General features: G+C 49.7%; 1 protein-coding gene and 1 long non-coding RNA gene across 2 annotated transcripts; one reads left to right on the forward strand and one right to left on the reverse strand.

Moving 5' to 3' along the window:
- Positions 1-484: 484 nt before the first annotated feature.
- DHCR24 (24-dehydrocholesterol reductase) lies at positions 485-28,696 on the reverse strand. The gene is made up of 9 exons (XM_025935316.2): positions 28,353-28,696; positions 24,903-25,058; positions 17,282-17,387; positions 16,481-16,599; positions 14,540-14,803; positions 10,621-10,764; positions 4,668-4,865; positions 4,167-4,345; positions 485-3,202 (listed from the first exon to the last, which is right to left on the reverse strand). The coding sequence occupies exons 1-9, from the start codon at positions 28,581-28,583 to the stop codon at positions 3,049-3,051; spliced, it is 1,551 nt and encodes a 516-aa protein (XP_025791101.1). The 5' UTR covers positions 28,584-28,696; the 3' UTR covers positions 485-3,048.
- LOC147578028 (uncharacterized) lies at positions 4,842-8,709 on the forward strand. Its single transcript, XR_015254718.1, has 3 exons — positions 4,842-5,182; positions 5,822-5,900; positions 8,319-8,709. It is a non-coding gene; the product is annotated as an uncharacterized LOC147578028 (long non-coding RNA).
- Positions 28,697-71,194: the final 42,498 nt, after the last annotated feature.

Genomic DNA, 71,194 nt, shown 5'->3' on the forward strand with positions numbered 1-71,194 from the left:
TCACGTGGGAGTTCTCTCCCACTTCTCTTCGCGTCCCGATGAGCCCAGACATGAGGACACATCTGAGTGCCAGGGAGGCTGGGGAACGCAGCTCCAGCAGCTGGAAGGAAGGGGTTCCAGTGACCAAGCCAGCACTGTAGCCCAGAGCTCCCGACAACCATGTCTGACAAGCAGTCCCCTCCCTGATCTGAGCTACTATCCCTGCTCACCTGGGCCCTTCTTGCTGGTCTCCTGGCTTCCACCCTCCCCGCTGAGGTCAGAGGGATCCTACTGAAACCTATGCCAGGTCACGTTGTGACCGATGCCAAACTCGAAAACGGGTTGGAAAATCGCCTGAGACAAACTTGGCACCACCCCCGCCCCCCACACTGTCTTTCGGCCCTCATCCCCGGGCATGCAGGTCCAGAGAGGGAAATTGCCCCGGCACTTGGCCCCAGCCTGACTCCACGTTGTGGTCCCCAAAGCAAGAAACGACAAAGGCTAATTTCCAGGTAACGCTTTTATTTTTACAGCAGTAGCAGCAGCAGCAGCCACACAGCCACGGGGATGGGAAGTGTTCTAGACAGTGGGCACAGCGCCTGCAGCCAAGAGCCTGTTGGGGGACACCCGCGCCTTTCCCCTTGGTCCCCGTCATCACCGGACAAACAATAACCACACACCATGCACTGCCACGCGCATCCCCACCCCCTCCCTTCCCTTCCAGCAATATCTGATCTATGCATCCTTCCAGCCAAAAAACTCGGGGCTCTGGAGGGGAGAGGCCTATTCCTTCACTTTCCACACCCACCGCACCCCAAACCACCACACGGAGGGACAGTGATGGGACTCTGCAGGAAAGTGCCGGTAGCTAGGCTCGCCATGCTTGGAAGTCTACCCCTTTCCGGGCAAGAGATCACTGGAGCAAAACATTAACCTGAGGCTGGCGTGATCCCAAGACCTTCCCCTCCAAGCTCGTTTCCAGGGGAGGTCTGCGAAGGGCAGGATTTTGGTTATCCTAGGACTATCTATCATCTAGCATGATAGAGGCTGCTGGCATCTCTGGCCACAGTCCCAGCGGCTTAAGGATGGAGACCTCTCTAGTGAAAGGACAGAGCCTTATTTGATGGGTTACTCTGCTCGGGCAAACCATTCCTCTACAGGAAGTAGGATCATCAGCTTAGCACCGACTGGGAAGCACAGGGGCCCACATGAGAGCTAAAGCCAGAATTCACATGCTTTGCAGACACGCTGGAGAATGAGGTTTCTTATTTTTTTTTCACGTTCCGCCCCCCACCCCCCCACCCATGGGGCCAAATGGGTAAGGGGGGGTTCCCTTGCCTTCTGAGTGCCATGAACACGCCCGGCACTCACAGGACCACGCTAAGACACTTTGCAGTGTGTTGAGACTGGTTCCATCAGGATTCTGGCAACTTACAGAGACGGGACAGACACTTCCCTGCAAGCCACAGGTGCGCCTCTCTGAAAGCGACACGACAGCTGGTCTCGGACCCAAGGAAGGACCTTGAGAGACAGCCCAAGTGTTCACTTGGAGGATTTATTTCTCACCTGACCTTCCAGGGGCGCTGCAAGCACACTGTCTAAGACAGGCATGTGCTCCCACAGCAGGAGGGCCCGGCTGTAACGACAGGGTAAAATGAGGGGCCACAGCTCAGAGGCCTAAATGACCTGCCCACGGTCACATGGCTTGCTGACAAGGGAGCAGGGACTTAAAGCCAGCCCCTGCCTCTCGGGCAGTGCTCTCTCAGAAGGTCACCGCCTGGCACAGTTGGCTTAATCCCAGCTCCCCACAAGACACACTTCCTTCTCAGATTCTGGGTCCTCAGCTGAGGCCGGGCGGTTCTTCAGATGGAGGTGCATAAACAATCAAACTGTAACGAGTTGGGAAGGCCCTGGGGAGGCTCCCTTCCTTCTGGAAGGGAAACGGAGCTGATTTTCTCTGAGCTTAGGATTTGTAAGGCACTGAAATTAACTACAGCTGTGGGTGGGGGAGAACGAAGGGGGATGAGTAGTTGGAGAAATCAAGTTGATGGTCTTTCCTTCCGGCCCCACAGCGAGAATCCTCACCAAGTCTCCATTTTCCTGCTTGGTGTGGTCCACCCCTGACCCCCCACCGCATGCCGCAGAGCAGCGTGGATGCACCCCCACCGTGACTAGGCACGCTCTGGGGACCAGATGAGACATGGAGGGTTGAGGAGCCAAGGATGGGCCCGGGATCTCCGGACCCAGTTCAGAGCAGGAGCCACTCGCTCCACCTGGGCTAGGGCAGGAGTCCGTGCTGTCTTCTCTGAGGACAAGGTCCTCTCTGAGACGTGGGGGGTGGCTGGGATGGGCCCGCAAGCCTAAGCGGGAAGGGGCAAGGGGCAGGGCATTACTAAGGGCGGCAGAGGGAACTTTGGACTGGGACCTTTGGCACAGCACATCTTGGGCCTGCCTGCCCCATCTGTTGCCCTCCCAAGAGCCCAGGGGGAGAGAGGAGCCTTCCTTCTCTCAGCGCGGAGTGCTTCTGGCTGACTGAAGCACCCGCAGTCCAGCTCTGGGGCATCCCTTCAACCCTTCCAGCCAAACCTGTGCCCAGGTGACCTCGCACGGAGCCTTCCTGGACCCGGCGCTGAATCCGGAGCTCGCCGGTCAGATGAGGTGCTGAACGGGAAGCCATAGTAACCGCCGCTACAAGTATCCAGCACCTCCGAGGAGACAGGCGCTCGACCTGGATGACTGTGGCCTGCAGGCGGGTACTGTTGCCCCCTTTCAACGGGCAAAGAGCTAGGTTTAGAGGGGTTGGGTGACTTGCCCGGAGTCACACAGCTAATGAGTGCCGGAACTGGGAACTGGACTCAGGTATGTCTGACTCCGGAGCCCACGTCCTTTGCACGCCACTCGGCCGCCCCTGGGAGCCGCTGGGGTGGTCCGGGTGAGATCTCTGGAGGGGTTTCTTTCTGGAAGGGTGGATCTGGGAGGGCCGGCAAGCTTGCCTGAAGAGAAGATGCCTCCTGCACCTGGGGGAGGGGGCCCACCCACATGTCTGTGTCTCTCGGGGCCGGCCCCTGCTCAGTGCCTGGCGGCCTTGCAGATCTTGTCGTACACCTCGGGGAAGGCATCCTGGCACCCGAGCCGCTCCCGCAGCCTGTGATACAGGGAGCCGTCGAACATCTCCCAGAACTCCTCCCGGCTCATGTAGCAGTCGGCATACAGCATCTGGAACCTGCAGAGCACAGGAGGGGAGGCTGCAGGGAGGGGAAAAGGACCCGCGGGACCCCAGCTGTCCCCCACGCATCACATGCCTTGTGGCGCGGGAAGTACTCATGGAGGATCTCTCGTTCAACCCCCCTACCGAGCTGGTGGTGGAGGGCGGCACAGGGAAGCTCGCCCCCATTTTGCCGAGGGGGCCGCTGGGCTGCCTTCTTTTCATTTTTTTTTTTTTTTTTATTGACTGCCCATATGTAAAGGGTACAACTTGACTCAGTGTGACATTTGTATACAACCTTGAAACTGTCACCTCAGTCCAGCCCATGACCACGGGCCATCACCTCCAAAACTTTCCTCATGCCCCTGTGCCGTCCGTCACCCCCACTGACCCAGGCAGAGCTGCTTTCTGTCCCCATGGATTCTGGACTTTCGTGTAAATGCAATCATACAAGTCTCCTTTATCCTGGTTTTTGTCTTGAGTGTGTGTGTGTGTGTGTGTGTGTGTGTGTTTCCCAATCAGCTAATTATTTTGAGATGTGTCCGTGTTCAAGGCATCAGGCGTTTGTTCCAGGCCAGTTTCTGAGCAATGCCGTCCAGGGCCCGGCGTGGCTTTCAAGTCATGAACCCCTCCCTCCTCAGCTGTGCTCTTCCGACCCGGAGCAGCAGCCCCGAACCTATCTAAAACCACAGCGTCATCTGCTCTGGCAGGGGGAGCAGGGTGATGGTGGGGCTCTGGCCCGAGCAGCTGGGGGACGCTGGTGTGTTCATGGGAGGAGGAGTGGAGGAAGAAGGGTGAGAACCCCTGCAATCCCACCTCTGTACTTTCGCGAGGTGCTTCCCGAACCAAGGCTGCTGGGGCCTCACGCTCGCTAGGCAGCCAGCCGGTCTGGCCCCGGGACTGATCACCGTGGCCCTTGCTCTACACCCCTGTGGCAGCACTCTGGGGCCGGAGGAAATGCACCACCCTCTGGGCCACTCACCCATGCACGCTTCGGACGAACTTCTCCAACTGCCGCATGCAGGACCTGGCTTCAAAGTGCTTCACCCGCGGCTCCCCATAGGCTCCAATGTCAACATAAAGCTCTGCCTCATCTCCCTTGGGGTGCACCAGGCCCGGCTGGCTGGGCAGGATGAACGGGCACAGCCAGATGGGGTAGACCTGGGTGGACCAGGGAGAGGGGCATTGGTGCTTTTTCTCCAACAGGTGACAGGCTCACGGCTGGCCCACCCCACCCCACCCCTCCCCAGGGAACCCCCTCTCTGGCTTCACTCCCAATCCCCCAGGCCGCAGCCGAGAGCACCTCCATTTCACCGCATTAGTGGACACAATGTGCTCACAGAAGTGCTCATTAGCAGCCCCCATGCCTTTGCTGAGCCATCAGGGCTCCCCATCAGGAGCCCTGAGCAGGCCCGTTTTACAGCTGGGAAAACGGAGGCCCAGAGGGCAAGCGTGCCCAGGATCAGTCCCTGCCCCGGCTCACGTGGATATCGTTGTGGAAGGTGTGCACAGCCTGCGACAGGCACTTCATGGGCACCAGCATGTCCTGCACCACGTGGTGCTGCTCGTACAGCTTGCGCAGGGTCTCTCCCTGGGTCAGCTTCAGGAGGGAGATCTTGGGAGGCACCATCCAGCCAAAGAGGTAGCGGAAGATGGGGTTGTTGCCGAAGGGGATGATGTCCTGAAAGACAAAGGCTGGCGATAGAGACAACAGGCCCACGAAGGCTGTGTCTCCATGCGTCAGGGCCAGGTCCTTGGTCCGTGCTCGGGGAAAGCGTGACAGGACACACTCCTCCAGCAGGAGGGGCACGGTGGTACCCGGGATTTGCCCAACCGGGTCTGGGTTTGATTCTCAGCTCGGACATTTACCCACTGCGACGGCCTGGGGTGGTTACTTAACCTCTCTGAGCGTTGTTTCCTTATCTGTAAAACAGGACTTGAGGGAACAACGAAATACCAACTGGAAGGCACTCAGCCCAGTGCCTGGAGCAAAATAAGGTAGTTATAATTGCTGGTTTTTTGTTGGGGTCAGAGTGGCTGGCACAGAGAGGCATTTCATAAGTGGTTGAAAAATACATGCTGTTGAACGAGAAAAGCGATATTCAGAGAGCTTAAGCAATTTCCCTGAGGTCGCACAGTCAGGGGAGGCTCTCACTGGAGTGGGCAAGGTCTGGCTCAGGGTCATCGACAAGCCCACTGGTTCACAGCATCCCCCGAGAGCCTTCTCTGACTCCTATTCAACGTGTTACCGCTCCCCACCCCTCCATGCACAAAAGCAAATTCTTCGTCACCTTTCAAGGCCAAGCTTGAGAGCTACCTCCGACCCTAGGCAGAACTAGCCACTTCTCTTCTCGTGCCTGTGGCCCTTCACAGCCTACCCCCCCAATTCGACCACACCCTGCACTGCCCACCAGCTCCTCCAGGGCTCCCACCAGCTGGCAAGCCTGCCCAGCCCCAACAGCGGAGACCTTGGCCCCCAGCTCAGTATCTTCCCCCTCCTCTTGCTCCAAGTCTGTCTTCCCAAGTGTCCTTGTCCACCTGCTACCCCATTCTTGAAGCCAAGGACATTCCTGTCCTCGTTCAACAAGTAGGAGGTTCCATGCTGGTCGCTGGGGTGATCCCTGTCCCTGTCCTCAGGTGATGAAGAGACAGGTCATGGGACTACCGTGTGGGGAGAGCTGGGACTAAAAGACGCAGGGCCCACATCAGCAGAGGGGTCAGTGGTGGCTTCCCAAAGGAAGCAGGGTGCTGAGTTTGGAGGCTGAGTGACTCCTCCCTCCTGTCCCCTGGAAGCGGCTCTCCCGCTGGCAGCCTGCTCCCATACGGGAGGGACCTGTCTGCGCTCTGCTCTGCTGTTGGGTCCCGGCACATGACACGGGAGCGCAATGTGCAGCACGGCTTTTATTGTTCCCTCGCTTGCTTTCGGAAAAGCCACACACGCCCACAGCAGAAATCCCAGCAGTCCAAAGGTCAGGCCTCCTTTCCCGTAGTCCCTCACCCCGTTTCCCCCCTTAGTCCCGAACCCACTTCCTTCCTCCCCGACCCAACTTCCTTCCCCTCCCCAAACGCAACCACCGTTAGGAATCAGAGACATCTCGTGCACAGACAAGCAGATGGGCTTAAAAAACAACAGCTCCCTGGGGAGCCCGGGGGGCTCAGTCAGGTGAAAGGCTGACTGATATCGGCTCAGGTCGTGATCTCAGGGTCGTGGGATCAAGCCCCGAGCTGGGGCTCAGCGCAGAGCCTGCTTGATTCTCTCACTCTGCCCCTCCCCCACCTCAAAATAAATAAATCAACAAATAAAGACAGCTCACAGATGGCATCTAACAGCCTCCTGCTCATCACTGTCTCCTGTGCATCAGCACACAGAGAGCCATCACACATGCTTGGTCGTGGGTGCCTAACACCGTAGTTACTGCAGGGACCCACAAACTCGGGCTCCTGGGGTAAATCTGGTCCACAAATAACATTTTACTGGGATACAACCAGGCCCATTCATTTACATATTGTCTATACGGGTAGAGGGAGCCTCTCGAGTGACCTCATGGTCCACAAAACCTAACTATTATCCGGCCGTTCACAGAGAATGTTTGCGGATCATTGCTCTCCTATATGGATGTTCCTTGATTGATTTCATCCGTTCCCTACTGATGAGCACTTAGATTATTTCCAGACTGTTCCAACGAACGTCCTTTGTATATGTATCTTTGCCCATCTGCACGTTCATTTACCTGTAAGATAAATCCCTAGAAGTGGAAAATTCTGGTTCAAAGAGTATATGCAATTTCAATTGCATTTTGCAATTGTATATTGCATATTGTATATTGTATATTGTGTATTGTATATTGCAATTTAAAGACTTTGTACCATTTTATACCCTCCCAAACAACACAAGAGAGCGCTGTTTCCCCACACTCAGGCCAAACAGCGTTCTCCCACTTCTGCCTCGCCGTCATCCTGAGGGTGACAGATGAGACTCCTGTAGTTTTGTTCCACCCCGTCTTTAACGACGAGTGGGACCCATCACCTCTCTCACGTTTAAGCGCCTTTTGTATTTTTCCCCTAAAAACAGTCCTTTGTTGCCCGCAAGGGTCAGCTAGAACCATTCCTTTCCCCAAATCTCAACCTCAGAAAAGTTCAAGTTTTAAACAGCATGCCCCGTCCCGCCCTTCTCCTTTCCCACCTGTCCGCCCCATCATTCATCTTTTCTGCCTCTGAGTGACCTCAGGTCCCGTGTCCCTGGCTTCACTCCTGGTCCCCTGCTCTTTGCCTGCCCTTGCCTTTTACCTGGGCCCAGCCTGCTACTGGCCTGTTCTGCTCTGCTGGGCCCCACTACAGATCCAGGGGGCCTGGCCTGAGCCAGGACCCCAAACCTCAAAGGCAGGCCCTGTGGCAATGACGTTCTAAGAAACATGAACAGCCAAGAACCCCATGTAACATTTCCCACTTGTGTTACTTCCCTGTATTAGCCAGCCACTTACGCCGGCTGGCAATGAGGACATAAGAGGGAAGGGAAAGGGGGGGCTGCTCAGAGTCTTCTTCCTCTTCAGTCCTTCCTTACTTGTTAGTAAGCCGCCCTGGAGTGTTCGTGGAACGTGCATGTCACCGGGAGGGGAGATAAAAATAGCTGAGTTGGTCTTGTGCAGCATTTCTACTGGTCCATTAAGAACGAAACTCATATGCATGAAGAGTTAAACGCTCTTACATTTGTACTTAAAAGATGAACAGTAAAGTCATTCCAATAATTTAAGTTAATAATTTTTCTTTACTTAGAACATTAAATAGCAAATATTTATGAAGAGAGAGACTGTGGGAGAAAAGAAAAGGCTTTATCATTTAGTGCCTTTGATGGTACTTTTCCCCTGCTTTCTGCACTGGGCCCGGCAGATCACGTAGCTGGCCTTGACCCCAGGTACTGCTGATTAACTGAGCTGGGTGACGGAAGGGCTGGCCCAGGTATGACAGGAACGGACTGGGCAGTTCAGCACCCAGGCCAGGTCACGTTTTGTTGATTAAAGGGTGGATTCAGCAAGGAGGAACTAGGGGTATAGGGCTGCCTGGAGGAGGAGGAGTTAACCTCAGGGGAGGGGGAAAAGACTTGCAGGTGACATGGTTTATTACCCCTTCTTTCTAGAAGTCCCAGCTTCTGCAATCCCACTGTCATGGACACTGTGGTGCTCTACCCAGATGCCCTGTGTGCAAATGTCCATTGTAAATCACCCATCATACAAGATTCTGCCTTTAACTTCAGGCCGGACAGCCACTGCTTAACAGCACAAAAATATAAGACAAACCTCATTATGAATTCTAACTCTGTAATCTTAAAAAACCCACAAATTCTGGGGTGCCTGGGTGGCTCAGTCGGTTGAGCGTCCGACTTCGGCTCAGGTCATGATCTCGCGGTCTCTGAGTTCGAGCCCCGTGTCGGGCTCTGTGCTGACAGCTCGGAGCCTGGAGCCTGCTTCGGATTCTGTGTCCCCCTCTCTCCCTGCCCCTCCCCCGCTCATGCTCTGTCTCTCTCTCTCTGTCAAAAGTAAATAAACATTAAAAAAAAATTTTTAAATAAAAAAAACAACCCACAAATTCTTTGCTACTCCGGTTGAGCGTGGGCTGGACTTGCTCTAACGAACAGCACGGGGCGGGGGGGGGGGACTGGCGGAGTGAGGAGACAGGTCATAATAGGCACCGAGGCCCCTGCTGCCTTGTCGTGAGGACACTCGAGCAGCCCACATGGCAAGGAACGGAGGCTTCTTGTCAACAACCGTGCGAGGGAGCCTTCTGGAAAGCAGATCTTCCATCCCTGGGCAAGCCTCCGGATGACACTTGACTGCAACCCTAAGCCAGAGCCACCCAGATCACTCCCCAATCCCTGACCCTCAGAAAGCTGTGACAGAACCAAAAATGAGAGTCATAATCTGGCAGATGTTTTAATGCTCTAAGTTTGGGGTAGTTGCTAATATACTCGATCTCTTACTGAGTTGCGTTACTTTGGAAGACCTGAGCCTCAGTCTCCCCATCTGTAAAGTGGAAAAGACCAGAGAACTCCCCCTCCCAGGGCTGTGAGGAAGATCAAGATCATGCGAGCACGGGGTCTGGCACAACGGCTAACGCGTGAGGAGCGATTACTGCACGTCACTGCTACCTCTCGGATGCCCTCCCCAGTGTCCTCTGCTGGTCCTCGTTCTCTTGTCTCTTCAATGTCCTTGCTCTTAACAAAGACACTCCCTATGGTGTCTCCCGCATTTGGCAAAACTGCCCGCCAACTGCTGGGCCTTGACACTGTCCGAGGGAGGGCTAACGGAGGTGGGGGAATCCCCGAGGCCCCCGGTCTTGATGACTCTCCATGCCTCACTCCTCCAACTTCGCACCACGGCCCCATCACATTCGGCCCGAGAGACCTATTAGAACTGACCACCTCCTCCTAGGAGACCACCGGGCTTAATTCCTTTAGGCCTGTCACCCCTGTTTAACCTAGTCACCAGGGGCTTCCAGGTGCCCCGTTACCTGTTACCTGCTACTGCAATGCAACACCCCCTTGTCTCCCAGGCCCTCCCCTGTGCTCTCGTGGTCTGACATCAGCAAAGCCCCCCCTTTCTCAATCTCTTCTCTCAATATTGTCTTCCTCTCCCTGCTCTCAGCTGGAGCCTGGCTGGCCCCTGCAGGCCTCCTCGGCGGTATCATTTCCTCTCCCACGACCATCTGGGGTGGATGGAGGTGAGGGAGGGGGCTCACACTGCTTCCTGCTGCCTCATTGGTGCTTCCCGACCGCCGTTCCTCTCCTCCAAAGGCCCTCAGCAACTTTGGTGGTAGTTGCACAAGATCATGAAGGTTCTAAATGCCACTGAATTCTATACATTAGCCTGTTTGAGGACCCGCGCTCTGGCTCTTCCTCTGCCTGGAACGCTCTCCCCCCGAGCCCTGCCTGGCTTGCCCTCCCCTGCTCGGGTCCCTGCTCACAAGTCACCCCCTGAGAGGCCTTCCTGACACCCCTGTTTCAAATGTCACTTGCTCCTCACTCCTCCATGCACAAAAGCAAATTCTCGCTCACCTTTCAAGGCCAAGCTTGACAGCCACCTCTGACCTTAGGCAGAACTAGCTGCTTCCGCTTCCTGTTCCCGCGGCCCTTCACGGTGCCAGAGTCTGTCAGCTTGGCGAGGCTGCCGTCCCTCAAGGGCGGAACAGGTGTCTGTTCTGCCAGGTACCTGGCCCCGCGCCCCACTCGGTGGCAGACGCTCGATGCCAGCCTGCTATTAAGTGAGAGCGGTCTGTTCCCCCCGGAGAGGAACGACCGTGTCGCCGTGCAACAGGGTGTCTGGTTCCCTGGGACAAAGCTGCTCTTTCCCCCAGGGAGACAGTGCGGTTGCAATGCTAGCCATCCTGGTTCCCCGCCCGGCCGGCCGGGGCAGGCCGGGACTCCTGGGAAATCCGAGCCTCACCTGGAGCTCCCAGAAGATGCTGCGGGTGTGGCGGTGGTAATAGTGTCTCAAGGGAATGTACTCCAGGCCCCCCTCGTTTGCCTTCAGGTAGTTCTCCACGTGCTTGAAGAACCAGGGCTTGTAGTAACTGCCAATGCTATTCAGCTGCAATGACAGAGGGCATCGTGTCAGCTACAGACGGGGACCGAACGCCACCAAGGGTGTGACGGTGATACCCGGCTTCGGTTCCGCACCCCTGGCCTTTTCACAGCGTTCATGTCTATCACCACCCTCGAGACTCCTGAAAACCCAGCGAGGCCGAGCGCAGCGGGTATCCTGTTAGCGGAGCGTGGTCACGCGGTGCGCCCAGGGCCTGACAGCCAGTTCCCGACAGCCTAGAGGGCTCAGCCACCCCTCCCCGCACCGGCTGCTGCCCCTCCTCGCTGGGAAAACGAAAGGGCAAACGTTGAACAACGCACGGCTCCAGGCAGGGAGCATTCTTCCCTCCCGCCAGGCTGACCCCTCGTCACCGGGTCCCGCGACCGACGGCACTGACCGTGGCACTTTCCCTGCCGCCTAGAGCGGGCCTCACGACCCTCTGGGCGCTGCGCTCCCCCAGGCAGCCCCCATCGGTGAAGGACGCTCAGAGAATGAACCTCAAGCTTTCCTGGCACCGGGGCCCGTGGCCCTCAATGCCTGAATCTCATAGGGAGCCAGTCTGCTTCAGTCCTAAATGCTTCAGGACTTCACAAGCCGTGTGCCCTGGGATGACTTAGACTCCCTGGGCCTCACCTTCTTCACCCAGGAAATGACATCCGGCCAGATGCTTTAGGAGAGAGGCAGGCTGGCAGCCCGGAAGGAGTGCCGGCTCCCGACCTGGGGCCAGACCCTGGCCCAGCCACCCGCCGTCTGACCTTGGGCAGGTCACCCTCTCAGCCTATTTCTTCACATGTAAAATGGCAGTAAAAATATAAACTCTGTGGCAGTTTTTCCGTGCTTCTTCGGAATCACACACACACACTGCCCTCGGGCCCCGGGTCAGACCACCTTCTCTAGGGGGTGGGAGAGGCATCTGAGTTTGATGGGGCGGGTGAGGTGAGATCACACCTGGCTGGGGCACAGCAAAGGGTTAGGAGAAAGCAGAGAGTAGAGGCCAGGCAGGAGGGGCAGGATGTTGCCGGGGGACCCTCAGAGAGGTAAAGGCAGGAGCAGAGGCAAGACGAGCAAGCCCCATGGTAGCTCGTGGAGGAGAAGAATCACAACAACATGCTCCGGGCAGGTGTCACTGGCACCTATGTGTTCGTTCTTTATCCCTTCCACAACCTTGCAAGGCAGAACCGTCCTCGTCTCGCTGATGAGGACACTGAGAGCCATCAAGGTTGAACAGAGCATCTGAGGCCACAGGGCTGGCAAGAGGCAGAGCAAGGACTCAACCCCTTTCCTTGTTGTACAACAAGGCCAAACCTGGGCAGCAGAGAACCTTGAATGGCGGCCTCTGGGAGTGTGAGCATTGTAAAAAAAAAAAAAAAAATCTATTAATATTTTCTCCCAATTCCAAAAGCGACGTAAACGCCTCGTGGACACTGGAAACACTGCAGAAATATGCAACTTGGAAAGAGGAGACCCCTTAGAGCCTCACCCTCCAGAGGAACCTACAAACACCACGGGGTATTCGGTTTTCTTTTCTGCGCATACACACTGATCTGTAAAAACGGGGTCATCCTGTACACTGTTTGCCAATTTGCTTGTTCTCCTTCCAACACACTGGGCGGACGCTGGGCAGGGTTCTTAGCCTCCCCGAGCCTTGCTTTCAGCACTGTATACTTCCTCCAGCAAAATGGAGCCATTACCCGCCCTGGAGTGGTTGGGAGACGAGAAGAGACAACGTGGCAAGTGCCCACCACGGCGCCCGCGCACAGGGCACAGCGGTCAACGTGAATGATGCTAAATTATAACACTGAACTAGGAGTCAGAGACCTGAATTTAAATTTGCCCCATGCTAGCTGGGTGGACTCAGAGAAGTCTCTTTCCCTCTCTGAGCCTCGTTTCTTTGTTTAGAGAAGGAATTGTACCAGATGATTTTCAGTCCTTTACAATTTTAAAATGTTTTAAATATACCGGTATAGATCAGGAGGCTGAAGAGTACCTATCCTTCGATGTACTTTCAGATGTTATTCCCTTCACAGACAAAAGATATTCATGGCTACATGAACTGAAATAAGGAAAGACTGGAAGCAACTTATTTCCAACTGTGCGGCGACGGTTTAGTAAATGACAGGGCGTTAGCTCAACACGATGTTCAACAGTCATGAAATGACCGTTTTGAAGGCAACGTAACCGCGTGGAGAAACGCGTACATCACACTAAACCAGAAAATGCCAATTTGAACAGGCGATCACAGCTGAGGACAAACAAACTGGAAAACCGGACAAAGAGATGTTCTAACCTCGAACGTGACCCGAAGGCTGCAAAATAAAACGAGATGCTATTTTTAACCCTATCAGATTGGCCAAAATGAAGGCGCGATCCTATCCAGTGCTGGCAAGGTGGGGGAAAGGCACTCTCACACGCCGTCACCAGAAGCGGACAGAAGCACAACTTTCCTGAAGGACTGTTTGCTTGTAGCTGTCAGTATTTAATATGCTCAAACCCTTAAGTCAGGAATTCCAAATTTTGGACTCAGTCCCACAGAGCTGCTTGCACAAGAGGCCAAGGAGAGATGGTAGAGAATCTTTGATGCAATCTTATTTGTAAGAGCAAAACACTTGAAGCAGGATAAATGTTCATCGCTGAGCAATGGGTTGGGTCAAATATTTACACGCAATCGCGGGACACCATGGCATGAAAGGAGGGCACGTTCACCTGCACACGTGCACACACCTTGAAGAATGTTCAGGGATGGGGCGCCTGCGTGGCTCAGTCGGTTGAGCGTTGCACTCGTGATTTCGGCTCAGGTCGTGATCTCATGGTTTGTGAGTTTAAGCCCTGAGTCGGGCCCTGCACTGTTAGTGCAGAGGATTCTGTCTGCTTAGGATTCTCTCTCTATCCTTCTCTCTCTGCCCCTCCCCTGTGCACTCTCTCTTTCTCTCTCTCAAAAAAAAAAAAAAAAAAAAAAGAATGCACAGTGTTACAAGTAGTTGCTCTGGGAGTGAGCCTGGGGTAAAGAGACCCACTTTAACTTTTCCTTTTTCTTTATACACTTCAATATTGTTATGGGTAGAATAAACATATTCTAGACAGGTTGGGTCTTTTCCTTCCTTTCACTCATTTACACGTTCCAAGTCTCTCAGGAATACAAATCCCGAAAAAGCTGCTATTAAAAATTATACATTAAACGGCTATCAATCCAGATTCCGAGGCATCAAATCCATCCTTCAAATCTTGGTTCTGCATTTGGGGGATGTTTACATGACTTCTCGGAGCCTCGGTTTCCTCATGTATACAGTGCGGTTGCAGTGAAGATAAAGGTTACACCTATCAAGAGACACGCACGTATCTGGCAGGGGGTCAGGGCAGAGTAAATGGATGCTTCCATCCCTCAGACAGCTCTGACTTTAATTTTTTTTTTTTACATTTATTTATTTTTGAGAGACAGAGACAGAATGAGCGGGGGAGGGACAGAGAGCGAGGGAGATCCAGAATGTGAAGCAGGCCCCAGGCTCCGAGCTGTCAGCACAGAGCCCGACACGAGGCTCGAACTCACGAACCGTGAGGTCGTGACCCGAGCCGAAGTCGGACGCTTAACTGACTGAGCCACCCAGGGGCCCCAGACAGCTCTGACTTTAGATCTCAGGGTCCAAACCCCAGGTGGGCTGACCAAGGCCACAGCCTCAAAGAATGTGCTGCCAGGGTCAGGGTGGGGGAAGAGGCTCAGCCCCAGCCCACCCAGGCCTTCCTTCTCCCCAGGCCTTGGTCCTTGGCAGCTGACACCCTGGCCTACCTTGCTGGGCTCTGCCTCGTCTGTCATGACCCCTGTCATGATGACGGCCTCATCCAGGGAGTAGAGCAGTCCTTCCACGAAGTGGTTCTCCGGCCGCTGGGACTCACGGGCGAACTTGTCACAGATAGCCTCCAGGCCACGCACTGGCTCAAACCTCAGCTTGACGTACTTCTTGGCGGGGATGATGCGGATCTCGGCAGCCACCAGGAAGCCCAGGGTCCCACAGGACCACGGCACAGCGTAGAACAGGTCTGAGTTTTCCGACTGGGAGTCAGAGTCAACACATGCTGAGAGGGTGAATCCCCGGACCCCGCACCGTGGCACACAGGCAACGGGGTGCAAAGGACCCAGGGCCTCGGCTAAGTTCCTGCTGTCACTATCTCATCGTGTGAACCCGAGTAAGGAGCCCAGAAACATCAAAATGGGCCATTCCTCAAACCTACAAGGCTTTCTCAGTCCATTAGCTGTGAAATCCAACCTTCTCCTACCCCACCCCCCAGCCCCGCCCTGGCAGCCCAGAGCACTCACATTCCCACTTGAACAGTAAGGAAAGTGAGGCTCTAAGAAGTGGCAGGGCTTCTTCCCATGTGACCCGAGGCATCCCACAAGTCAGCACAGGGATGCCAGGGCTCAGGCAGGGTCACCTAAGTCCCGACCCAGCGTTCTTCCCGCAAGACCTCATCTGGTTCTGCCATCCGCTTCTAACCTTATCATTTCTCGTTTCGGTATTTGTCTTGGAGACTTCTCATCTGGTCCTTCTAATTCAGATTCTTTGATTTTAACAAAGCGCTTTTTGGAAACGTCTAGCTTTGGCTGGCCCTTACCCAAGAGGACAGTCCCGTGTGGTCACTGCGCATGCTGTATGCACTTGGTGCGGGCGGGGTGGGGTGCGCTGGGGCAGGGGACTGGAGCGGGGGAGCTCGGCAGCAGGCTGGCAGAAGTCTCTGGAACAGTGGAAGTGGGCCATCTGGGCCCCCACCTCACTACACTGTCAGACAGCAGCTGTAATAACTGGGTATCTGCCAGGTACCCAGCCTCTACATTAGGAGCTTCACATCTGGCATCTATCATCTCCTCCTGATGATGCATTTGTCAGGTGAGGAAAATGGGCCTCAGAGAAGGGGAGCGATTCTCGAATGTCTGTCTCCTTTCTCTGCTGGTAATAAACAGGTTGGAAGGCTGGGCCCAGGCAAGTGTTTCAGAAAACGTGCTGAATTGGTGTGAATCCTTGTCTAAGACCGGTGCTCTCAAGCCTGCCCCGGACTCTCTTCTGTGGGACCACCGACCCTGGTCACTCTCTGAACCATCTTCCTTTAAAGAGTCACTCTGTCCCTACCATCCAGGGGCCCCTTTGATAGGCTCGGCAATCTGAGTTTGTTTAAAGTCTCAATCCTGTCCCGCTCATTAGGGTAAAACACCTTAAATGTTTGCATCCCACTCTGGGCAGAATTATCTTTTATTTTTTCCAAACCACCCCTCTTGCCACTTTTAGTTACACCTCACAGCATATGGCATAGAGCTTTGTGGCTCAGGCCTGACTTCCCTGAGAGAGGCAGAACGGAGTGATAAATTGTTAAGGGCATTGATCTGGGCGCCTGATATTCTGGGTTTGAATCCCAGCTGTGTGGGATTTCCTCGCTGTGTGTCCCAGGAAGGTTTATCAACCTCTTTGTGTTTTAGTTTCCTATCTATAAGATGTGGCTAATAATATTACCTCAGGAAGTTATCGAAGGATTAGATGGCTTAATACGTATGAAACATTTATAATAGTATTTGAGCACGTGTAAGGGGTTATATCAATCTTTGTGATTATTATGAATACAGACCCAGACCGAACAGGTGTGTTTGAAGGGAAGCATCCCCAGGGTCCCTCCCTCCCCAACCCCCGGACCCTTGATGCCCAGGGCAGGCTGGTGGGATGTCCCCCGTCTCTGAACTCACCGGTGTGCATCGCACAAAGCTACCGTCAGCCAGGACCAGCTCGTAGGCGGTGCAGATGTGTTGGAACAGACCGTACTTGTGCGATGATGACTCAATGCCCGTGCCCATGATCAAGCCCCCTGCAGAGACACGTGTGTTAGCCAGGCAGAGCTGTGGGGTGCAGGTTCAAGGGGGATTGGGTAAAGGGCACTTCATGGGAGCTGGGGTTGCTCACAGCACAAGGGAGACGTGAGAGGGCTGGCTGCTTGGGATAGATTTCCCATCTCTTTGGATCTGGAGAGGAGAGGGAAGGAGGAGCTAGGACAGGACCTGAGGGCTTTCCCAGCGTAGGGGAACGGACATGAGAGCCTGTCAAAGGCGTTCACACCCTCACCTCTGGCCAGACCCAGCTTAGAAAACCATGTTCATTCATCTTAAGAGAGACCTTGATGAAAAGGGGGGTTGTCTGGGTGGCAGGATGCCATGCTCTGTGGGAATAGTTACAGGAGCTAAAGGTGTTTGCCCTGGAAAGGAAAAGCTTTGGGGATCATGAATCCTGAGGAAGAAGAGAGGGACTAGACTTATTGTGTTCACTCTACAAGGCAGAACTGGAATAACGGACATGAGTCACAGGGACGCATATTTGCACCAGAGAGGAGAAGGTGCTGCCTAATAACCTGAGCTGCTCAGAGATGGAAAGGTAGGCAGTGAACGCCCTGCCTTTGGCGCTAGGTGGACAGAGGTGGTGGCTTCTGTCATGGATGGAATAGTGGCGGCCCCTGAACCAACACGGTGCCTCAGCTCTGACCCTACAGTCCTCACCCACTGTGAGGTCATCCAGCTCGGGCAACACAGGCAGGGTCCAGCCAATGGAAGTCAGCAGGGCAGTCACCTGACCCATGGTCACCAAGGGTTCCACACGGACAATCTGTTGACACAAGAAGAGAGACCCTGGGTCACAAGGAGGCTGCAAGGGCTACTGGGGGCTTCTCCACACAGAAGGTGTCATCCCAAACCTTCTCACACAATCACACAGGATTTCTACATGCCGTTTATGGCCTCTTTCTAGAATATGCCACTAGCTTTCGCTACAGTGAATGGGGTTTCTGGTGCTGGGTTTGCTAGTGTTTAATCTCGTCCTTTCAAATATCGTTACACTTAATACTTAGATTATTTTTCTTTGAGATTATAGAAGTGCTCATTTATTTGAAAGAAACCGCATATATGATAAAGACAAAAATCATCCATCCTACTTCTTCGTGTCATCCTAGCTATCAGTGTTAATACTGGAGTGTATTTACTTTCAGTCTTTTCCCACAGCATGTATGGCTATTTTGCATGTCGTAATACAACGCACACATAACACACAAATTCAGGCACGCATACACATATTTTTCTGCTTTGCTTTTTAAAATTTGACACTATGACCATCATCCCTTGCCATTAAGTATTCTTGGAAAACACAATTTTTAATAGACACATTAACATGCCAACGTGTACTTCTGCTTCTAGTCCAGATGGAGCAACAGGGACCAGATTTACCCTGCTGCCTGAAAGCAGGAAACAGACAAAATAAGCAAAACGAGAGTTTCAACATCGTGGACATTGGGCAATGACGTTAATGACCCCTGGGAGGCAGGAAACAAAGGGAGCCCTGTGAACGCCCAGCCTAATTCCCTGGAATCAGGCAGTGCAGGGAGGGGAAAGGCAGCGGAGCCCAGTGAACTCTGTGTTGAGAGCCGCAGAAGACCAAGGTGAATTGAGTTTGCAGGACAGAGCACCGGAGGGGAGAACTGCACAGAGAAAATTTCGAAGAACCGCAAAGGATGCCCACCGAGCGTTCAGTGAAGTATGATCAGTGCATACACGTAAGGAAGTTACCTGAGGCTGAGGCTCGGGAAAGTGGCAACAATGCCAAGGGCTCGCCCAGGGAAGGAAGGAATATCTGTTCTCACAAGGCAGACTGGAGAACCTCAGGGTTCATAAGGCAATGGGGAGAGTATGACCTTGCCTCAGCAATGGGGAAGAACTATCCTTAGATTACCCGCTGCTTTGACCCCACCTGAAAAATCAAGACCCAAGAGGATCAAACTATTTCCCAGTAACATAGCTGTGTCCCAGAACAAAGCTCAAGAAGTGTTACAGGAACACAAAAATATTCAGCACCCAACAAGGTAAAATTCACAATGTCTAGAACCCAGTCGAAGTTTACCAGGTATGCAAAGAGGCAGGAGGATTTGACTCATAAAAGGAGGAAAATCAATCAATCAATCAATCAATCTGTTTTGATAAAATAGGCCCAGATTTGGCAGAGATATTACAATTAGCAAACAAGAACATTAAAATAATTGTTATAAACCAGTAATTATATTACTATATTTCCTATATTCAAAAAATTAAGTAGAGATGTTAAAAAGACAGTAAAAAGATCCTAATCAAACTTCTAGAAATGAAAACAACATCGGAGATGAAAGATACACTGGCTGGGATCAACAGCAAAGTAGACACTGCAGGAAAAAAGAGCAGTGCACTCAAGGACACAGCAATTCGAACTCTCCTAAAGGAAACACCCAAAGAAAAATTTTTTTACAATGTTTACAGTGTATCAGTGAGCTGAGCCCTGGAACAACGTTAAGAGGTCTCATAGATGTGTGACAGTCCTCAAAGGAGAGCAGGAGACAGAAAAAAACACTTGAAGAAATAATGACCCCCACATTTTCCAAATTTGGTGAAAATTATAATGGATCCCAAGCACAAGAATTAGGAAAAAAAACTATACCAAGGGGCATCATAATAAAATTGCTCTAATGATAAAATCTTGGAAGCAGCCAGAAATAAAAAAGACATGTTCCACGCAGAGGAACAAAGATTAGGATGAGAGGTTGCTTTGTGCAAACAATGCAGGAAAGAAGACAGTGAAGCATCTTTAACTTACAGTGAAAAAAAACCCCTATCAGCCTAGAATTTCATACCCAGTGAAAACAACTTTCAAAAATGAAGGCAACCTAAAATGTGTTAGGATGGATTATCAAAAAACAAAACAAACAAAAACCCGGAAAATAACACGTGATGGTGAAGATGTGGAGAAATTGAAACCCTGGTGTACCGTTGGTGGGAACGCAAAATGGTATAGCTGCTGTGGAAAACAGTATGACAGGTCCTCAAAAAAGATTAAACATAGAATTACCATACAATCCAGCAATCCCACTTTTGGCTATATACCTGAAAGAATTGAATGCAGGACTTGAAAACGTATTTGTACATCCCCATTCCTAGTGGCATGATTCACAATAGCTAAAACATGGGAACAACCCAATGTCCATCAACAGATTAATGGATAAGCAAAATGTGGTGTTTGTGTGTGTGTGTGTATATATATATATACACACACACACAATGAAATATTGTTCACCCTTTAAAAGGAAGAAAATTCTGCAATATGCTATAAGATGAATGAACCTTAAGGACATTACGCCAAGCAAAATAGATAGGCACAAAAAAACAAATACTGTATGATTCCACTTATGAAGTACACTGAGTAGCCAAAATCACAAAGATAGAATTTGTTCAGTGTACTCTGAAAAACAGTTAAGATGACTGTGGCGCCTGGCGGGCTCAGTCTGTGGAGCATGTGACTCTTGATCTCAGGGTCGTGAGTTCAAGACCCATATTGGGCATGGAGCCTACTTAAAAAATATGGTTTGGCAACTGGGTGGGTCTGCTGGTTAAGCGTCTGCCTTGATTTCAGCTCAGGGGCGTGAGATCAAGCCCTGCAGTGGGCTCCATGTTGGGCATGGAACCTGCTTAAGATTCTCTCTCTCCCTCTCTCTGCCCCTCTCCCCACCGACAACAAAATAGGTCAAGATGAGAAATTTTATGTTATATGTAGTTCCCCAAAATAAAAAAGAAATGTAAAGGAAATGAAGGCAAAAACAAGAAAAATATTTTCAGACATTACCATAGCTGAAAGCTTCGTCACCAGCAAAATCACCATACAAGAAATGTTGAAGGAATTCCTTCAGGCAGAAAGAAAAATGAAACCAGATGGAAACACGAGGCAATGAAGAAATGGTAACTACATCGGTAAGTATGTAAGATTTTTTTCTTATTATTCATATTTCTTCGAAAGATAACAGACTTTTAAATAACAGTGGGGTTTACAACATATAAAAGTATGACAACGATAGCACAAAGGTGGAAAGAAGAGAACCGGAAGTACTTTAATGTTAAAGACCCTTACAATACACATGACATAGGATGCTATCATTTGAAGGTAGACTGGGATAAGTGAAGTGCAAACTATAAATCCTAAAACAACCGCCAAAAGAACAAAACATAAAGTTACAGGTAAGCCAACCAAAGAGTTAAAACAGGATTACAAAAATGATTCCATAATCCAAATGAAGGCAAAAAAAAAAAAAAAAAAAAAAAGGGAACAAAGAACAAAGGGACAAATAGAAGACAAAGAACAAGGTGACAGATTTAAATCAAACCTTATTGATAATGGCATTAAATAAAAATGGCTTTAACGTCTCAGTTAAAAGGCAGAGATTGTCAGATCGGATTAAAAAGCAGTATCTAACTATATGTTGCCTGCAAGGAACACGCTTTAAATATAAGTGGACACCATGCCACCACTAGTCAAGAGAGAGATGAAATGACTTTATTAATCATATCAGATAAAGTAGATCTCAAAGAAGGTAACTAGGAATAAAATGAGTCATTTCCTAATGATAAAGGGATTCATCAAGAGGACATAAATCATTCAATCAAGAGGACATAAAAATCCTAAACATTTATATACCTATTAGCAGAGCTTCAAAATACATGAAGCAAAACCTGATGGAGCTCTAAGAGAACTAAATCCACAATCACAGGCAGAGATTTCAATATCTCTCTTTCAATAATTGACAGCACAGAGAGAAAATTTGTAAGAATATAGAAAACTTGGAACAACAAACTTGAATCAACAAACTTGACCTAACTGACATGCCACCCTAAAGAGCAGAATATGTGTTAAAAAAAATGCACATGGAACATTTACCAAGATAGCCCATATTCTGGGCAATAAAGTAAGTCTCAGTAAGATGAAAAGGATTCTAATCATATAAAGTATGTTTTCTAACCATAACCGAATTAAATTAGGAATCGGTAATAGAAAGATCTCTGGGAAATTCCCAAATATTTGGAAACTGAATAACATGCTTCTAAATAACCCATGAGTGAAAGCAGTATCAAAAGGAAAACCAGGGATGCCTGGGTGGCTCAGTCGGTTGAGTGTCTGGCCCTTGATCTCAGCTCAGGTCATAATCCCAGGGTCATGGGACTGAGCCCCACGTCAGACTCTGCACTGAGCATGGAGCCTGCTTAACATTTTCTTTCCCTCTCTCTCTGCTTCTCGTCTGTGCACACACTCACTCTCTCTCTTAAAAAAAAGAAAAAAGAGAAACCAGAAAGTATTTTGAACTAAATGAATGTGAAGAGATTCAAAATTTGTGGGATTGTTTTAAAACTGTGCTTAGGGGGAAAATTTATAGCACTAAACATCTATATTAGAAAAAAAGGCCTAAATCAATTACCTCAGCTTTCAACTTAAAAAAACTAGACCAAATTAAGTGTAAAATTAAATGCAAAGTAAGTAAAAGAAAGGAATTAAGAAAGATCAAAGCAGAAGTCAATGAAATAGAAAACAAACAAACCAAAAGTAGAGAAAAATCAATGAAACCGAAGCTACTTCTGTGAGAAGATCAGTATAGTTGACTAACCTCTAGCTAGACTGGTCGGGAAGAAGAGAAGAGTCACAAATGACCAATATCAGGAATGAAACATGTGGCATCACTACAGATTCTACAGGTGTTCAAAAGACAGTAGGGGAGTATCATGAATAACCTAATGTCAATTCATTATACAACTTGAAATAGACAAACAGCTTTAGAGACACAAACTACCAAGCTCACCAAGAAGAAACAAACTGAAGAGTCATAGTGCTATTATAAATTTTTATTTTGTAGATAAAAACTTGCTCACAAAGAAAAATCCAGGCCCAGATGGTTTCACTGTTAATTCTACTAATTACTGCATGAAGAAATAATACCAATTTTATACAAACACCTCCAGAAAAATGAAAAGGAAGGAGTACTCCCAACTCATTCTTAGGGACTTATTATAAAGCGACAGCAATTGAGACTGTATGGTATTGGCATACAGATGGGCAAACAGATCAACAGAACAGAAGATTCTAGAAACAGACCTACGTATATGAAAAATGATTTTCAACAAAGGAGCAAAGCCAATTCAGTGGAGAAAAGATTATCTCTTCAACAAAAGGGGCTAGAACAACAGGAAATCCACATACAAAAAAATATTTTTTCACCCACATTTGATACCATATGCAAAAATTAACTCCAAATGGATCAAGGTCTTAAATGTAAAACAGAAAACTGTAATACTTCTAGAAGAAAACATAGGACTAGGGCAAGACTTCTTAAATAAGACATCACAAATACAACCTATGAAAGAAATGAATATACTGAACTCCAAAGTTAACTCTGGTTTTCAAAAGAAGTCAAAAACTGGAGAAAATATTTGCAAATTGTGTATCTGATGAAGGACTTGTTTCTAGAATATATAATAGGAAAGCAACCCAATAAAAAGACTCAACCTAAGATTTGAACAGGCACTTCACCAAAAAAGATACACAAATGGCAAGTATGCACATGGAAAGATGCCCATCGTCAGTCATTAGGAAAATGGAAGTTAAACCACAACGAGCTACCACTACAGACCCATTAGGATTAAGACCAACCACACCAAGTTTATGATGATGTGGAGCCACTGGAACGCTCGTGGGAATGTGAAATGCGACAACCGCTTTAGAAAACAATTTAACCATTTCTTAAAAAGTTAACCATACTCCCATCATAGGATCCACCTATCCCACTTCCAAGTATTTACCCAAAAGAAAGTATAGGTCCATATAGAGACTGTACACAAATGCTCCTAGCCACTCGGTAATAGCCCCAAACTGGAAACAACCCAAATGTCCATCGATAAGTGAATGGGTAAACAAACTGTGATCTACATAAACAATGGAATACTACTCATCAGTAAAACAGAACGCACTTCTGATACTTGCTTCAACATGGATGTATCTCAAAATTACTATGCTGAGTGAGGGGCACCTGAGTGGCTCAGTTGGTTGAGTGTCTGACTTCGGCTCAGGTCATGATCTCCTGGTTTGTGGGTTTGAGCCCCGAGTCAGGCTCTGTGCTGACAGCCTGGAGCCTGGAGCCTGCTTCAGACTCTGTGTCTCCCTCTCTCTGCCCCTCCCCCCCCCCTCAAAAATAAATAATCATTAAAAAAAAATTATGCTGAGTGAAAGTTGTCAGACAAAATAAAAAAGAGTACCTAATGCCTGATGCCATTTATATGAAACTCGACATACAAACTAATGATACAAAGCAGGCCATTATTTGCCTAGGAATGTGGGGGGAAGAGGCAGGTAGGGGGCTAAACAAGGGATTCCCAAGGGGCACAAGGAAACTTCTGGGGGCAATGGGTATGTTCATTGTCTTGATTGTGCATACATATGCCAAAATTTATTGTCATGGGACACCTGTGCACTATTTCATATCAAGTATATATCAATACAGCTGCTTAGGAAAAAAAGAAAAGACACAGGGACATTAAGCAACATGGCCAAGGCCTCACAACAAAATGCCATAGTGTGGATACACCATATCTAATAACTCCCTACTACTAGGGTATTGTGTGATCTTCCATTAGAAATAAAATTGTGACAGAAAGAGAAGGAGGGAGGGAGGGAAAGAGAGAGAAAGAAAGAGAGAGAAAGGAAAGAAGGAAGGAAGTAAAGAAAAGAAAAAAGTAAAGGAAAGAAAAGAGAGAGGGAGAAAGAGAAGAAGCAAAGGAAGGAAGGTAGGAAGGAAGGAAGAAGTGATACAATCCCCCTGTGCTGTCTTTGATTTAGACTTATTTCCTTTTTCCTTATGCCAGGTTTCAAGAAAAACCATTGGACAGAACAAAGATTAAGCACATGTCTAAGTCTATTAACAAGTGGGTCACCCTTCCTCCTTGCCGCCTCCAAAGCCCATTTTTTACCAGAATGCTTCCTTACTGGGAAGGGGTAATAGGTTGCATTTTCTCTCTCCTCTTTGCCCACGATTACCCCATCCTTTCTTCCCATGGAACTGCTGACAATCAACAGGTCTCCCTGAGCTCAATTTGCCCCTCCTGGGGAACAAGGCTATGACTGATCTCTTCCAAAGCTATGAGGTTTTGAAAGATGGCAGAGCCTTCTGTGATGACCAGGGGTCTTGGTCCCGTCCCCGCCGGGGTCTTCTTGGTTGAAGTCTCCCTGTGAGTCACTTGCACCAGGGGAAGTGCCCCACCTGCTCCCCGAGCCAGGGAACTGTGGCACCCTCACCTGTTTCTTGGTGTCTACCTCCAGAATGTCCATCAGGTTGATCATGATGTTTTTGTGTGTCTTCTTGTACTTCCCGACCCGCAGCGAGACAGTGAGCCAGCCGGGGCGTCCCGTGCACATGAAAGTCTTGCTGCCCTGCTCCTTCCATTCCCGAACCTGCAACAGTGGGACAGAGACTGAGCTGGCCCCACCAGGGGTCCCCAGAGCAGCTCGCGGCCCTGTTTTCACGAGAGGGCGCCTGGAGTGACGCCTTCCCGTGTGAGCAAATATTTACTGAGCCTCTGCATCCTGCCAGGCCCTGGCAGGCCCACAGGCCTTTCCCTCTGAAACCTCCCCGGCTAGTGTGGCCAACAGAAAAGCCGAGGTGTTACCACACCCCCAAAACAGGATGAAGAAAGAGCTAAAAAACAGGATCAAAGTGCTATGGAAACAACTCTAACTGGGAAGCTCGGGAAAGGTTTTGTAGCCGTCATAACACAACCTGACAAGGGAAAACCATTTACTGGGTGCCCCCACTGTGCCAGGCACCCACTGTACACTGTGGGTACTTTAATTCTCCCAGCAACCCCAGCAGGGCGGGATGACCAGCCCTCTTTTGTAGGTGAGAAAACCGAGAAGCAGAATAATTTGGTCAATCAACCAGTGAAGGGCAGAGCCCAGATTCACAGGCAGGACTGTCCAACTTCAGACCTGGAAAGATAGATGTGCTTGAGTTAACGGTCAAGAACAGAATAACAGTTAACACTCATTACTGAGGCTCATTATGTGCCAAGCCCTGTTCTAAGCATGTGTGTGTATGTGTGTGTATGTGTGTGTGTGTGTGTTAACCCGTGTCACTTGAAGGGTGAGAGTAGGGGCAGGGAAGGACCACCAATCCGATGGAAGGAAGAGCTTTGCAAAACCTCTACTCTAAGTGACCAGAACACAAAACACCGAGAGCAAACGGCGAGGTGCCATGCCTATCAGGAACATGGGAGGAAGTGTCCCCTTCCTACTGAGAAGGACATCTGTCGCTGTGAGCTTCGACCACCCATTTCCTCATCATATGCTTCTAATATTCCCATCTTCCTTTGGTCCAGGTGATGCTGAGTCTAGCCCTGCCCCAGAAGGTGGGCACAGGACTGAGGTCTGATTCCATCCTTCGGGCCATAGTGACAGGTTCAGGGATGGGCCCAGGATCCCAGTCAAGACAGTAAGACCTGTTCTAGGAGAGGCGCTCCCATTTTACTGGGGTTGCTGAGCTGGTTGGATGAAACTGCTGGGGTTTCCACAGGGAAACGGGTCTCCCTGAGAATGAGGTCAACCCGGAGGAAAGCAGAGCCAAAAGATGGCAGAGGGATGGAGAGTTGGGAGATTAGGGACAGGCGATCCTGGATCCAGTCATACCTGAGCCAGTTTTACTCCTGGACTTTTCAGGACCTGGGCCAATAAAATCCCTTTTTGTTCAGGCCAATCTGAGTTTGGATCCTATCACATGCAACCAAGTTGTGGAGGACGTTGCATTGAAGCAAGAGCTGTTTGTGAGGCAAACCGCTCAACATGGGGGAGAACTTTCCTACCATCAGAGGCCAGAGCACCCTGTGAAACACAGGTGTTCGAGCAGAGGAGGGTTACTGAGGAAGAGATTTCTGTGAAGGGGTGAGAGGTGGGATTCCACCATCAAGCAGGCCTTGCCCCTGCCTGACTCTGCAGTCCCAGGACTTCAAACTCAGCGGTGCAGGAAATGGATTGTGGGTGCGTCGGATGGGCCACAGGAAGTGAGTCTGAGGTTTTAAAGCCTGAACCACCGGTTGGACTGGATCCTGATGCGAACCAAACAAGAATCTGGGCAGGGAGGCAATGTTCTTGTGACCACGTGCCAGAGAGAGGTGGGGACGGCCAAGATAAGGGGCAACTACTTAAGTGGCTGGTCAGATGGCTGTTACCACGAGCTAGGTGTGAGGCAACAGAACCAGACCTTCTGGGTGGAATGGAAAGGGCTGGGAAAGAAGATAGGTCAGAGTTCAGGCTCTAAAACCAGGCTGACCTGGGCCTGGGGTCCAGCCCCATTTACTAGCTATACCCACTTGGACACATCACTACAGCTTCAGCTTCAATTTTTCCACCTGTAAAACAGGCATAAGACCTACCAGGGTTGCCGTGAGATTAGAAATGATGGACATCAGGGGCACAGGCGGTGGCACATGGCAGGTCCAAGGCAGTGGGCTGGTTTGGGCAAGCCCCTTGTCTTCCTGTCCAGTGAACCCTATGGCTTCGTTCAGGTGAACAAGCGCTCACTGGGCTGCTCTGGGCCAGACCCCATGGGCCCGATGTGAGTTGGACAACAGTCCTTGCCTTCAAGGAGCTCACACTCTGATTGGTCGGGAGGAGGGGGGGCGGTGACAAATACATGGAGAATCTGAATAAGTGGAAAGAGCTAGGAAAGAGGGTGCAACTGGGAAGGGAGGGTAGGCAGGGCTCTGGAGCTGTGACTGATCAACTGAGGCCAGGGCAGCCCACGCAAAGCAGTTCCAGACGCTGCATCCTGCCACCCAGTCCAAGGTCTTATCCTTCATGGGAGTGGCCCTCAGCATCCATCTTCCCACTCTTGCTTGCAGCACCCAGCCCTGCGCCAACAGAACATGGAGGCTGCTACACCTGCGGTGAGGGTGGTGGCAGGAAACAGAAGCTCCTTGCAACCTAACACCCCTAAGAGAGGAACATAAGCAGGGGCAGAGGGAGCCAAGAAAATGCCCAGACCCGATGCTCATGCCAACGCTGGGCACGGAGAAGGAGGCTCCACTGTGAGCACCGGCTGGGGCACAGGCTCCGGAGGCGCACTTCCAGAGTTACTGGAGATGCCTCCCCAAGGAGTGAACGCCAGGCCCAGAGCCGCGCCGCGAGGCTCCTCGCCCTGGCTGGGTGCTACTTTCTCACTTTAGTCCTTCAGTCTACAGGAATCCACAGCTCCCGGCTGCTACAGAGTAAACTCCAAACTCAAGGCCCCGCCCCACCCTAGCTCGGAACTGCCTTCCAACCTTCTCCCGCTCTGGACCTTGGCTCAAATCCGACCCTCCCCCTGACACCTCTTCCTCCCTACTTCCCAGTCTCTAGTGCCAGCTCCACCTCCCAGAGGGCCTCCCCGCTCTGAGACCGCTTGGGACTGGTGGCAGCCACCTGTGCACGGCTCACCTTCCCCTATCTCGTGATCCTTTATATCCCTCTGGGGACCCGCACGTGCTCCGCACATAGTAGGCACTCCACAGACACCGAGCAACGTTCTGTCCCCCGAAGGCCTTTGCTCACTCCGTTCCCTCTCCGGGAAGCACCACCCCCCCATCACATTTTGAGTTCAAACCCCCCTCCAAAACCGGCGCACGGCCCGCCACCTCGCACCCGGCGTGGCGCTCTCAGCGCGCACGACCGAGTGCCGCGGACCAGCTCCGGTGTGCCCCGCCCGGCGTCGCTCACCTGCTTCTGGATGTCCCGCACACGCTGCCCGTGCAGCCGCGGCGCGCTGCTGAGCTTGAACACCACCCAGGCGCGCACGTAGTAGTAGATGTCGAAGATGAGCGAGAGCGGCAGGAGGAAGAGGCACACGAACACCCAGCGCTGGTGGATGAGCACGAACTCCAGCCCCTTCACGCGAACCCAGAGCAGGAAGAGCAGCGCGCACACGGCCAGCGACACGGCGGGCTCCATGGTGGGGCCAGCGGCGCGCCGCGCGGGGGAGGGGGTGCCAGCTCGCGCCGCCTGTCACCACCACCCGCTCCTCGCCCGCCTGCGCCCGCGCCGCCCGCAGCCCGCTCCCGGGGAGTCTTGGGGTCGCGTCGCCGCCTCGCGATTGGCTGGGGTCGCAAAGGTTCGGTGGGCCGAGACCCGGCTGGCGGCCAATGGTGAGCCGCGCCGGAGATCGGACCAGGAAACCGCTGCTTTTATTGGCTGCGGGAGTCAGGCCGCTCCACCCTCTTCTCTCCGACGCGTGGGGAGGGGTGGCCGGGGACACGCGCGCTGGTGGGGTCAACTGCGCCCTGCGGTGCTGGAGGCTGTGCGGACGCGGGCGGCGGCGGTCGAGGGATGCGGCTGCTGCCCCTGCTCCTTAAGTGGTGCCTCCTCGAGGGTCGCGTTAAGTGGTCATGCGTTGGGTTACTTCCGACGGGTGCGGTGGGGGCTCCCCACCGCCCTGGGTCAGCCACCCTGCAGCTTGGCCCAGGATTCCTGTCCCGGCCGGCCGGAGAGGATGCAAACCTGGCCTTGACCTCGGCAGGTCAGGTCACTCCGTGCCCGCAAGACCACACAACGCACCTTTTATTTAGTCTTGAGGCGCTTCTGTAGATTCATTTGAGTTACACAGCAGTTCTTTTTGGGCGGTGGGTAGTAGTGTGAGCCCCATTTTATCCACGAGGAAACATTCCAGAAGCGTGAAGACCTGTCCCTGAACTCCAAAAGGCTTTTGAGGGACAGGCTGTGGTCAGCACCCTTCCCCGTTTTCCACTTGCCTGAGGCAGATAGGCAGGACTGGAGGGGGAAGAAGGAAGGAAGGAGTCCCAGCCATTGCAAACGCAGTAGCGGCCACTGTGCCCTGCAGTGTCGCAAGCCCCAGGGGTGGGGTGCTCTGGGGCAGTCAGTACAGAGGAGTCATGACTGTTACCGGCGTTTCACCTCAATTCTGTAGAAAGCAGGTTGTTTTTTCTAATATTTTGGAAAGTGTAAGAGATTTTTATTTTAGAAGCTAAACATGACTGATCAGGTCCTACACCGGTCCTGCTTACCTATCCACTTCCCTCTCTTTCATCTTTGCAGAAACATGCACTCTTAGGTGGTTCCCTGGACCCCATTATCCCTCATTTTTTCATTGCCTCTGCTCACGCCGGCACCTCTGGAATGCTCTTACCCAGGTCCTTAGTAGAGCTAACCTTAAACACATCCTTGAAACCAGCTCAGGGCCACCTCTAAAACTACATTTATGGCACTTCCTTCCCCTTTCAGGTGCTCAAAAAAGAGAGTGCATCTGTCACGATTCTTTCACGTTATTTTTAAAGTATCTATGTGTCTTTCACCCCCACAGACAGCTTTAGGGCACATGATGTCTCGTTCACTTTTGTATTTCCAGTTTCTAGCATAATGCTTGATGTTAGACACTCCGGCTTTTGTTGACCAATGAATGAATGAAGAATGTGGGCTGAGGCTCAAATATTCATTGGGCTTTAAAAATGAATAGTCTAGGGGCGCCTGGGTGGCTCAGTGAGTCAGGCGTCTGACTCTTGATTTCTGTTCAGGTCATGATCTCACAGTTCATGGTTTTGAGGCCCGCACTGGGTTCTGTGCTGACAGTGCGGAGTCTGCTTCGAATTCTCTCTCCCCCTCTCTCTGCCCCTCCTCTGCTCGTGCTCTTCTCTTTCTCTCAAAACCAATAAACTTACAAAAAAAAAAAAAGAATAGACCTGTTTTGTCTTATACAACAGCTCCTAGCTATTGGCTTGTGGCCAATCCAAGCTGAGATGTACTTTAAGTGTAAAATACACTGGATTTCAAAGGCAGTACAAAAAAGAGAATGCAAAATATTTCATTAATAATTTTTATATTGATTACACATTGAAATGATGTTTTGATGCCCTGGGCTAAATAAAATATTGAAGTTGATCTCACTTGCCGCGTTTGCTTTTTAAAGGTGGCTACTAAAAATTGTTAAATGACAGATTTGTCTCAAGTTCTGTCTCTCTGAAGCTCCAGTCAAGAGGGGGCAATTGAAATGCAAACTTCATACACGAAGTTACCCTGCAGCCACTATGGAAAAGGCCTTTCCTCTGCTTCCTCTGCCTGAACTCAAACATTGGAACTGTTAGAGAGGGCTTTGCTTTAAAAGCTTAACCATCCTAAAACAACAACAATAACAAAAAAGCAAAAAAAAAAAAAAAAAAAAAGGAAAACACACACACACACAAAAACCTTAACCATTCTGAGCGTCGTTGGACTATTAGGTGATTGGGAAAGTTAAGTTCCACCTAAACATCACCGTTAGACTGAAGCGTGTTGTCCTTTGTAGGAGAAACCTCGAAATGACTGCTGATCAGGATAGTTTACACTAGGGAAGAGGAGGAAGAAGCCTCAATAAGACTGAGAACTCTCAAAGAAGGAAAGGAACAAAAACATACTCAGAACAGTTGTTTACCCAGCCCGCATGTTCTCATTCTCTCTTCCTGCCTACCCGCCTGCGTCTTTGATTCTTCTTTTCTGTCTCCATAAACCTCAACCTTTGGGGCTGCTATTGTCCAGGTGAGAAAAATAGTAACCTCCAGTTGGGCCAATTAATTAATTTTACCTTTTAAATGAACATGTAGCAAAAGGGCTTATGATTGTGTACCGTTTATGAATGTTAGCACATGGAGGGGTTCTTGTAACCACCAACACAATCATCACCCCCAAAAACTCCCTCCTTTGAGGTCATGTCCTTCTCCCACCTTTAGCCTCTGGTGACCACAGCTGTGTTCTCAGTTGTATAGTTTTGTCTTTTCCAGAGGTAAAGGTCATATGAACAGTATCAAATCATACAGTTTATTACCTTGGGTCCGTTAATTGTTGGTAGAGGATTATTTATAGTGGTAAAACACATACAACAATGATCATTGTAGCTATTTTTAAGTGGGACAGTTCAGTGGTATTAAATACATTCACATTGTAGTGCATCTATCACCACCATTCAGCCCCATAATTCCTTTCGTCTGAAACTGTGCTTTTAACACAATAACTCCCCGTTCTCCCCTCCCCCTCTCATCTCATTCAGAGAGAAGAACCACCATTCTTGACTTGAGTTTGACTACTCAAAGTTTCTCATAGAAGTAGCTTACTTCATTTAGCATCATGTCCTCAAGGTTCATCCTCGTTGTAGCATACTACAGAATTTCCTTCCTTTTTAAGGTCGAAATATCCCATTGTATGTACCGCTTTTGACTTATCCATTCATCCATTGATGAACACTTGGGTTGGCTCCGTGTGTTAGCCATGTCCACAATGCTGCTATCAACATGGGTGGACAAATATCCTTTCGAGATCTTGCTTTCAATTCTTTTGGGTATATACCCAGAAGTGGGCTTGCCGGATCCGATGATAATTTTATGCTTAACAGGAAACTGTTTTCCACAGCAGCTGCACCATTTTCTGTCTTCACCAACAATACACAAGGGTTTCCATTTTCTCCACATCCTTGTCAACACTTGTTTTCTGGGTTTTGGTTTGCATTTTCTTTTTCATAGTGGCTGTACTAGTGGGTGCAAGGTGGTAACTTGTTGTGGTTGTGATTTGCATTTCCCAAATGGTGAGTGATGTTGAGCATCTTTTCATGGGCTTATTAGCCATTCATATACCTTCTTTGGAGAAATGTCTGCTGAAATCTTTTGCCCATTTTTGAATCGGGTTTGTGGTTTTTGGGGTTTTTTTGGTCATTGTTGAGTTTTAGGAGTGCTCTATGTATTCTATATATTAATCCCGTACCAGGTATATGATTTGCAAATATTTTCCCCATCCGTGGGTGTTGGGTCATTAATTTGTGCCCAAGTCAAGGAAGCTCCCTTTGGTGGGGAGTCTCTTCATAAATGCACATTGTTGTTAATAACTGTACATTATTTACATGAAAGCCCAGTCAGAATGCTTAGGAATAGGATGTTCTGGTGAACAAGCTCTCAGATTAACTGGAGAGTCAGCAAAATCACTTTTATAGTTTGACAACGTAGCAGACTTCCTATAATGTGCATCCCCGTTTCTTTCATAATGAATATAACCTAATCAATACAAATCGTTGTTTTGTTTTTTTTTTAAGAGGAAGAGAGAGCGGTGGGAGGGGAGAGAGAGAGAGAAGCTCAAGCAGGCTCCACACTCAGGCGGAGCCTGACACGGAACTTGATCCCACTACCCTGGGATCATGACCTGAGCCAAAATTAAGACTTGGACACTCAACCGACTGAGCCACCGAGCACCCCAATAATTTTTTTTATGAAGGAGCTCAATAAACACCAGAGTCCTAACAAAGAGCATCTCCTTATATGCATACAATACATCTACTGAGATTGTTTGGTCCTTGCGATTAGTCTGAGGGGTAGCAATGCAGCAGACTATTGATCTATATTGTTTTATTAAAAAAAATTTTTTTTAAATGTTTTTATTTATTTTTGAGACAGAGAGAGACAGAGCAGGAGCAGGGGATGGGGCAGAGAGAGAGGGAGACACAGAATCTGAAGCAGGCTCCAGGCTCTGAGCGGTCAGCACAGAGCCTGACGTGGGGCTCGAACTCACAGACTGTGAGATCATGACCTGAGCTGAAGTCGGACGCTTAACCGACTGAGCCACCCAGGTGCCCCGATCCATATTGTTTTTAATAAATAGGGACATCAGACTTGGGGGGCCTAAACCTGCCTGATCAGTGTCTTAATCTGGTGAATAGATAAGCCAAAATATGGCTCTCATCTTCTGGATTTTTCCATCACTTGAATACGCTCCCTTGATTACTGGGGGAAGTGCCGTTTCCTGTGGTTCAGTTCCATGACATAAAGTGGAAATTTCAGAATAGGGTTTCTTAAAATGTAGTCTGCAGACAATCCACCTCAGAACGCTGGCCAAAATGCCAGTTCCTGGACTCACACATCCCACTGCATCTAAACCTTCAGAGGTGAGTCCCAGGAATTGGCTTTTTTTTTTTTTTTCAACGTTTATTTATTTTTGGGACAGAGAGAGACAGAGCATGAACGGGGCAGGGGCAGAGAGAGAGGGAGACACAGAATCGGAAACAGGCTCCAGGCTCTGAGCCATCAGCCCAGAGCCCGACGCGGGGCTCGAACTCACGGACCGCGAGATCGTGACCTGGCTGAAGTTGGACGCTCAACCGACTGAGCCACCCAGGCGCCCCAGGAATTGGCTTTTTAAAAAGGTCTTCAAGTTATACTTATGCTTGCTAACATTTAGGAGATTGGACTGAATGTTTCTTGACTCTGAAACTTCTCTAAGACTATTTTATATACATAAGCCCTATATATATAAATATATATTATATTTATTAAATTAATAATTAAATAAATAATTAAATTAATAATATATATTTAAGCCCTAATAAGAGGTTCTTTTCCCTTGCAAAGTGCCGCTTTCACCTAAAAGTTTATCCAGAAAACTAATTTCAGGTAGTCAAGATTTCATTGTCTTATTACCTTGACTTTCTTAAGAAGAGTAAGCAGTTTTCCAAGTCTCCAAGATAAGGCTTTAACTGGATTGTAGGGGAGTTGGCTTTCTTATACTAGTGGATGGAGTCATTCATTCATTCATTCATTCACTCAGTCTCTCACTTGTGATGCTTTTGGCTGCACGTAACTCAAACAGCCACAAGAAGAAGGGTGCTTATTTTCTTATGTAGCAAGAAGTCTGAACATAGGTTGACCCAGAGTTCGTTAATTCACTGGCTCGGTGATATCTTGAAAGATCCACATCTTCCTCTCAGCTGCCTACACTGTCATTCTCAGGTTATCTTCTATGATGACAGCTGGAGTGACCATCGTTCCAGAAGATACAGCAACATCCAGCAGAAGAAGGAGAATCCATTCTAGGTGGAGATTATTGATGTATAGGAACCGTGAAAAGTACTGGGGATAGAGCAGTGAACTAGACACAGTCCACACTCTGACAGACCATTGTGGGGGAATCTATGATGGGAAAATTTCCAGGAAATTTTCATTATCACACATATTTTCGAACACATGAAATTTTCTTAAATTTCTTTTTATATTTGAAAACCAATTGACAAATTGCTCTCCACAAATGCTATCCACGGGGTACAAGAATAGCTGTATCTCTACACCCTTACCGACATTACAGATTGCCATGGTTATTTTGATGGTACTAACTGCAGACCACGTAGCTGGTTGTGCCCTTTGGCCTGTCCTGTGTCTCTCAACAGACACGCGAGCAGTTTGCTTAAGACCAGCCCACTATAAAGGATATCCAGCCACCAGTCTCCTTTTCCAGCTTGCCATAATGACCAGCTGTCAGTGCTTTCTAGATAGGAAGGACTGAAGCCAGTGTTTCCGACTGACCAGTTGGTGATCACCTTTCGGTGATCGAAAGGTAGTCTGCACAAATTAGGGCATTACCGATCTCTATCCTTGGCACTCGCAGCCCAGAGAACTTCCACGCTTTACTGGCATTCCCAAGGGCAGTTCTTGGGGGAGTAGAGCCATCTCCTAATCTCCATGTGCCCAGCACACAGCACAAGGCCAGTGTCTCCAAGTCAACTGATCCCGAGCCTGATTCTTGGATGAGAATCATTTCAATTTCTTCTAACAAGCAGAACATCCCTTAAGCAAAAACGATTAGCACATAAGCCCTACGTACAACACACAGAAATAACTACATACAAACACACAAAAAGCAATAGTTTTATGTACCCAAACTACATACAAACAATATCTGCATTCACTCAGTGGCCAGACTACAGAAGCTCACTGTTGGAATCACCAGTGAACTGGGCAGAGTAAAGGTTGGCGGTGCCCATTTCATTCTGATTGTTCTGTTTGAATCCTGACTCCCATAAATTAACCTCGGGAAAATTACTTCACTGCTCTAGGTAAGTTCTAGCATGTAGTGAGTTCTCAGGGAGAATTGCCTGCCATTACCATTTTGCAACAGAAAGGGGCAACTCTCTTTGATCTTTTATTGAGCCTATGACCCTTATTCCTTGTAAGAGACAAGTGGTCTCAAAGTCACAGGCTATTGACTTAAATTGATGTGTAAAATGAAACCACTGATTTAATAAGCTTGGTAGCCTGACATTCTTTGGATGATAGGCAGAAGAACAAGCTGACACATGGGCGGTTTAATGAGGGACAAACAGTCCTCTGTAAGTAGCCTCCCTGAGGGCATGGTTGTGGGTCTGAGAGCACTTTATGGTATTAGATGTGCTTAATGATCACTGGAAGCATTAATGAAAGGTCAAATATGTTCTGAGTAAGCTGTTCCGCCAGGCAAAGAGGTGTATAATGCCTTTTTAAAAGACGCCTGAACTTAACTTTGGAAGGGATCTCTTAGAGAAAACACTTCATCGAAACTCTTTCTCGCCCAGGGGTAGCGCGTCCTCGATGTTAGAAGTACGTGGACCAAAAGGATTTTTTAAAAATGAAGAACCACCCCAGGGTTTCCAGCTTGCTCTTTTGCCATGTGAAGAAACCAACTAACAAAAGAACCATCATCAATTATCATTCTCCTTAGGCGAAAGAAAGGCAGTTTCGACACCAGAAAAAGTCAGAAGGTCATAGTCTTGGAATGAAGAGCAGTCTTTCACATTGAACACATTTAGCAATTGTGAAACATGTGATACATTTCATAATTTTTCTGACGTCTGGGAGCATCGTTAGGGACCAACCAAACAGGTCTGGGGTTTAGAAGCTATTACCCTCTTGGGAACTGAACGGTTCTCAAAGTGTAAACATGGCCTAGCTGCACTATCACTTGGGAGCTGGTGACAGGTGCAAAGTCTCAGGCCCCACCCCAGGCCTTATGAAGCAAAAGTTCTGGAAGCAGGCGCATCAGTTTGGGTTTTGGCAAGCTGTCTGAGTGATTCTTACATACCCATACATGAGGACAATTATTGTAAACCTTCGTAAATATTTGCTCTGGAAACCCTCCAGTAACAGGATCCCACCATCTGGCAAAGAGGGTTTTCCCAGTGTGAGTCACCTCAGGTGGTTAGAAACTCCTAGAGTAGCCTCCACGGTCCCAGTTCTGCCCTTTTGAGCCATGCTGAACCAGTCTTCCCTGTCTCCTCCCATTTGACAACCCTGTACATTTGAAGGCGGCTATTACAGTTCCCTTCCTCCACATAAAAACAGCCACTCATCTTAACTGGTCTTCAGATGACATAATCTCTAGTCCTTTTGTCAGCCTGGCTGCCCTCATCTGAAGGCCCTTGTATTATTATTATTAACAACGAGCATTCCTTGACCACTTGTTCCTAAGTGTCCATGCACTGCCCAGGCATATTCCATGGGCTTCCACCTTGGGTCTTCTCAACGGCCCTGCAAAGTTGGTCTGCTGTCTCCAGTCCACAGAAGGAAAAGAGGCTCGGGAGGTCAAGTAACATGCCCAGTATCAGTCAGCTTTTAAGTAGCTGAACCAGGATTCCACATCCCACTCTACAGGGCTTACATTTCCATCAAAATCTTTGTTAATTTAGGGGAGGCTGAGCCCGGGAGACATGGGCGTGAGGGCTGAGTATGTAACATGTGGGTAACAGCATGGACTCTGGGGTCAAACACATGGGGGTTGAGTTCCGTTTTCTGCAGATACTAATTATATGACCCTGGGTGTGTTTCCCATTTGCTCAAAGCCTTCATTTCCCCATCTGTACAATGAGGCTAATGATAGTTTCTACCTCGTAAGGCTGCTATGAGTAGCAAATGAATTAGCACTTATAAAGCCCTTAGCAAGGTGCGCAGGTTGTAGTAAGTACTCAGTAAATATCTCTGTTATTACTGAACAGATGTACTCAGCAATTATATAGTTATAATAGAGATGGGTTGTATTAAGACACATCTGTATTACAGCAATATAAATCATTGTTTTCTTTCCAGCTCCACTGACCGCTTGCTTATTTCCAGCCCTGCTCTACTTCAGCAACTTCCTAACTTGTCCTCGGCCTCCCATTTCTCACTTTTGCACCAACCCACTTATGCTGACAGGTTCGTCTTCCTACAGCCTAGCTCGGATTGTATGTGTCATTTCCCTGCTGAAATAGCATCTGCAGAGTACGTTCAAGTTTCTCTTCCAGGCTAAGTAAGGTCTGTATATGCTATGGCCCTCAGTTCCCACTCTTCCCTTGTCCCCACTGTTGCCCTACATGGACTCTGGTTCCAGCTGAACTGAGTTCCGGGACTTTCTTCATGCAGGAAGTTACTCTGCAGTTTTTCCCATGCACTCTGGTCACCATTTCCACCTTACCCTCTCCTACCTGGTGGCTTTCTGTCTGCGAGTTTTTTCAATGATCCAGTACAACTGCTCTTACGAAACTTTTCCTACAACTCCCAGAGAGAGGCAGGCAGCTTCTTCCTTTGAACCCATTTGGTTTTTAGTGCCTGAATTATATTAGTGTTAGGAAAAGCACTTAGATCCTGCCATCAGATAAACCTGGGTTTCAGTTCTGAATCTCCTTCTAATTAGTGTATCTTATCCCTGAGGTTAAAGTTCCTTATCTGCCAATCAAAGAAAACGAAATCCCACTCATGTGGTGTCTGTGAAGACAAAAGCAGACTAGGAGATTCAACCCTGTTCCCTTCTCCCCTACATGCACCACATGACTTCTATCCCCTATTTGTTGACAGTGAAGACTTCCTCTTTACCGTGTTGGTATCTCTCCTGGTGCTTGGAATAATTCTTCATATACAGATTCTCGACAAGTGCATGTTAAACGCAACTAACTGCTTCTTACTAGCCGAGTGGTCACAGTTCACGGAACCTCTTAAATGTCTGTCTTCTTGTCCTTAATTAGCGGTTTTTAGAAAATGTTTTATTATTTATTTTTGAGACAGAGAGAGAGAGAGAGAGACAAAGGATGAGCAGGGGAGGGGCAGAGAAAGAGAGGGGGACACAGAATCTGAAGCAGGCTCCAGGCTCCGAGCCATTGGCACAGAGCCTGACGTGGGGCTCGAACCCACGGACTGTGAGATCACGACCTGAGCCGAAGTTGGTCGCTTAACCAACTGAGCCATTCATGCGCCCCTAAAATTAGTGATTTTTTAAAAAAGTTTATTTATTTATTTTGAGAGAGGAGAGAGAGAGAGAAAGAGAGGAAGAGAGAGAGGATCCTAAGCAGGCTCTGCATTGTTAGCGTGGAGCCCGATGTGGGACTGGAATTCACGAACCTCGAGATCATGACCTGAGCTGAAACCAAGAGTCGGACGCTTAACCGACTGAGCCACCAGGCACCCCTAACATTAGTGGTATTAAAAAATAATCTTTATGTTCTTTCCAGCGATGCCATTCTTTCATTCCTAACCTGCCCCCATTTCCTCATCCCTATCCCACGCTGGCTCCCGTGACCCTCTGCTAAAGGCTCGCAGGTAGACTGCCTATGACTTAGAATTGCCTGATCCAGACAGCCCTTTTCTGTCCTCCTTGAAATCCTATCTTCCCGTCCACCTGGGCATGGGACCTGGCACCCTCCTTCCACCAGCCTGGCTGCTCAACTTCATGCCTGGCTCTGCCCCTTCTTCTCCTCCACCCCAGCCTTGGTGTGGCTCAGGTCCCTCCCTGGTTCATTGTGCTCCTCCTGTTCAGCACCCCCAGTCTCAGGCTGACCTCACTCATGGACTCCATGCAGAGCCTCCCAGACCTTTCTAGGAAGCAGAAGACTGGCAAGGCAGAAATGCGGTTTTCAAGCAAAATGCCTTAGTGCTGACCTACTTGGTTTTGTGCAGGGTCTCTGGACTCAAGCCTAGCCACAACCACACTGTTCTAGGAAAAAAGGGGGTCATAGGTAAAGGAAAGAATCTGAAGGGAGCATAGGCCGATATATATGTAGGAATCCAGCACCCCTGGAGAAGAGGGCCTGAGACCCCCAACCTCCCAAGTGCTTTTCCCCGAGGTCTGAAAGTCTAGACACCCAGCAAGTGGACACTGTGATCTTGTCCCTGGTCCTAGAGCTAGGGGAAGAGCATCAAAAGCCTCAAAGGGCTGCACGCCACAAGGGTCTGGTGGCGGAGCAACCACTCAGGGAAGCGGAGGGCTGGGTTCTGGGCCACGCCTAGCTGTGCTGTTCTTCTGTTGGAATGAAGGAGAGGGGTGCCCTTGATGGGCTGCCGCAGCAGCGGTGTGGAACAGTGACACCTTCTGACAGTGGTGAGTCATTGCAATGGTGAAGTGAGGATTTGAATCCTTTGGAATTCAAATCCTTTGGAATCCAGAACCTTTGGAATTCTTGGCTAGCTGGAAAGGAGACCAGTGTCTGAAGAGAGAGATTCTTTTCTGAGAAGGGCAGGTGAGCACTCGAGCAGTTAATTTGAAGAACAAAGATGTGACCGTATATTTTAAAAAAAATTTTAACATTTATTTATTGTTGAGAGACCGAGAGAGACAGCACGAGCAGGGGAGGGGCAGAGAGAGAGGGAGACACAGAATCTAAAGCAGGCTCCAGGCTCTGAGCTGTCAGCACAGAGCCTGACGTGGGGCTCGAACCCACAGACTGTGAGATCATGGCCTGAGCCGGTCAGACACTCAGCCAACTGAGCCACCTGGGCACCCCTGAAGTTTTTATCTTTATTTATTTTGAGAGAGACATAGAGAGCAAGCAGGGGAAGGGCAGAGAGAGAGGGAGAGACAGAATCCCAAGCAGGCTCCACCCTGTCAGCGCAGAGCCCAATGCGGGGCTAGAACCCATGAACTGTGAGGTCATGACCTGAACCAAAATCAAGAGTTGGACTCTTAACAGACTGAGCCACCCAGGTGACCCTGGAGGCATTCTTTAAAAAATAAACCACTACAGGAATATCTTTTCATTATGTAAGTAATGTCTACTGCAAAATGATTCCATTTTACACATGTGGGGACTGAGGCCAGTAAAAGAGCCATTACGACCTGCAAGGTCCCATAACCAATACAGTCCTTGGGTCACAACATTCCTATTGCGCCATCTAGAGACAGTTCTAGAGAAGAGAACATATGTTTGGCATTTCCGGATTTTTTTTTAAAAAGTCTTTTTAGATTCCAGTCTCTTTGGAGGGTGGTTTGGTCACATCCTATGAATTCTTGGAGGCCTGGCTTCAGTACTGCTCCTAGGAAGTCTGGCCTGGTGTCCTGATCTACACGGATTCTCTAACAGATCTACAAAAGAATCTTGAGCCCTGCTGGTGTAGGGAGCGTTGTTTTGTTTTGTTTTGTTTTGTTTTAAGTTTCTTTGTTTATTGTCAGAGAGAGAGAAAGAGAGAGGACAGGGAGGGCAGAGAGAGAGAAAGACGGAATCCCAAGCAGGCTTTGTACAGTCAGATGAGGGGCTCAAACTCACGAACTGTGAGATCATGACCTGAGCCGAGATCAACAGACAGACGCTTAACCTACCAAGCCACCCAGGCGCCCCCTCATCACATTTCATCCCTACCATGATCCTGTGAGTTTCATGGAATCCCTCCCCCACCTTTGGTTTTGTTTCTGTTTTGTTTTGTTCCAAATGAGGAAATTGAAGTCAAGAGAAGCTAAGGGCAGAACGAGGATTTTAACTCAGATCTGTCAGACCATAAACCTCATGTCTTTCCGTCGCACTGCCACGGGCCTGGCACGGAGGGGCACTTAGCACAGTCCTTCTGTGACTTAACTGTGCACCGGGAATCTTGCTAAGATGCACAGTCTCATCCCGGCCGTCGGGAGTGGGGTCGGAGACTGCATTTCCAACAAGCTCCCGGGTGATTGTGACGCTTCTGGTATGAGAACCACAGGTTGAGAAGCAGGAGGTCAGAGCTCCCCTCTCATTCTGCGGCAGAAGAAACAGAGGTTTTGAGAAGTAGAGTGCCTTGCTTCCAGCCACAGAGCGAGTCAGTGGAAGGGGCAGGATAAGGATAAGGGGGGTTGGCTTGGAGCCCCGAGCCTTCCCTACCCAGTGTGTCAGTTAGTAAGCTCCTGCCTTTCAGTTCCAGCCCTACCTTTTCACACTCGGCCGCTCTGAGGCTGGAGCTGGGACCGAGCAAACCACGTCGGTCCGCTTTGCCCAGTGGCCGGGTGTCAGGATCTGTGCGCCTGCTCCCTTGGCAAGTGAGGAATGGGGAAAAGAGGAGAGAGGGAGAGGGAGGAAGCACTCGGCCAGCACTGGGTGGGTCGGGGAGAAGGGACTTGCTCCTTCCCTCGTGCTTCCTGAGCACGTCGGTGGCTTTGCTCTTCCCCGCGGGCCTCACCTCGGCGACACCTCTGTTGCACTAGCAGCTCCCTCCTGATCCAGTGCGTGGTTTTCCCCCTCCCTGAAGAACATCCTCACCATGCCTCCGCCTCGGGGGCACAGTGCCAGGGACCTGCACCCCTTCCCCAGGGGCTGGGTCCCAGGCCCCCGGGGCCCTTCTCCCAGTGTTCACTTTGAACAAGTCTAGCCTCTTCCCTTCGCCCACCCCCAGCCCTAGGAGTGAGGCAGTCCGTGCCCTTGCTCCCTCCATGATATCTCAGTGTCTTCTTCTTGACCTTTCCGTTCCTGCGTCAGCCATTTTGAACCAGCTTTCATTTCTGCATACCAAATTCTCTGCTGGCATAACTGGACCTTGGCTAATATACTCTATGGTATATTAACTGAAAAATAAACGAGACATCTGGGAATGCAGGCTGGTGCAGCCGCTCTGGAAAACAGTATGGAGGCTCCTCAAAAAACTCAAAATAGAACTACCCTATGACCCAGCAATCGCACTACTAGGCATTTATCCACGGGATACAGATGTGCTGTTTTGAAGGGACATGTGCACCCCCATGCTTATAGCAGCACTATCAACAATAGCCAAAGTATGGAAAGAGCCCAAATATCCATCGATGGATGACTGGATAAAGAAGATGTGGTCTAGGGGCGCCTGGGTGGCGCAGTCGGTTAGGCGTCCGACTTCAGCCAGGTCACGATCTCGCGGTCCGGGAGTTCGAGCCCCGCGTCAGGCTCTGGGCTGATGGCTCAGAGCCTGGAGCCTGTTTCTGATTCTGTGTCTCCCTCTCTCTCTGCCCCTCCCCCATTCATGCTCTGTCTCTCTCTGTCCCAAAAATAAATAAACGTTGAAAAAAAAATAAAAAAAAAAAAGATGTGGTCTATATATACACAATGGAGTATTACTCGGCAATCAAAAAGAATGAAATCTTGCCTTTTGCAACTACGTGGATGGAACCGGAGGGTATTCTGCTAAGTGAAATCAGTCAGAGAAGGACAAGTATCATATGACTTCACTCATATGAGGACTTTAAGAGACAAAACAGAGGAACATAAGGCAAGGGAAACAAAAATAACATAAAAACAGGGAGGGGGGACAAAACAGAAGAGACTCATAAATATGGAGAACAAACTGAGGGTTGCTGGAGGGGGTGTGGGAGGGGGGATGGGCTAAATGGGGAAGGGGCACTAAGGAGTCTACTCCTGAAATCATTGTTGCACTATGTGCTAACTAATTTGGATGTAAATTTTAAAAAATCGAAAAATAAAATTAAAAAAAAATAAATAAACAAGACATCCATGAGACTGAATTCCTGGAGGTAACTGTGGTAAGTCTAGCATCTATGGAGTGAGTACCGGGTGTGCAAGTATACATGTGCGTGTCTGTACACCCACACACACACACACACACACACACACAGAAGGGATGAAGCTGTTGTACACTTTTCTCTAACGCTGGACCCACAGAAGGGCCTTTTATTACATAAACGCTGATTGCACGGAAGATACGTTTTTGGCTTTCCTACCGGTGGTGAGGACTGAAGAAAAGCCCAGGTTTCAGAGTCGACAGGACTTGGGCTTCTAATCCCAGCTCTTGCACTCAGCAGGCAGCCTTCCTCTCCATTTCCTCCTCGGGAAGATGGAGATGATCGTCCCTACGTTTGGGCTGTTTTCGGGCCGAGAGGGGAAGGGCTGAGGCTATGGTTGGAGCGCACTGGGAGCACTGCCAGGGCTCAATATGTTAAAAGGGGATTAAATGGATGTTCTAATCAGGCTCCAGCAGAGAACAAGAAGTGCACGGGAGCTAGGAAGGTTAAATTGTCCATGAAGACCAGGTAGATGGGAGGCGATTTTCTAGCAGGGATGAAGTCGAGGTCTAAAGGCTTCTCGGGGAAGGTTCTGGGTTTATGAGAAGCCCGGTGACCACACGAGGACCCTCCATGTGCCAGACCCAGCCGGGCACTGGGGGCATGGAGATGGACAGGACAGTTGTCTGGGAGCACAAAGTACATTCAATTCGTTCATTCCCCCCCCCCCCCCAGTGTTACTTGTGCTGGGTGCTGGGCCGGGGGCTGAGGCTACAAAGGTGAATTAAAGTGGACCCTGACCTTGAGAATTCAGGATTTCTTAAGGGGCCAGTGACACCAAAAGAATCACAGGCACATGAAGCTTAGAGGCCAGGCTGCTGCTTAGATGGGCTTATGGCCCCCCATCTCTCCCTCTGCAACCTGTTCCACTAACTCACAGCCACCGCATTCACAACCCTAAAGCTCAGCTCTGCCCTGAGAAAGAGCTCAGCGGCTGAGAACTCTGGTTCAAGAGACAGGCATATCTGGGTTCGAATCCTCGTTCTGCCGCTTGTTCCCAGGGTGGCCTCGAGCAAATCTGGGCCACATTTCATCTGCGAAATGGGATAGCACATAGCCTCACAGGGATGTGGTGAGGGGTGCCTGGCACATAGTAACTGCTCAACAAATAGTTATTAGCTACCTTTTATTAAAGGCCCACTATGTGATGAGTGCTTTAGGTACTTTGTCTCATTTACTAGTCAGATAATCATGGAATATTCGGATAATCCTGCAAGGTGAGAACTATGCGTTTACTTGAGAAAAACACAACTCTCCCACTGCTTCTGTCTCTGTGGAGGAGCGTGGCCAACATCTCGGTCCCCGGGGGAGTGACTCAGCTGGGAGGTTTTAGAGAAGGAAATGAATGTGAGGGTCCTGTGTTTTGGGGGGTAGGGAAAAGGCCTGTCCTTGGCACATACAGGTTGTCTGACTTCAATACCCATTCCAGCCCATCACCCGCTCTATTCCTTGCTACTTTTCGCGTCTCACAGCTGCTCAAAAACCTGCGATGGCCTCATTGCCTACGGACTAAAGGAGCAACTTCTTATCCTGGCATTCAAGGCCCTCTGAATGTGTCCCTGCCCTGCCTCTCCGGCCTTGATTCTAAACTATTCCACAGCATGCCTTTTGAGCTCAGGACCAGCGTGGGGGATGGCACGTTCTCTGAGTTCTTCCCTGCCATGGCGCACGGGCGCACCCTGCTTCCTCAAGCCAAAATTCTCTCAGAGCACTCAGTGCTAAACCTCTTCCCAACTCTTGAGTCCTGGAGGGTGGCAAGTGCCATACCCAGAAGCTGCGGGCCCTATCCACGCTTTCCCAGCCCCCCCTCCCCCACATGCAGCTGGGGCTTTGCAGTCAGAGGCATCAGCCTCTCCGGCTCAGTCCCAGCAGCTCGGGGTCAGGGCGGCAGGGACCGTGTGGACTCTGTCGTGGTGAGGGTGGGGGCAGCGGCCACAGTAGCTCCATTTGGTTTCCCGAGGCAGCACAGGACCCAAGTCATGGTGTTTGCTGTGCAAGCCAGAGTCACTGCACTGTGGCAGCAGTAGGGGCTCTCGGTGGCCTTGTTCAAGGCTACATATCCTCCGAGGCTGGTCCGCCAGGCCTCCCAGAGTTGCACTGAGATGCCCAAGATCCTTTAATGCATTGCTTTTCTGTCCAAATACCTGGAGTTGGGTTACGTTGCTTGCAAACGAATCTCACCGTCCACGAGTTAAGACACTGCACTATAGTAGGAAGTATACTAGGGTACAGTAGGAAGAAGGGTTGGTTCCTGCTCTCAAGGACACACAATTAGCGGTGACAGGGGGCAAGCCAAGTCACCTTGTGTTTATTAATTCGAGTAATTTTTTTGCAAGCATGAATGGTACAGTGGTCGAGGCCAAAACTAAGGTGGGGAAGGGACAAGAGATCCACTTTTTCTTCCCATCCAGTTGGGCTAAGCGAAACCCTGCCTGTTCCTTGAAGTCAAGCTCAGTTACCGACAAAGCCCTCTTCGACCAGTGTCCCTGCCCCACCTCGTTTAAACCCTGGTTGTTCTTTATGCATTTGGAAGCAAGGTATTGCACACCCTGGTGGGGTCTATTCAGGGAACGCTGAATGAGAGCTCTGATGTGCTGAGCTCCGCAGGAGACTCCGAGCAGCCAGAAACAACAGTAAAAGCGTGATCCCTGGCAGCTGTGGGCTGGCCATGTTAGAGACATCGCCTTATTTCTCTCAGCCACGCTATGAACAGGCAACATGAATCTACTTTTAGAGATGTGGCGTAGGCCCAGCTCAGTTATGGAGCCTTTTAAAGGCAGAGTCAGGAAATCGCTGCCCCCTGCACCTGCTCAGCCTGTCTGCCTTGCTTCCTGGCTGGGGTGGCCTTAGTATCAAGTCCCGCCTCAAAACGTGGACGGGTTATCACGGGCGGAGGAGCGCCGGCCGACAAGGTGAGATTGTTGCTCCCGTCTACTGGCTGGGCCGGACCAAACCCCCAGAGGCCCTGGCTTTCCCGGCAGCTGCCCAGCAGCCAAGCAGCACGATGTGGCAGTGCAGGGGGTTAATGCCCAGAGTGAGCAAGAGACGGGAACAAGCCAGCAAATAAATCGCTTGCCGCCTGCCCTGTATGTTGCAGGGCTGTTCCAAAATACAGTGAGTCTGTCTTAGTCTGGTCAGGCCGCTATAACACCGTAGACTGGGGCTTAGACAACAGACAGGTGTTCTCGCAGTTCCAGAGGCTGGAAGTCTGAGATCACGGTGCCAGCAAGGTCGGTCTCTGGGGGAGGGCACCCTTGCCAGCTTGTAGACAGCAGACTTCTCATTGTGTCCTCGCATGGAAGACACAGAGAGGAAGTTCTCAGTTGTCTCTTCTTACAAGGACGCTAATCTCGGGGCACCTGGGTGGTTCTGTCGGTTGAACGTCCGACTTCGGCTCAGGTCACAATCTCATGGTTCATGAATCTGAGTCCCGCTGTCAGTGCAGAGCCTGCTTCAGATATTCTGTCTCTCTCTCTCTCTCTCTCTGCCCTCCCCACCACTTGCTCACTCTCATTCTCTCTCAAGAATAAAAATAAACTTCAAAAAAAAACTCAGGACACTAATCTCATCATGGAGCTCCACTCTCATGATCCTGTCTAAACCTAATTACCTACCAAAGGTCCCACCTCCAAATTCCATCACACTGAGGGCTAGGACTTCAGTATATGAACTCAAGGGACACAATTCAGTACATAGCAGAGTCTATCTGACTTCTCTAAATCCTTGTATTTACTCCCTCCCCCCCCCCCATCTCATTTCCCTTTCCCCTCCCTCTTGCTTCCTGGGAATGGTACCCTTTAACAAAGCTTTTGCCTCAGGTTCTTTTTATAGGAAACCTGGCTAAGATAGACATCTACCCCTCAGTGTGGTAGGTGGAAAACAAAACTGTGTACAAGGCACAGAAGTAACACAAGCAAGGCAGGGATTTCCCTGGTGGGGAGGTAGATGAAGCAGGTAAGTTTCACACAAAGGAAGAGTTGGACTGCATTTTGAAGGAGGAATTCATTCATTCAGTAAGGACTATTGAAGACCTTTCTGCCAAGGCCGTTCTCCATGATGGGGACACAGCAGTGAAGAAAACAGACAAAAATACTCCCTTCGTGGAACCTACATTCAGGTGGAAAGAGTCAAAGTGCAGAAGGACAGATGAATGTGTGGGCAGATGGATGGATAGATGGGTGGTGGATAGATGGACAGATGGATGGATGGGCAGATGGATGGATGGGCAGATGGTTAGATGGACAGATGACATATTTAATGACACATGGAGAAAAATAAAGCTAGGAAGAAGAATAAGGAGGTCTGGGAAGGAAGGTCTACTATTTGAAAGGAGGTGAGGGAGAGGTGACCAGAAGCTCACCACATAGAGGATGAGAAGGATAAGTGAGGGGTTTCCATGGTCCAGACAGAGGTCATAGCAAGTGTAGACGCATAAATGAGTATGCTGTGCTCTGGGTACTCAGGGCATTCAGCAGGCTGGAGGGCACCAAGAAAGGGGCTGGAAAGGAAACCACTCTTCAAGGCCTCAAATACCAAAGCAAAGAGTTTGAATTTTTCCACTGTTTTTTTTTCTCCCTTCCCCTCTCTCTTCCTTCTCTCCTGTCCGCCACCCCCCCCTTAAACTCCCCTCCCTGCTCCTGTCCCCTCCTCTCTCCCCTCATCACTCCCTCTCTCATTTAGCACACATCTCCTGAATGCCTTCAATGTGCGGGCGACTGTGTTACGCACAGGGACACAAAATCTAATAAGACCTGGTTCTTGCCCTCAAGAAGCTGATCTGTACTGTGAGATCGTGACAAAGGGTGGACAACACAATGACAGTAGCAGCACATGCTCTGGGGGCATGGGAGAAGATCCCGGGAAGACGTCATCCCCAGAGCAGTGTTTTGAAAGACAAGTGGGAGCTAGGCCATGTGGGCAGGGCCCTCCTGTGTGGGTGCCCGCCGCAGGAGTTCCTAGAGAGGACTGGTGGGGTGTCAAGGTGAAGCCTGGGCAGGAGCGGCTGTGCCAGGCCCTAAGTACAAAGTGCAGACATTGTGCCCTTGGAAACAAGCCCGCGCAAAGGCATCAGACCAAGGGTAATATGACGTCGAACCTTTAAAAGAATCCCGTTTCAAGGATTTCATGTTGGGGCCTGAGGGGAAGATGGATGGAGGCAGAGGAAACTATCAATATTATCATTGATAATGATCAATGGCCTGGAGAGAACTGAGTAGGTGATTCAGACAAGCCAAATGAGTGTAATTGTCAAGTGTTTAACCCCTGCAACAGTGGAAGCGAGGGGCCAAGCATATTTTCTGCTGGTGGAATAGAATGTGGAACAGTGAGTGGCTCAGCCACAACACGAAGGATCAGAGGGAGCCCCAAACAAGAGGCTCCTCCAGGAAGAGGGGCGGGGGGCTGGGATTCCAGACTCCTGAGTGGAGAAAAATGTCTTGTCCTCCCGGCTCCCTTCTCCGTCCTGATCTGGAGATCTCACTTGAGGAAGACCTCTGTCTAAAGCCCCGGATAGGGGCCTCAAATGGAGGAGCCAGGGATACACACATGCGTAACAGATTGGCCAGCCAGGCCTAAATGCTGACTGCAACTCCCCTCCAGGCGCACGGTGCATGGGCTGTGGGCCCCATGTGGTGTGGGCAGGCAGCCTCCCCCGAGGCCTGTCAGGTACAGCTTTGCAACAGCCATGGTCAGGCCTGAAAGATTACTCGTCGGGTTTTGTCCTGGAGCCAGACTCCTGGAAACCAGGAATGGCTAACATTTATCAAGCTCCTATTATATGCTAGGTGCTGTTTCACTTATTTCCCATGAATGGGCTCATTCAGTCTCAAGAAAAGCCCTTGAGTGTACATGAAACATTGAGCACTGCAGGTCACACAGAGTAACCTGGTGCAGGCTATGATCACTGCCCCTTTTTACGGACGAGGAGACAGAGGCTCGGAGCCATGAAGTAACGCGGTTACACAGCTATCGGCAGAGCCGTAGCACCAAGGCCCTGTTTCCTTGTTGACTATTGGCTGTGGCCTCTTTCTCAACCCTCAAGGCACCCGCATTCCTTCTCACACGGCCCCCCATCTTCAGCAACGACGTGTCAAATATCCCTAGTGCCGTGGAATCTTTGCTTTTCTCTTCTGCTTGCCAGCCAGAGAAAAGTCAGTGATTATATTAGGCCCGCGCTAGGCATCTTTCCTTCTTAAGGTCAGCTGTGCCATGTGATATGTAATGTAACATAATCTTGGGAGCAATATCTCACCCTATTCCTAGGTTCCCGGGCTTCAGATATGGGGCTGGGGCAGAGCAGACAGCCCGAGGGAGAACAGGCAGGTGGACAACTGACCTGTAACTTACCCAAAGTCACATCGCTGGGAAGGAGCAAGACTGACCATTCTCATCTCCATGTGCATGACCCTCGGGCCTTTCGATCTCACGCTGCCTGAAACCCTACCTGTCCGTACTCTCTTTCAAACCCAATCCTCCCCCAGTGACCCATGTCAGGAAGTGGCCCCCTTGTGTATTGGCGGATAAGCCTGAAATCTAGAAGTTATGATTGTGGATGCCCTCTTTCCCTCCTCCCCACTTCCATGGCCAAGCCCCACTGATTTCGCTTTCTATGAATATCTGCAGTCAAGAGACTTCTCTCCCACCATCTCCCTAGCACAAATTGCCACCATCTGTCTCCTGGTCGCACAACAGCCTCCTCACAGGTCTCCCTGAAAGCCGCTTGGGCTCATTCCGATTCACTTTCTAGGTGGCACCAGGTGTTCTTTCTAAAATAAAGCACCTGATGTCAACCCTCTGCCTGAAGCCCTCACTCATTTCCCACTGCTCCTGGACGGACCTGGCCTGCGAGACCCAAGGTGGTCACCCACCACCCTCGCTGGGCTCTACTTGCCTCTCCCTTCCTTTTCTCTCTGTGTGCTGGGCACACAGATCTCTTTCAGCACCTGTCATAGACCAGACTCCTGTCCTCCTCGGGACCTTTCTATGGACTTGTACCAGTCTGCGCAGGCTGCATAACAAAATACACAGATTGACCAGATAACTTCACGAACAGAAATGGATCTTCTTACAGTTCTGGAGGCCGGAAGGCTCATATCAACGTGTCAGCAGGCTCGGATTCTGGTGAAGCCTGTCTCCCGGGCTTGCAGGTGGCCACCTTCTCTCTGTGTCCTCACATGGCCTTTCCTCTGTGCTCCCACAGAGAGTGAGATCTCTCTAGGTCTCTGGGAGATCTCTGGGAGATCTGCTTCTTTTCTTATAAAGACCCAGTCCTATCGGATTAGGGCCTCAACACTGTGACTTCACTTAACCTTAATTAAGTCTCTAAAGGTCCTGTTTCCAAATATGGTCACATTGGGAGTTAGGGCTTCAACATATGAATTTGGGAGACACAAGCCAGTCCACACCCAGTGCTGTTCTCCTCATTCTTACTCACTCTTCAGAGCCCAGCTCAAAAGTTCCCTCCCCAGGGAAGCCTTTCCTGAGAGCCCCCAAACTAGAAACGATTCCCCTATTATTTTGCTTTTATGGCTCCATGTACATGTTTTTCCATGCATTTATCTTGGTTTCAGATTGTATATTTATGTGATTATTTGGTTAAGCTCTGTCTCTGCCCCCAGACTGTCAGTTCCATGAGGGTAGGGACCAGCTCTGCGTCGCTCTCCATGGGTCCCCAGTCCCAGGATAGTACCCGGAACAAAGTAAGTGCAGCCTGGATTGTCTGGGCCAGTTAATCTACATGATTGTGCATTCTCCCCAACCCATAATGGGCCATCCTCGAAATCCCAAAAGACATAATACAAACAAAGCATACACTTATCCATAGGAAGGAGTCGTAAGCTATTGAGAGAGCATCATGGATTGTGGCTTTGGTTGGAATTACATCCCAGAGTGGGCATACTGGTGGTCTGTTGCTGATTAGCACTTAAATATTTCTTTTATTAGGGAGATGGGGGGGCAAATTTACTATGATCAAATCAACTCAGACTGGTTTTACCCCAAATCTTTGAAAGCTTTAGCCGTTGGGGTGAAAAATAACACAAGCTCTCCCCATGAGACCACAAGGTGGCAGCACAAAGCAGCAGGTGACCGCATGTGCGGTGGGCAGGGTGGGGGGGGGCGGTTCCCTCCCGGGGTTCCCTCCCTCCTCCCTGAACAGGAGAAGGTGAAGCTGGTCTGACTCAACAAGGAATCCTAAACTAGGAAGTCTGGGCTCTGCCACCACTGGCTTTATCCAGGATGCCAGGAGACAGACACTGCCTCGCGCCCCTTGTGTCCAGCCCCCAAACCCAGTGATTTACTGTATTAAGGCAAGTATTCTTTCCTTCTTACCTCACCACTTGTTAGCCTTTCATCTCTGAGGTGATATCCAGAGACTCGCAGGCCCGGCTGGGCCCCAGGACCCCAGGTGAATAAGCCTGCTTTCAGCACAGCACATTACTCACTGGCAAGGGGCAAGAGGCACACAGTGGCAGAGGAGTGCCTGGGTGTGGCAGGGGACGTGGAAGAGGGCAGGCGGGGCGCAGGTGGTCTGGGTAGAAGAAACCACTATGCAGGGAGGCCAGAGGGAGAGAAGCCACGGGTGGTTCAGGACGGCTGCTGTCCAGTGGGAGGGCGGGAGGCGGGGGCACTGGAGAGGTGGGCAGGGGCCAGGTTGTGGAGACCCTCAAGGAAGGTGCTGGGACTGTTTCCTGTGGAAGGCCTCTGGGGGATCGGGAGGGCTCTCTGGCAGAGGGATGGTGACAGACCCGCACAGCAGGCGGGGAGGCCGGCAAGAAGGCAGTGAGATTCCTAGCCGCCAGAACCAGGCTGAGTAAGTTGATGCCTGGATGCAGAAATTTGAGAGAGAATCTAGAACCCTCCCAGGGGGCTCCTGAAGCGTGGAGTCCCCCTGGGCAACATCATGTAACGGTGGCTGTGTTGGTGCGCGCTCACACGCGTGTGCATGAATTTGGGGTCGATGGGCCCCATTTTTCCCTCCAGCAGCCCTTGCACTGCATGGTACTCTCCAGGGAACGGCAGAGCAGAGCAAAGCATGACCCCGTCGCTCATCAGAGTGGCTCTGGCCTTGAAAAATGGGATGAATGAGACCCTCATTCCTGGAATCCGGGAGGATGGACATGTATACTCACTGTGATGGCAAAAAAGCCAACCCTTGGGGTCAGACCTGAGCGCAACCCCAACTCCGCCTTGAACTAGCCAGGAGACCTTGGGCAAATCCTTTCACCTCTCTGAGCCTCAGTTTCCTCTTCTGCGAAACAAGGAAATGGTATCTATTTTGTGCGACTGTTGTGATGGTGAGTGCTGTCTGTGGAGCACTTAGCCACTGTAGATACCTAATTACGAGTTTCCTTCCAGTCCTTTCTCCCCCACCCCCACCCACTGCAGCCAGCTAGGCGGGGGCGCAGCTCCTGAGACCGTAGCTAAGGTACCTGCAACTCGAGGGGTGCAAGGGGGGGTGATGTTCAAAATGGCCCACAACTTCTTTCTGTCCAGATCAGTCCACAGACTGCCTGACCTCCCTCCCTGGGCCGTGGTGGGGAGGTCTGGAGCTCTGTAACGTCCCTTGGAACTCTGGCCTTCCGTGGGTCTGGGGCCAGGCTCTGCACACCAGCCTGCATCCCCAAGAGCCTGTGGGGATTTATTTTCAAAGCTACCTTCGGCATTCATTTTAGGGAAATGAAGGGGAAATGAGACAAACAGGCTCCCTATGAGTCAGGCACGGCAGTAAAAGCGCACATGCAGACCTCCCACGACCCTCCAATTTAGAAGAGGAAATCAAGCAGTGCCTGGATGGCTCAGTCAGTTAAGCATCGGACTTCAGCTCAGGTCATGGTCTCACGGTTCGTGGGTTTGAGCCCTGTGTGGGGTTCTGTGCTGACAGCTCAGAGCCTGGAGCCTGCTTCGGATTCTGTGTCTCCCTCTCTCCCTCTGCCCTTCTCCTGCTTGCACTCTGTGTCTCTCTCTCTCTCTCTCTCTCTCTCAAAAAAAAAAAAAAAAAAAAACACAAAACAAATAAACATAAAAAAAATTAAAAAAAAAAGAGGGAATCAAGTACGGAGAGGTGAAGGCACACAGCTAGTAAGTGAAGGCCACCTGTAAGTGGTGGAATCACCATTGGAATGTCCATCTGACCCCAAGAAGCTTCTGCTTCTTCCGTCGCTCCACCGGACCTAGAGCCACAGAGCCGAACATGGGGCCTCACTGCTCAGACTCAGGGACCTCAGAGAGGAAGAGGAGTCCACCTCCTCTTTGCCGGCCTGCATTTTATCATATAGTTAACCGAGGCCCAGAGAGGGCAAGTGGCGTTATGGGGTCACACAGCAGCCTAGCTCTGCTCTCTCTCCCGATCTCCACATGCCCCATCTGCCAGCTGGCTTCCACCTGCTTTACGTTTTGCCTACTGGCTCTGGGAAAGAGTTGCTACTTCCTTTTCTTTAAAAGCCTCAATTTCTTTTTTTACCTGACCTATTTCTTTCTTTATTTATTTAGTCATTACCATCAGTTCTTAGGTATGAATAAGGGAAGCAAGCCATCTCCGACATAGGAAAGTACTGAACAGTTACTATTCACGGAGCTTGACTACAGATGAACGTGTTTTGTTTTGTTTTTTACTTTTTTTTTTTTTTTTTTAACGTTTATTCACCTTTTGAGAGACGGAGACAGTGTGAACAGGGCAGGGGCAGAGATAGAGGGGGGCACAGAATCCGAAGCAGGCTCCAGGCTCTGAGCTGTCCGAAGAGAGCCCAATGTGGGGCCTGAACCCATGAACCTCGAGATTGTGACCTGAGCCGAAGTCAGACACTGAACTGACTGGGCCACCCAGGAGCCCCTTGTTTTTTACTTTTTTTTTTTGTCACCCCCCTTCCTCCATTTCTCTCACCTCTACCCTCACCTCGGGCAATCATCAATCTATCCTCTGTATTTATGAGCTTGTGTTTTTGTCTTTATTCTCGTCTGTTTGTTAGTCTTTTAGATTCTACATATAAGACGGATCATCCAGCATTTGTCTTTCTCTTTCTGACTTATTTCACTCAGCATAATGCCGTCAAGATCCATCCATGTTGTCGCAAATGGCAAGATTTCATTCATTTTTTTTTCACAGCTGAATGAGATTCCATATGCCTCGATTTCTTTATCCATTCATGCATTGATGGACACTTGGGCTGTCCATCCGTGTCTCTGTTGTTATAAATAATGCTGCAAGGAACATGGGATGCATATATCTCTTCAGGTTAGTGTTTTCATTTTTCTTTAGGTAAATACCCAGGAGCGGAATTGCTGGATCGTGGGGTATTTCTGTCTTAAATTATTTGAGGAACCCCCATACTGTGTTCCAGAGTGGCTGCACCAGCTTGCCTTCCCACCAGCAATGCAAAAGACATCCTCTTTCTCCGCATCCTCGCCAACAACTGTTGCTGCCTGAGTTGTTCATGTTAACCATTCTGACAGTTTTGAGGTGGTATCTCATTGTGGTTTTGATTTGCATTTTCCCTGATGAGGAGGGATGTGGAGCATCTTTTCATGGGTCTGCTGGCCGTCTGGATGTCTTCTTTAGAAAAATGTCTGTTCAGATCTGCCCATCTCCTAATTGGATTGTTTGGTCTCTTTGCTGCTGAGTTGAATGCGTTCTTAAAGTCTTTTGTATATTAGCCCCTTATCAGCTATATGATTTGCCAATATTTTCTCCCATTCTGTATGTTGCCTTTTGTTGATGGTTTCCTCTGCTGTGTGGAAGCTTAGTAGTTTGATGTAATTTCACTTGTTTATTTTTACTTGGGCTGCTGTTGCTTTTAGTGCAAGATTACAAAAACCATCTCCAAGACTGATGTCAAGGAGCTTACTTCCTATGTTTTCTTCTATGAGTTTTGTAGTTTAGGTCTTATGTTCAGGTCTTTAATCCATTCGGAACTAATTCTTGTGTATGATGTAAGAAAGTGGTCCGGTTTCATTCTTGTGCATGTAGTCGGCCGGTTTTCCCAGCACCATTTGTTGAAGAGACTGTCCTTTCCTCGTTGTGTATTCTTGGCTTCTTTGTTATAAATGAATTGACCATATATGCATGGGTTTACTTTTGGGTTCTTGGTTCTGCTCCATTGATCTACATGTTCGTTTTCATCACAATACTACTTCTAATACTTTAATTACTATAACTTTGTAATATAGTTTGAAATCAGGGAGCATAATCTCTCCAGCTTGGTTCTTCTTTCTCAAGTTTGCTTTGGCCATTCCGGGTCTTTTGTGGTTCTATATAACTTTTAGGATTGTATTTTTTATTTCCGTGAAAAATGCCGTTGGAATTTTGATAGAGAGTGCATCAAATTTGTAGATGGCTTTGGGTAGTGTGGACATTTTAACCATATTAATTCGTCCAATCCATGAGCACGGATGATCTTTCCATTTGTTTGTGTCTTTTTCAATTTCTTTTATTAATGTCTTGTAATTAGGTCTTTGACAAAAGACACTGCTGGTCCCAGATGCACTTTGAGGAGCAGGGATTTAATGGGTATAGGCCAAGCACTGGGTACTATTAAAAATAACTTCTTCACATATTAATTTTTTATCCTTTATATATCCATTCTGCACATTTCTCCTACTTTTGTCCCCTGGAGGTTTTCTACAGAGAAATTTCCCTTGCTCAGATTTCCTTTCTAGAAAGTTGACTCAGGTCGTAGCACAGAGAGATAGCCCTGGAGTCAAGAGTGGAGGTGGTGAGGCCCATAAGTGGGCCTTAGAAGTTGTACAGGATCGGGGCGCCTGGGTGGCTCAGTCGGTTGGGCGTCCGACTTCAGCCAGGTCACGATCTCGCGGTCCGTGAGTTCGAGCCCCGCGTCAGGCTCTGGGCTGATGACTCAGAGCCTGGAGCCTGTTTCTGATTCTGTGTCTCCCTCTCTCTCTGCCCCTCCCCCGTTCATGCTCTGTCTCTCTCTGTCTCAAAAACGAATAAAGATTAAAAAAATTAAAAAAAAAAAAAAAAAAAAAAAAAAAAAGAAGTTGTACAGGATTGAGGGGCGCCTGGGTGGCGCAGTCGGTTAGGCGTCCGACTTCAGCCAGGTCACGATCTCGCGGTCCGTGAGTTCGAGCTCCACGTCGGGCTCTGGGCTGATGGCTCAGAGCCTGGAGCCTGTTTCCGATTCTGTGTCTCCCTCTCTCTCTGCCCCTCCCCCGTTCACGCTCTGTCTCTCTCTGTCCCAAAAATAAATAAACGTTGAAAAAAAATTTTTTTTAAAAAAAGAAGTTGTACAGGATTGAGACTGGTGGTTTGGACTAGAACAGTGATGGAAAGGAGAGAAATGGAACGATGCCCATAATATTTAGATCTGCCAATTGGGTAGGATGGGAAGGTGGGGAGACTGGGGAGGATCCCCACTGTGGAAGTGGGTACTATTGATGGGCATGGGGGATGGGGAGGAGGGAGACTGAGGCAGGGAGGGGAGAAGTGGCTCTGGCAGGAGCTCAGGACGTGGCACCCCTGGGATCAAGGACCCACTGACCCCATTTGCCTGGGGAGTGCCTGGGGCCTTGGCCTTGGGCCATCAAAGACCATTTGTGAACTCTCTGGGCCTGGAAGTCTGGGCTTCGGGCCCTGGGGACGCAGCCGTGTGGAGGTCTTTGGAGCCCTCACTTTTCCTGTGGCCCTTGTGGCCTGGGAAACCACAGCATTAATGTGTCCTCAGTTGTCGAAGCACAATTAGACATGTGATAGCGGCACTCACCACAAGGTGGCACTCACAGGGTTTGTTTGTTTTTAATTTTTAATTTTTAAAAAGTTTATTCATTTTGAGAGAGGGAAAGAGAGAGAATGAGCAGGGGGAGGGGCAGAGAGAGAGAGAGGGAGAGGGAGAGAGAGAATCCCAAGCAGGGCCTTGCCCAACACAGAGCCCATTGCAGGGCTCTATCTCAGGAACTGTGAAATCATGACCTGAGTGGAGATCAAGAGTCGGATGCTTGACCGACTGAGCCACCCACGCGCCCCTTTAGTGTTTATTATTACCACTCCCCCGTGATAAATTTGGGATTCTTGTGTTGCTGAACAAATTGAATCCTGACATAGTGTGCACAGGTTAGGAGGCCGTCTCCAAGAGCTGGTGTTTCCTACTCTGCATTTTGCAGCTGCCCCCCAACCTGGGAAATACAGGCCAGGATTCTAAGAACAAAACATAGGTCCTCATTCAAACAACTCAGTTCGGATGGCAGCCACCATTGGTGCAAGAATGCAACTCTTTGACGAGTCGTGCGATCTTGGGCGCATCATTTAACTTCTCAGAACTTCAGCTTTCCAAAAATGGAAAATTGGGATAAAGATGATTCCTATCCTGGGGTGCCCGGGTGGTTCAGTCAGTTGAGCATCTGACTCTTGATTTCAGCTCAGGTCATGATCTCACGGTTCCTGAGTTCGAGCCCCACATCGGGCTCTGTGCTGACAGCACAGAGCCCGCTTGGGTTTCTCTCTGTCACTCTCTCTCTGCCCCTCCCCCCTTTCTTTCTCTCAAAATAAATCAACATTTAAAAAAAGGTCATTCCTTTCTCATACGGTTGTTGGGGGGGGTGGGGAGTAAAAACACATGGAAGCTGGTTGCATTATTCTTATTATTTTTAGTCAGAGCCCCTCAAACCCAGTACTGCACTATCACCTCAGTTGGATTCTTCCAACCAACATTTACAGAGTCCCCGCTCTGTCCCTGGCCCCATGCTGACTGCTGGGGGAAGGGGGGTGGTGGTTAAAGGTGAATGTGAGGCCTGCCCTCGGGTACCCATAGCCTGGGAGAGTCTCCCATGAGGGTAGATCCTCCCTGGGCCCAGGATTGTGAGTGAGCCCCCCGGGGTCTCACAGCCAGTATGTGGCCCATCTGGAGCTGGACCCTGAGTGTCCTAACCATCAGCCCAAGATGACAGGAGCTCAGAACAGTGACTGCAGCTCTCACAGGTGGAACAAGGTTTCCTCTGCTACCTGCCCAGTGCGTGTTAACTCACTAGCATTGGGTTGTCCCGGTGAGTAAGGCTCCAGTGCACTCCCACATTGGGATTTCCAAGGAAGCAGAGTCAATTGCTTCCAGGATGCCATGGCTTCCTGCAGATCTGGGCCCTTGGGAAACCATAATAGGAGCCATTGTCCGCTTAGTGACTCAGGGCCTCCCGGATGGTGGAGAGCATGATACACGCCTCCTTGAATAAAATTCCCAGGAAAGGTTACCCTCTGTGCAAATGGTTTGGTCTACTTTCTCTTCCTAGGGAAGAGACAAGTGAGGCTGGTTTTGCCTGGATGCCTGCTAAGCCAGGGAATGACCGGAAGTCAGATCTGGTTATAACCAGCCCTTTGCCAGAGGCTGGTCTCAGTAGCTCTTTCTGCCCTTTTCAGCAGGCTCTGTTGACTTAGAAGTAGAGCACTGTAGTATGAGCCCAGACCCTGGGGCCAAACCGTATGAGTTCAAATCCCAGCTCTGCTACCTGCTAGCGCGGTCAGGTGACTTAACTTTGCGGCGGTTCAGCTTCCCCATCTAGGAAGCGGGCTGCCGAGAGAATGAAATGCGGTGATCTTGTGAAGCACTCAGAACAGTGCCTGTCATGTCACAAAGCGCTATGTGAGTGCGAGCTATTATGCGTCTTCTCCCCCTGCCTTGTTTTGCCCTCTGTCGAGGGGGTTGCAGTAGAGAGCAAGGGACACAAGCACGCGGAGGTTCCTTGTGGGGGAGCAGCAGATGCCAGGTCAGCCCCGCTGTACAGAAGTGACCAAGTCCTCAGCAGCCAGGCTGGGGCTTCCTCCGCTGTCCTCTTTATCTCTGGGCCCAACTGCTAGGCCCTCCACGGCCTCGTTCACTCACACAGTCCACATGCAGCAGATACCAACTCTGCATGAAGCTCTGTGTTAGGTACTGGGCTGTAGGGATGAAAAATTCCTGCCTCTGAAGAATGTGATCTAAGCCCTGGAGAGATTGAGAGATAAGCAGGCCCTTTATGGGGAATCCAAAAACGGGGGCACTCATCCATTTTGAGAAGTCTTCCTCAGGAAAGCGATGTGTTGGCTGGAACGGGAAGGATGAGAAGGGCGGGGGTGCGCCAGCAGAGGGAACAGCATGTGCAAAGCCTCGGGACCAGGAGAGCCTTCAGTCCCTCTTGACTATGCCGAAGCACAGAGCTCGGGGGGGGGGGGGGGGGGAAGGGACCGACGATCTGGACAGGCACTTAGAGACAGCCTGGCGGAGTGGAAAAGAGTCAGCCGTTCAGTCAGCCGCTCTGACTCCTCCGTGTAGCCTTGGGTGAGTCACTTAACCTCTCTGAACTGTTTCCTCTGCTGCAACATAGAGATAGTAGCTATTTCCTCTTGGGAAATGTTTCATTAGGGATAAGGAATAACTAAGAATTATTAATTAAGAAAATGAATATAAAATGCTAACGTATTACTTGGCACATAATAAGCATTCAGGAACAATCTACTTAGTCAATTCCAAAGAGGCATCCCCCTCCCAAACAGTAACATCTCTGATGTTGGGGTTTGTTATAAAGGTCTCATTAGCAGCCTCGTTTCTCCCTCGGTGGTGCTTAAGCCGATGGTGTCATACGACTGGTGACGTCTTCCCATCAGTGAGATATGGTGGTTGTTTGGACGGTCTAGAATAGAGGTCAGCAAACATTTTCTGCAAAGGTTCAGAAAGTAAGTATTTTAGGCTCGGTGGGCCATCTGGTTTTTGTCACCGCTACTCAGCTCTGCCACTGCAGGGCAAAAGCAGCCGTGGACAGTATGTAAACGAATGAGGCTGGCCGCCTCCAATACAACTTTATTTATAGACCCTGCCTTTTGAATTTCCTGTAATTTTCATGTGTCCCCAAATATTCTTCTTCTTTTGATATGTTTTTTTCCCCAACCATTTACGGCTGTAAAAACTACTCTGAGTTCAAAGCCTGTTCACGGGCTCAGCTCCCACTACGAAAACAGAAGGCAGACCGGATTTGCCCCATTGCACCCAGACCACAGTAACATCTACTGAGAGACAGTCAAGAGTGGCTCTTCACAAATGTCTGTGTTTTATGCTTCTGCTGCTACCCGGAAAGCTTCCAGATTTTTTTCAAGCCTTCCTAGGAATTATTTGCCATGACGGGTGTGGCTATCTAGAGGCAAGCTGAGTCTAGAAACTCAGCTTGGGTAGGCTGGAAGGAGGGTTGTTTTTCGGAAGGAGAGGGCCCATGAGCTGAGTTTTGCAGGATGAATTGAAAGTGTGGTGTGGGGATGGAGAGGTGCAAAGTGAAATGCGGAGCCAACCCTGTCCTGTTGAGGAGTAGGCGTGGCTGAAGAATAGGTTCTGGGCAGAGGGGAGTGCAGAGGGGGGGAGACCAGATCATGCCAGGAAACCAGACAAAGGTCTTTTACTCCAAGGCATGAGTTCTTAACTTGAAATCCACAGATTGAGCTTGAGACGGTCTACAAATCTCTCTCTCTCTCTCTCTTTTTAAAAGTTTTATTTATTTAAGGAATCCCTATACCCGACTTGGGTCTCGAACTCATGACCTTGAGATCAAGAGTCACATGCGTTGTTGCTGACTGAGCCAGCCAGGCACCCCTCCATCTCTTGAAATTGTATGCAGAATTTTGTGAGGACGCGCGTCTTCCTACGGAGGCCTGTGCCTTTGATCAAATTCTCGCGGGCCACGTGACCCCGACTGAAACGTAAGAGCAGCACTAAAATGAGTGTAGAGACATTTGCAGCGGCTACCATTAGCCCGAGTGGCTGCCTGCCTTGCTCAGTTTCCCTCATCTCTAGGAACGCTCTGATACGCTGAGATGGGCCCCCTGTGGCCATTTCCCTGCTACATGACCCCACTGCCTGGCTACAGCTGATTGGTCTGGGGCAGACACCTCGCCCAAGTGATTGCCCCTGGCACCGTTTGAGCTTAGAACCAAAGCTTGTAGTTGGTGTTGGTGGTGATAGAGGGAGGAAGACAGGATCTATAAGGCTTGGCAACGGCAAGTGGCCATGTTCCCCCTCCCATGGAGGGAACCGGCGTGAAGAAGGAGAGAGTGAAAGCAACTGCACCAGGAAAGGCGGAAACGCGAAACGTCGAGCGAGAATCCTAGGAGTATTTGAGTCAAGGCAACATGGCCTTCATTCCAGCCCTTTTCATGGTTCCTTGAGAGAGTCGATTGCCCTAACGTTAAATTTATTCCTGCCTAGCCTTGATTAAGTTGGGTGTCTGACAAACTGAAGCGTCTCAAGCAGAGGGCACCGCACGATCAGAGGAGAGTTTGCAGTAGATACTCTAGCTGCCAGGAGGGTGGGGCGGGGTGAACCGGACAGAGGATGCAGGGCTGGGAGGGCATTTGTCGCATGGTCTTGGGGAGAGATGCTGGGGCCGGAAACAGGGGTGGTGGTCTCTGAATGGAGAGGAGAGGGATCTGGACGAAACATAGTTCCAAGGCAAAATCAGCACCATGGTTATTGATGAGATGTGAAGGGTGAAGGAGGACAAGGGACAAGGAGGGGCGCTGGAGCCTCAGGAGGGTGCTTAGGGTATGGTCATGTGGTGTTGGAAATCCAGGGCAGTGGATCTGAAGTTCAGGGGAGAGGGGGCATGTAGAGGTTTATGGGCTTAGAAGTAGTGACTGAAGCCATGCCAGTGACCAGGACAATGTAGAAAGGGCCAAAGTCCAGTGTGGTCAGAGGACATCTGGTCACCAAAGAGGGTGGGGGTCACAGACTTCTGCCCAGGGCACATGGGAGTGGGACTGGGCCATATTATTTTTTCTTGGGGGTGGATGTGGGAATGGCAACGCCCTCCTCTGCAAGCATCAGAGAAGAGGAAGCTAGAGTTTGCTTGGTTGTATATTTCTTTCCCCACTTTTCATTTTTTAAGGGCAGAGTAGCATGGGACTAGGCAGGTGGTAATGATCTGTGCTTGTTGGAAAGAGAAAGGGGGGCATTTGGGGACACGGGATTAGTGGGGGCAGAAGAGGGCCAAAGGAGAGCTGGACATTATCGCTCACATCTTTGAGCAATGTTGCTCACATTTTAAGCGAAAAATACACCGAAAAGCCTGCGAAGATAGTGGGTGAGCCCAAGTGGCCCACAGAGGCCCTCATTAGACGAAAAAGCGGACGTGGTGAAGGGTGTTAAGGATGGGGGCACATAGGTGGAATGAGCTTGGCCGTGAGCACGTGGCCATCACTCATGCCTGTCAAGGAGACAAACCGATTGTGATTACCAGTGAGCGTGCTCATGGCATGAGCAGACATGTCACAGTTAAAAATGCAATGAGGGGACCGTGGTCCCAGAGCTGTATAACTAACTGTAAACCAAGGAAAAGCAAACAGATGTCCACTTTGATTTATTTTGTCCCGACGATTCATCCATGGCTTCGGATACTGGGTCAGAGACATTCGCTTCCGGAGTCGAAAGTGTCAAGAAGGGAAGGGCATCTGCCAGTTCCTGGGTCTGGACACAGACCAAGGTCAGGCAGCCTCAGCCACTACTCACGGTATCGTCTTCTCTTGCCCCACATCTCACTCCAAAAACTCTCCTATGGATTAGGGTGATCATTCAAGTTGGATTACTTGTTTTATTATGTTAAGTGGTCCTTGTATTCACTTATTTGATGTATCATTTCATTATAATTTACATTATGGTACATGTCCTTTGAAAGAAAACAAACACAATGTGTGCCCAATACTGTATAATTGACACTGTGTGTCAATAACATGCAATGAGGTCAATACCTCGTATTTTATAGAGGTTATGTACTTCCTATTATGTAGACACGCTCAGTGATTTGTTAAGTAGATGTTCAAGGGTGTTTTAGTGAAATTCAGAAAATTGGTTGGGCTTTGTAGACAGGCTGTGAATGCAATATTAATTTTTTTTTGTTTAAAATAATGGAATATAAGCTCCTGCTGGCCAACTTTTCTCTAACAGCTTGGGGAGCCAGGGTGATTAAGGCACCTTCAATTGTTCCGAAGAACAATCTGGAAGCTTCCAGAATGATGAGAGGAGACAAACATATCCTGGAGTTTTAGCTAAATGACCTAAGAGGCTTAATCTCAGAGTGCCAGAATATCATAAGCAGGAGAATAAGGGCCCCAGGACAGCAGGTAGGCCAACCTTCCCCATCCGATATAGGGGGAAACTGTGGCCTGACCTCAGAAGGAACTGGCCCAGGGCCACAAGGTGAACTGATAACTAAGCCTCCTGCTTTCAACGTCAGTGCTTTTTCCACTTCCCCAAGTCCAAAACTCCTCTGGTCCACCCGTCTCAACTACTGATGGGGAAACAGGTCACAGAGAAGAATGACTTGGCCAGGGTCACTTTGCAGGCTAATGATAGGTATGGAATAAAATCAGAGCATCCTGGCTTGCAGCAGGCTTAGACACCATCAAGTGCAATAGACGCTTGTCACATGCAACCCTCGTGTTCTACCCGTTGAGAAACCAGGCCCAGAAAAGGTGGCGAGCGATTACCTTTCTGTCGGCATCCAGCTTTGCTGCTGCTGGTGAGTGGGAGTGCCACTTGCTGACCGTTGGCCACGTGAGACAGGGCATCTTAGTGGGGGGGGGGGGTGAGGGTTTGGTTTGAATAGGCTGAGTGGGAGGTGCTTATGGGAGCCCAGCTGTTGGGTGAGTGGGGCTGGGGCTGGGAGTGGATTAGTACAGGATGCAAGAAATCCTGAGTTAGAGGCAGGTGACTCCAGAAGAGCCTCCATATACCTGTAAAGAAAGCGCTGATGCTACAGCATCAGTGTCCAGGATTTCTAGTAAGACTTGGATGGGAACTTGTAGGCTAGCGAGTGAGTCCTTCAGGATAAGAGGAGCACGGAAAGGAAGAAAGAGAATTAAGCCCCAGAATAGAGTCCAGGAGCTGAAGAGGACCCCCAACTTTTTACAGACAGGGAAACTGAGGCTGAGAGGGGCACAGACTTGGCCAAGGGCACAAGTCACAGTCAGGACCCAAACTAGCCCCTCCTGTCTGCTAGGGCACCTCTCTCTCCCACCCCCACTCCACCCCATTTCAGCATATTGAGAGGCAGGCTTGCTGTATCTTTCTCAGGATCTCTGGAAACAGAGAGAACGGCTGGCTTTCCCAGAATCTGAGCCCTTTTATGTGTCTGCCCAAGCTCCCGGACGTCATCCCTGGAGTCAAGGCTGTCGCCAGGCCTCCATCCACAGACTGTCCCGGCTCTCAGCCCTTTGTTTTGGCTCCCAGACAAGATTTCCTCCTCAGACCCGACCAGGGCTATCTCCCCCATGCTCCAAGGCGGCCAGCCTACTCTCAGCCCTTCCAGAACAGGAGGCCCCAGAATAGCCTGGGGCCGTCTCACTCGGGCAGAAAATGTCTTCCAAGGAAGCTGAGGCCTTGAAGTCCTAATCCTCTTCTTACCCACAGATGGCAGTTTCCTTTTTTAGAACAGGAACTCAGAGGACGCAGCGTCTTGCCTGTCCGTGAATAGTCTCCCAGGCGCAGAATTCCAGGAACCCGTGCGCCACTGGAGAGATGACCGGCCTTTCAAGGTTGACTGCGGGGGAAAAGCACGTCCCTTGCAGGGGTGGCTGGAACCAGCTCCAAGAGTCTGAAAAATTCATCCTGGCAGCACGTCGGGCACAACTGTGGCCCAACAGTTATGGTGCGGATTTCCCACCACCTCACTCTCTCACCTCCAAGCACCCACACTTCCTTACTCATTGTCCCCTTCGCTCAACAAGCACGTATCAAGCACCTACTATGCGTCAAGCCTCTTCTGGGCACCAGAACTTTTTGGATATATCGGATAAAGCAGACAAAGAGCTCCGCTGTCAAGAAATTAATATTTTAAAAGGAGAAGGGTTCAGAGACTTCTGTACTATTTTATATATTTATGCAGAGGCAGGACCTATAGAGCTCTGATGTTGGACGGCCCGGAGTTTAAGCCTGCTTTGTTCTCTGATCTTGAGTGGCTGTTTTCACTTCTCTGAGCCTCAGTTTCCTCAACTACAGTGGAGATAAAAATTCCTCCTTTATCCTCAGTGGGTTCAGTAGAGAGTTAGTGCATGAGCTAGGTCGTACATCTGAGGGAAGTGAAAACATACGTCTGGTACCCGAGCGGTCGCGGCAGCTGTCTTCATAACAGCCAACAAGTAGAAACAACACGCATGTCCGTCAGCGGACGAACAGGGAAACAACATGTAATAGATTCACACAATAGAATATCTGGCAGTAGATAGGAACGAAATGCTGTTACATGCCACCACACGGACGAACCTTGAAAACATCATGCAAAGGAAGGACGTCGTCATGTAAGACCACATAGGTGTTTCCACGTATATGCGATGTCCAGAGTAGGCAGAACTGTGGACCCAGGAGATCCGTGGTTGCCCTAGGGCAGGGGGCGGGGCACGGAGAGACTAGAGGGTGACGGTAAGGGGCATGGGGTTTCTTTTTGGGGTGATGAGGTTCTAAAATTGGTTACGGTGATGGATGCACAACTCTGTGAATATAATAAAAGTTGCTGAATTGTTCATTTTTATTTTATTTTATTTTATTTTACTAAAAACAATTTTTTTTTTTTTTTAATTTGAGAGGGAGAGAGTAAGCGAGCAGGGAAGGGCAGAGGAAGAGAGAGAGGGAGAGGGACAATCCCAAGCAGGCTCCACGCTCACTGATGTGGGGCTTGATCCCGGAGCCTGATGTGGGGCTTGATCCCACGACCCTGGGATCCTGACCTGAGCTGAAACCAAGCTGAAACTTAACCAACTGAGCCACCCAGGGGCCCCCAAACCGTATACTTTCAATGGTTATGTTTTATGGTATGTGAATCAAATTTTGCAATAGAGCTGTGAACAAAATTCCTACCACCTAGGGCCCTTTGAGACTTAGAACCTAAGTATACGATGTAACTAACATAATGTCTGGCATTTGGGAGGCAGTCCATGGATGCTAACTTTGATGCTGTTTTAACCTTGAATAGGCTGGTTTATACAAAAGCTTAAAAATGTGTCCGTTGTTGGGGCGCCTGGGTGGCTCAGTCGGTTGAGCGTCCCACTCTTGATGTCTGCTCAGGTCACGATCCCAGGGTGGTGGGATCGAGCCTGGCATCTGCCTCTGCACTTAGCCTGCAGCCTGCTTAAGATTCTTTTTCCCACTGCCCCTCTTCCCCACTCATGCGCTCGCTCTCTCTCTCTCTCTCTGAAGTTAAAAAAATATACATGTCCATTGTCCACCTAAGAATGACATAATACCGGTCATCTGCGTCATGCCTTGAGCAAGCGGTCCTGCCTACCGCCAGTCCCGGACCTTCCCTTGCCTGTGGAAATCCTGCCTGCGTCACAGCCCAGCTCAGACGCCTTGGTGAAGGCTCCCCTTTGGTACGCCTAGAAATCCTGGTGCATGCAGAGGCAAGGTCTGCTCCCTATCTGCCTTGTTTCTGAATTCTTTGTGAACGCCGTCTCTCCACGCGGGCGGTCTCAGCAGCAGGCGCACAGAGCGCGATCCTGTAACGACAGTGTTTATGACACACGTGCCCGGTCTCCCCTGGCACAGCCCCGTGGTGGGCAGAATTCTCAGATGGCACTCATGACCTTTGCCTTTTGGTTACACAGCAAGGGGAGTTTTGTAGATGTGACTAAGATTATAATCAGCTGACCTTAAGACAGAGATGAGCGAACCTAACCTCTTCACAGGAGCCCTTCGAAAGCAGGGTTTCCTTCCAAGGAGAGCAGAGAAGGCAGTCAAAGAGATGCAAAGGTGCAAACATGTGAGGGTGAGAGAGGGTCTCTATTGCTGAGATGGAGGGAGCCTCAGGGCCGGACCAGAGGGCGACCTCTGGGAGCAGAGAGCGGTCCCTGGGTGCCACCAGAGGGAAAACAAGGCGTCCGTCCTCAGTCACAAGGAGCAGGATTCTGTCAACAACCTGAATGAGCTTGAAAGCAGGATTCTTCCCCAGAGCCCCAGAAGACAGCCCAGCTCAGCCCACACCTTGACTTGACTTTGGTCTTGTGGAGCCCTAAGCAGAGAACCCAGTTGAAGCCACCTGGGCTTCTGACCTGCAGTGCCCTGAGGTCACAAACAGGCGTTATTCTTTTTTTTTTTTTTTTTTTTTCAACGTTTATTTATTTTTGGGACAGACAGAGACAGAGCATGAACGGGGGAGGGGCAGAGAGAGAGGGAGACACAGAATTGGAAACAGGCTCCAGGCTCTGAGCCATCAGCCCAGAGCCCGACGCGGGGCTCGAACTCACGGACCGTGAGATCTGACCTGGCTGAAGTCGGACGCTTAACCGACTGCGCCACCCAGGCGCCCCAAACAGGCATTATTCTTAATGGCTAAGTTTGTGGTAATCTGTTATGCAGCAATAGAACACAAATATAACACTCAGCTACGGGAAGACATTTTATCCCACTTTTGTAGGTGAGGGGGCCCAGAGAGGTTCTGTCACTTGCCCAGGATTGCACAGCACATTGGTGGCAGGGCTGAGGCAGAAGCTTGAGCAGGCGCTGGCAGATATTTTCTGTGTAGCCCTGGAAGTTAGTATTTCAGGCTTTAGGGGCCATCTGGTTTCTGTCACAACACTTAATTCTAATGCTGCAGTACAAGAGTGACATAGAAGGAATGACCATGCCCGTGCTTCCATAAAACCTTATTTGTGGACATTACGATTCGAATTTTGTACACTTTTGATGTATCATGAAATATTACTCTTCCTTTGATTTTCTTCAACTATTACAAAAAGCACAAAAACCTTTCTTAATTCCAGGCCATACAAAAGCAGGCAGTGAGCCAGATCTGTGGGACATAGTTTGCCCACGCCTGTCCCCCACCCCTAAGTATCTGACTCCTAGCCCAAAGGCATCAGTGATTCTGGATAGCGGCCAAGAGGCTGGTAAAAAGAGGCTCTGGCCAAAAGGAGTTCCTCTTTTACTTAAGATTCTCTGTGTGACTTCAGGCAACTCACTTTCCTTTTCTGGGCCTATAAAATAGAGATCAAAACAGATCAGCGGTTTTCAAACCTTTTCTCCACCCGGCCCCTACCTCCAGAGGTTTTTTTTCCTTCCCAAAGAAAAGCCAGCACAGAAGCCTAGTAGCAAAAACAGACACAAAGGGCACCTGTGCTGGCTGGGAATGGGGCCAGGGTCCCTGCTCCCCTCTTTCTGTTCTTTTTTTTTTTTTAATTAAAAATTTTTTTTAAATGGTTATCTATTTTTTTGAGAGAAAGAGAGAGAGAGAGAGAGAGAGAGACATAGTGCGAGCAGGGGAGGGGCCGAGAGAGAGGGAGACACAGAATCTGAAGCAAGCTCCAGGCTCTGAGCTGTCAGCACAGAGCCGGAACCTGTGAACCTGGAGATCACAACCCCAGCCTAAGTCGGACTGGAAACTGACTGAATGAGTCACCCAGGCCCTCCCCTTTCTGTTATGTACAAGAGACACTCTGGTAAGTTTCCTTTAGCAGTTACATGTAAATTTCAGAGACTTTCCTAAGGCTCCTAGGAAAATGGGGTTGACTTTCTGGAATCTCAGGTTCATTCTCTCTTATATGTCTTTATATTATACAGTCACATTTATTTATTTTTCCTTCTCTCTGCAGAACGCTGAAATCCTTTGAACCAAGCAGTCTCCGAAGCCCAAGTCTCAACCAGGGTTTCTCAATCTTGGCACCCACACCTGGGACAGATCATTCTTTGCTGTGGGAGCATTATAGGGTGTTTTTAGCATCCCTAGCCCCTGCACTCTAGATACCCGCAGCATCCCTCAGCCCATCACTGTTGTGAAGGCAAAAGTATCTCCATACATTGCCAAATGTCTTCTGAGGAATAAGAGTGGGCAAAATCGCCGTGGGTTGAGAACACTGGTCTAAACCCCCTCTTTCATGAAGCCGAGCCTCAGAGTCCTGCTGCCATCTGACATTAGGGAATGTGCTCAGAGACTGTTCTTTAAAGATATTCCCACTCCTTGGCCTTGACTGGCCTTGGCTGCATTGCTGGCAGAAACTGAATCCCCTAGGAGCCTTCTCCCCTCCCTAGGGACATGTGCTGTGCTCGTAGGCAGGGAACAGAACCCACCATTGCACATCCCATGCCGTTCGTGACACACACTCACAGTGGGCTTATGGTGTGCCAGCTTTGAGGTGGCACGGGGTGGGGGAGAAGGGTGGGCACGGGACATGAGATGTCTATGCCTGCCCACAAGATGCTGTCTGTAGGTGAGTGAGACATGTAAGCAATTGATGAGAGTGCAGTGACATGTGGAAAGGTATCCAAGATAGACTGTGTTAAATGAAAATAGAAGCTTATTAAAAATGGTATGCAATGCATGATCAGATTTTTGTTAAGACGTGCACTTTTGGAAAAGCGTTATGTCATAATGTCACAGGGGCTGGTTGTCCCTAGGTGGTTGGTGGTCTTGGAAAAGGCCAAGAAGCAGGAGGTGGAAGAGGGAAAGAGGATGCTCCTCCCAGAAGATCGTGGATTCTCTCACTGCTTCTTTCTTTGTACAGATAGAATAATAATAATAGTAATAATAACAGCCAATATCGCTAACACTATGAGCCAAGCACTGTTGCTAAGCACATTATATAATAACTCATTTAATCCTCGTAACAATCCTGAGAAGCCTGATTCCAGTGCTTATTTCTCGTTGCTTCTCCAAATGTGGCCCGGGACCATGGACCCCAGAGCAGCCTGCTCAAAAAGGTGAGAGTGCAAGGGCAGGGGTGAGAGAGTGAGCAGACCCTGTGCAGATGAGGCTATACTCAGGGAAATGTTTTTCTTCTCTTACAGGGCTCTGTATCTGTGAAGGCAGATATCCTGATTTCTTTTTAAAGTTTTTTTTTTGTTTCAATGTTTATTTATTTTTGAGACAGAGACAGAGCATAAGCAGGGGAGGGGCAGAGAGAGAGGGAGACACAGAATCGGAAGCAGGTTCCAGGCTCTAAGCTGTCAGCACAGAGCCCGATACGGGGCTGGAACTCACAAACCACGAGATCATGACCTGAGCCTAAGTCAGACACAACCGACTGAGCCACCCAGGCGCCCCTGATTTCTTCTAACTTATTGATATATTCTAAATTCTCTGCAATCTCCACTATTTTTTTTTTAAGTTTATTTGTGAGGGAGAGTGAGAGGGAGAGAATGAGAGACAGAGCGTGCACAAGCAGGAGAGGGGCAGAGAGAGGGAGACAGGGACTCCCAAGCAGGCTCCAGGCTCTGAGCTGTCAGCGCGGAGCCCAATGCGGGCTCCCAGCGCAGAACCCACAGACTGCGAGATCATGACCTGAGCCGAAGTTGGATGCTTAACCGAGCCACCCAGGCGCCCCCAGCTATTTCTTTTCATTGGAACGGAAGAAGGGAAGGCGTGTGGTTTTGTGTCGGCGGGCTCAGGGTAATGATGGACTTTACAGACTTGTAGGAGGTTGGGAGAGGGACCAGATCGTTCTGCTTTGGGGCACTGAGGAAAAGTCACCCGGAGGAGGTGACCTGTGACCTGAGTCTTAAAGGAAGTGTGTGAGCTCATCAGGTGAAGCTCACCGGATGTAGAAAAGGCCTGGCATTGTGCTTGGAACACCCTGGACCATGAGTTTAGGAGTGGCCTCAGGGGAGCACGGGGAATGAAGCTGGGGAGTGGATACTCGGCAGCTGGGGTCATCATTCTGAGAGGACCGGGGAGCACAGAAAGTCTTAGGTGGGTGAGGGACTGGAGGGACTGGTTGCGGTGCTGGTTTAGAGGCTCAGGCTGGCGCAGCATGAAGGGCAGACAGTCTAGGGGCAGAGAGGCCAGTGAGAGGTGTTGGCAGCAGCCCTGATTGGAACTGAGGAGGGGCCAATATGGCTAAAATGGAAAAGTGCATATGGGTCTAGAAGATTCAGACCCATGTGGGTTTTAGCACCCCCTCTCCCCACCCGCCTCCCCTCACTTACTAGCTATGTAACCCTGGCATTCTCACTCAGCCTCGATGACTTAGCTGAGGTGACAGCTAATGGGAAAAGCAGATGGCCGGTGACATCTGATAAGCGGGTACAAGCGGTAACTCTCTTCTCCACCCCCTTGAGGCAGAAGCTGGTCACCGATTTTCTCCTGCGAGTCGCCCAGCT

This window comes from Puma concolor, chromosome C1 (assembly GCF_028749965.1).
Source record: "Puma concolor isolate L17-30 chromosome C1, mPumCon1.1.hap2, whole genome shotgun sequence".
Lineage (NCBI taxonomy): Eukaryota > Metazoa > Chordata > Mammalia > Carnivora > Felidae > Puma > Puma concolor.

Bases quoted from the DNA above. Each gene is read 5' to 3' on its own strand.
- DHCR24 (XM_025935316.2), bottom strand. From the start codon at position 28,583: ATGGAGCCCGCCGTGTCGCTGGCCGTGTGCGCGCTGCTCTTCCTGCTC. The intron at 17,388-24,902 runs GTGAGGGTGCCA...TTGTGTCAACAG, and splicing joins AGGTAGACACCAAGAAACAG to ATTGTCCGTGTGGAACCCTT. The intron at 14,804-16,480 runs GTGAGTTCAGAG...TCTGACTCCCAG, and splicing joins GCTTTGTGCGATGCACACCG to TCGGAAAACTCAGACCTGTT.